The following is a 72,089-nucleotide window of genomic DNA, read 5'->3' on the forward strand; positions in this document are numbered from 1 at the left end:
AAATTAAAAACTTTGCAAAACCAAAGCATTTAAAACAAATTTTGACCAAAATTCATTATAATGAACAAATATTAAAAAAATCATTAAGACTTTAGAAAATGTTCATCACAGTTCGTTTTAACATACATGAGATGAAAAACAACACAAAATCATTTAAGTTCAAAACTCATGCATGCATAAAACTAAATGAGCAACCAAATTACAACATCAAAAAGCTTTAAGGTTAGAGGTATTAAAAACCACATAATCATTTCCCTACTCAAGTTGTATAAGCACTGATGTCTATTAAAATCCTCTTTAGCATTTCAAAACTCTCTTAACCCTTCTCTGATCTACAAAAGACACATCTTTCTTTAAAAACTTGGTTAGCAGCAAAGCTAACGTTAATAATTTTTTCACTAACATTCGATAGTAACCATCAAGCCCCAAAGAAATCCAAACTTCAAGATCATTCTTTGGGAGTTTCCAATTTACTGCAACATGAATTTCTCTTAGAATCTACTCTTATACCTTATGTCGAAACAACCTGGCAAAGAAGGCCATCTCTGCTAACCAAAATTTCACATTGGAATAGTTTGGTGTACAAGTACTTCTCTTGAAGAATCTTATTTAACTGTCAAAATCTATGTATAACCACAAATATTTATCTTTCTTTTTGCTAATAACACAAATACTTCCCAAGATGAAATACTTGGGCTGAAAAAACTTTGATGAATTAACTCTTATAATTGAGCCTCTAATTCTCTTGACTTACTTAACTCATTTGATACTAAATCATATAAACATGTTCAATACTTTAATAATCATCAACCTTGAATTTCACATCTCGATCTGGAGGTAACTCAATAAATTTACCTGAAAAGACATCTATAACTTCCCAATTTTGTGAGATTATCAAACAATTCTACTTTAATTATTTGAGTATCTATCACATTATCCATAAAAGCTATATATATATATATATATCTTTCTGACATCATTTTCGTCACAATCATTATCGATATCACCTTGAGCGATGATTTTACTTTCTCTCCAAAAACTATAATTTCCATACACTTTGCATCTTTCTGAACTAATCGTCTCTGGAGACAAACAACCTACCCAATATGATCTTAACTCATCCAATGATAATTCCATTAGATTCACATGTAACATAGTTCCTGATATCTTTATTAAATGTTTACTACTGTCCAACTCACACTTGAACCATGAACCACTAGGGTTTACATCTATCATCTCACTAGGGATCCATTTAAAATATTCTCGAGAAGTTGAAACATTTTCTATCTCAACTATGAAAGCTAATTATCCAAATCATTTAATAAGAAGACTTGACAACTTTGCAGCAATAACCTCATAGCAGTTAATGCTAAAATTACACTAGAAACCAAATTTTACTCTTTTTCCTATCATTACAAACTTGACACTTTCCAAGTTCTCGAGAATTAATGTTGATTTTTAAATAATAATTCATTGAAGTATGAATGGGTAGAAAATCCATTTTCATAAATTACCTTCTAAAAGTAACTCTATTAGGTCATAAAGCTTAACATTTTTTCTTAAACAAACTCATAATTAGTTGATCCACTAATAACTTATCTTTCTATAAGCTTTTAGCGGTCAATGCATTTACCACTTACTCATTTCCTCTTACTCAAATTAACAATACTTTAAATAATTTAACACTTCACTTAAATATTTCTCAATTATTTAATCTTACCTGAAGAAACCTCGGAAACATCAATAAATTCAGAAATCTCCTCTGGATCCTCATATAATTCAACTTCTTTTTGGTTGATTTTGATCTCGACCTTCTTTTCAATATTATCTACTTTCTTATCTTTGTCATTAGTTTCTAACATCTATTAGGACATACATAATAATAACACTCAAGTTAATAAGGAGTGACATCAATCATACTCAAATTGACACCATATCAGTAACTTTGACAATCTTAATGGCATGTAATCATTTTTCTCAATTTAATTTAAACCCAGTTATGGCTGAGAATCAGCTAAAACTGTAGCTATGATACCAATAAATGTAACACTCATTTCCCATATACGTTTCCGTACACAAGTCATTGGTGTCACATGACTTTTTAAAACATTCACCCATTTGCAAATCCCATAAAATTTAGTTTCGAAAATTTTAAACAAAACATTTTAGTACAACAATAAAACAGTTGTTGAAACATATTACCAAAATTATCACATTAAATACATTACATAATATTTTTCTTAATTTCGATTACATGCCAATTTTTTTTAAAATAAATGTGATTGTCTTACTATTACTGATGAGAGTCAACCTTAGATTTATGATAGTTACTACTACACCCCTTAATCGATCATTCTTTGCTTTTACCTACGCGTGAAATAAACACACATTAAGTATTTACTTAGTGAGACATAATATTGTAAAGAATCTGCAATTTATACATAAGTATATCATGGCTATTTAATGACGAATTAAATCACATTCTCCCTAAGTATCAGATAAATCCTTCTCAGTTAAACCAGATTTCTTTCATACACTTATCGAAATTATTCTTAGTATGTCTAACATACCTATCCTTTTGTATATTTTTCCAATTATTCTTTGTTTGTTCTATGTATGTTAAATGAGAAAGTAATGTACATGTATTGCATCAAAGTGCCAAATGGTCATTTATCTTTTATAATCACCATGAGTGTCGCCTTATATGTCGTTAATATACCATTATGTATTTTCATTGGTGGAATCCTTTCATTCCAATTATGCACCGTTAATCATTTTCATTTATGGCATTCTTTCATGCCTATAATGTACCGTTATGCATTTTCATTTATGGCATCCTTTCATGCCGATAATACACCGTATGCATTTTCATTTATGGAATCCTTTCATGCCGATAATGCATTGTTATACATTTTCATTTATGACATTCTTTCATGCCAAAGACATTTAATCTTTCATCTAACTTGCATTATTGACACCTTTCTGCCAAATGCACAGTTAGGCAATTAATCTTTTACTCAAAGGTATTTAACCTTTCATCTAACTGGCATGATTGACACCTTTCTGTCAAATGCACAACTAGGCAATTATCTTTAACTCAAAGGTATTTAACCTTTCATCTAACTGGCATGATTGACATCTTTCTGTCAAATGCACAACTAGGCATTTAATCTTTTACTCAAAGGTATTTATCCTTTCATCTAATTGGCATGATTGACACCTTTCTTTTAAATACATAACTAGACAATTAATCTTTTACTCAAATGTATTTAGCCTTTCCTCTAACTGCCATGATTGGCACCTTTCTATCAAATGCACATCTAGGCAATTAATCTTTTACTGAAGGGCATTTAACATTTCATCTAACTGGCATGATTGACACATTTCTGTCAAATGCACAGCTAGACAATTAATTTTTTACTCAAAGGTATTTAACCTTTCATGTAACTGGCATGATTAACACCTATATATAAAATGCATAGCTAGGCAATTAATCTTTTACTCAAATGTATTTAATCTTTCATCTAATTGTCATGATTGATACCTTTATTTCAAATGCACAGCTAGACAATTAATCTTTTACTCAAAAGTGTTTAACCTTTCATCTAACTGCATGATTGACACATTTCTGTCAAATCCACATATAGGCAATTAATCTTTTACTGAAAAGTATGTAACCTTTCATCTAACTGGTATGATTGACACATTTCTGTCAAATGCATAGCTAGGCAATTAGACTTTTAATTTAAAACAGTTTATACCCTAAACATTATTCATAGTATCAATTCTACACCCATTATAAACATATATCATATAATGCAAAACATACATTAATTTAAACATTTGAGGTGAAGTTATTATGATTCTCCCTCAACCAATATAATTACCATATATGCACTCACCTGGTATGCCTCGTTAATATGCTTTAAGGATGACCAGCTATTCGATAACTTTATCTTTGCCCATTTTCTTGCTTGACTCGGGAGCTTGGTTATGATCTACACAAGCATCCAATATGTACATAAACCATACTAAATGTTAGTATACTTCTATAACATCTATACTTTTAATAATACTTAAAAGTACTACTATATTCAATTTCTATCAAAATTCATCCTATATTAAAGTTTCCATATTCAATAGTATCGTACCCCTATCATGGTATCTATACTTATAAACTATGGTACCGATACTCCTTTTCAGTATCGATACCATTTCTACATTTTGTAATCCATGGTATCGATACCTTCCTTTTAGTATCGATACTAATTGCGTCAGTGTCGATACTAATTGTATCAGTATCGATACTATTCATCATAATTCTTCAAATTTAAACATATAGTATCAATACTGTCCTTCCAATAACGATATCCTTACTCAAATTTTCCATTTTTCAGCTCGATTTTTCTACAAATTTAGTCAAATTCCCTTACTTTTACCTCCAACAATACTATTAAACTCTTATTTACTTATCCCAACTCACTTTCCTTCATTTAGCTTCTTATAACATCTAAAATCTCCAAAGAACATCTCAAACCAAGAATCGTACCACTTTTTCTAACATGTTTTTAATCACATTCAAGGCTTCTAATCTTTTATTTATTTCTTTAACAAGTCAAATATACTAATAAACTTCAATAAAAACTCATGTATCAACATATCATTCAAAAACCCATTTTCTTAAATCTCAAATATTTCATCCATCTCCTAGTTTTAATCTTATTTAACCATTCCTTAATCATCTATAATACTCAATGCTTCAAGAAAAAACCAAAAACGAAAGGAAAAGCTATCTAAATTAAGCCTTACCTTTGGCTCTAGAGGAGAGCACTTACACGGGAAGAAGAAGAAAAAGAGATAATTATTTTAGCATTCACTTTCCCCTTTTTCCCCTTCTTAAATCCTTAATTTAAAATTTGATTTTAAATTCATTTCCCCTTAAAGGACCAAAATGCCCTTTTTATTCTTCCATTATTACTAATTGGTCTTAAACACATTTCTAAATAATTTCATATCCTTTATCATTTATTCAATGTAATCCTTTAATTTTAAATCTTCTCAATAAAGTCACTGACATGATATTTAGGGTATTACAATAGGAGCATCATCACCATATTTTTCAGCCTTTTTTTTACAAGAACAACTGGAAAATTCCTAAAAAAATGAAACTCGAGCATGACAACAAATCAATAAACAAATCGAAGGTAGAAAAGGAAAGCCATCCAAATAAAAAAGGGAGCATAAATCAAAATCAAAGCACAAATGGGAACAAATCCCTTTCCCAACCTAAAAACTAAAACAACCATATTTTATGCAAAATGAACCTCGGTGATTTAGGACTGAGGGAGAAAACGAATATTCTAAGAGGCCCCTAAATAAACCCTACAAAATTGAAAATAAAGGAGGAAGTTTTCGATAAAAATTCAAAATACCCCAAAAAAATACAAAGAAACCAAAGGGGGAATTGAAGCACTTAGCTTGGGCACTGAGGAGAACCAATGCCATCGCAAAAGGTAAAAATCGAGTCATACATGTGAAGATCTACGTCGATGGGGGATTGTTTATTTCATTGTTTGGTGGATAGATTTGAGTTCTTGAGTTTGAGCGAATTCTTTTAGGCTACGAGTTAGGGTCTTTGACCACCATAACGGTCGCCAGAGCAGTGAGGTAGCGTTGGCCGGAGGAGTTCACGGTCATCAAAATTTAGGGGGTCAAGGAGAGTTGTTGAGAGGATTTAGAGATGAAGAGCTCGAGAGAAGAGGAAAAAAATGAGTTAATAACTAGAAATTAGGTGTATTTATAGGAATTTATTCCTCGCATGGGCTTAACAATTAGTCTCTGAGATTCATACTCTATGTATTCATAAGAATTTATTCTTCGTATAGGTATAGAGGAATGTGTCCCCTTGAGTTTAACTCGATCCACATAAGCATGTGATGGGTTTAGGATCGAGGGTCTGGTATGCCCAAGGGAGCACCAGCGAGGAGAACTCGAATCCTCTTTTTAGAACCAAACCATATTACTGTGGGAGATTAGAGCTTGCCCCTAAACCTCATACAAACCCTAGGATATTGTTGCTTGATTTCTTGCATTTATTTTATTATTCAAAAGCATGCAACTATAAATATATGAGGTTAGGATTTTATTTATGACAAAAAGCATGCGGGAATACAAATCATGATCGGGTAGGAATGAAAGCATGCCAGATAAATATCATGCAGGGTAGGAACTACTATGGTTTTTGTTGTAATTATTAATTAATCAAACTAAATTTTTTCTTTTCTTTTGTCATTTCCCTTTTTATTTATTATAGTCTGCATTATTTCATAAAAGGTGGTGATCTGCGAAATGTTTTTCAAACTATGGATAACTTTCATTAATGGACGAAGGGGTTATGACGCAAAAGGCTAAAAAGGTTGGGGCATAACTGTAATCTAAGAGGACCCAAAAGAAAGAAAAAAAGACCATGAGATAGCCACATCAGATGATCACACTTCAATCTAGAGAACGTTATCCAAGAGCTGCAAGCACATGGGGAAAATAGAAGCATGAGAAGAAGCATAAATTCTCAATAATTGCTTCAGGAACGAGTGGAATAAGATGTAATATGAGCTTTAGTTCTAGAATCCATGACACATCCTAAAACATGAAATCCATTACTGAGGAATACACAATTTTCCACATTTAACAAGACTGAGTGAAGATCGAGTTAACAAAAGTGTTGAAATCTTTCTAAATACAACATTAAACATGGAGTCCTGAAGAAGCACAATTAAGAAAGCGAGCGAGAACCAGTTGGAGGACTACAGTAGGGAACATACCAACGAATGTGAAGTAGTCCTTGGGGCAGGTCCACTGACCACTGTAGAATTTGACGAGAGACACTGGATAGTAAGATATGACATCCAGCCAGTAACTGGCATAGTATAGAGACTTGTCGAAATACTAGCAATTTTTTAGAGTTCAAAGGATCTAGCTTAATTATACCTTTAAAGTTTTTGGGACTCATTGTAATAACACTTTTGCTACATTGAAGGTTGTTCATTATGTCATGCACTTTTGGATCAACACCTCCCCTTTTGCATCTTGCATATTTCATTTTAAACAAATTAATTATTTTACATGCATTTAACATGAAAGCATTGATATTAACTTCTGAAAGATTTCATTTCAGTAACATCCTATAGATCCCATGAATGAGATAATATCACATATCAATAAAATAAAGAGGCCTCAAGAAAATCTGGCCATAATTCAATGAGAAATGAGTGATCAATTGAAGAGTTTCCAATATGAATAGATGGGACAAATCTCTAAGTTAACAAGCATGATGGCTATGTAGGCCAAAAGTCAGCCCACCACGAAGATCAATCATGTGGAGGGTCACATCTTAAGCAGTATAGAGAAGATAAAACCAAAGAGAAAATCACTCTTTGCCAGCATCCATCAAGGAAGATGTCTTAGGAAAATGCAAACCTTGAGGGTTTTCAAGTCCCTATCCCAGATTTACTTCCACATCTAACCAACGGTCGATATCTCACTCTGTTAAAAGTTTTGACTATCCCTACTTCCTAAGGTTATGATCCAAACAACACATATGACTTTCACATGGGGGAATCTGGTCACCCTACTGAAAAAAGCATATCACTCATGGAGGAAATTGAGAAGCTCGTCGCTAGTAGAGTGATAACTCAGGGTTTGATCAAAAAATGAGGTGCAAATTGAATGGGGCGTCCAGGGATAAGACAAGAAGAAATCATGGAGTTGTTCTATCTAGAGCATAACATGTTTTATTTAAATATGTCTTTTTATGTCAGAAGTTTTTTTCAATAAATGTCATTTTTTAGCAATGAAGCATTTTTGAAATTCAATGAATATTAAATATTATGAAATGCACATTTTGGAATCGAGTTTATAACCTTTTGACATATGATGAGATCAAATTTTCAGAAAGACAAGGTCTATTTATCATTGACCCCCAAAAATAAAAAAAACAAAGAAACTTTCCCCCAGATACATTAGATGCTCAAGTAAATATGGAAGTGGAAAAATATTGTATCTTCGATACATGACATTGCAATAACAGTTAGTTTGTATATCTATTGAAGATGTTCTGTGATGATATACAATTTTCATAAATTGAATGGTGGAATAGGCAAATTTAGCTTAGATCAGTTGCTTGGAAATTAAGCAGTAAGGATGACATTTCCTAACTTTCACTGACACTCAGACTATAAAATATTATTCTTGAAGAACATAGAAAATCTTTAAATAAAAAATTCAAGAATTAATGTGATATTAATGAATGATAATTTCAGCAGTGTTGGGGGCACTCCGCTGAAGTAGTAGGCTGTTAATCTTTAGATGTAATGTCTGAAGAAACTATGGAGGTAACGACCGAGTTTTATGAAGTGAGTTTCTTTCGATTTTGTCAAGTCAAAGACTTTCTAACACTTGAATCCTTTAACTAAGGGTATTCTGCTAAAGTAATAGGCCATGTTAATTGCCCTAACTTTATGAATACGAGTACATTCAGATCATGACATTAGTCTCTATGTGTCGAGATGATTCTCCTAGCAAAATCTAAAGCAAGGACATCAAAATTGACAAAGTGTAATTTAAATAAAGATGGTACGGCCTGAGATAAATGTGGATTGATAATGAGTTTCGATGAAAGGTGGACTAAGGTAGTCAATAAATATTTGTTTTAGTTTACTACACAAAAGAACTCAAGAATTTTGTTTTTCGATCGATATTTATGCACTATCACTGCTGAAGGAGTTTATGCAACTTGAAAAATGGAAGATTCCTGAGAATTGAAACAAAAATGCTCTCTAAGAAGTTTTGCATTGAAACGTACCAATTGCATTATTTTTTTTGCTTCACATTCTAAAATTATTCAAAAACCATGAAATCCTGATATTAAAAACCATGAAAACCTAATAAGAAAAACCCGATCACATTGCCTTCCCAAATCACCCATCGATCTTGATACTTGTCAAAGGGCTATAATTTTGAAATCAACATGTGTCATTTATTTATTTGATATCTAGTGAACTAATATTTTCTTCAATTTCTCTGATATTGTTTCATACCAAACTTTTTTTAGAAAAATATATCTCTCAGACAAGACATATTTTCGACTAAAGAACCTGAAATGGAGCGGGGTATCTCTAGAATCCCAATACCTTCCCCCTCAACCACCTATGTCTCATGATGTGGTTCCTATCAGAACAGAGCCTAATGTTGCAAAGAAGATGGTAGCATTGCAACCCATGGCTAAACGTGATACTAGGGCAAAAGATAACTATTCTAACTAATCATTTTAAAGTGAATGTGGGCAGTACGCTTGGTTACTTCTTCCATTACAATATCGCTCTTTACTATGAAGATGGTCGCTTGGGAAGGTGTAAGATAACTACAACAATGAGTTGGTTTGAAAGACTTTTTCCTATGATGGTGAGAGGAGTTTGTTCACTATAGGATCCCTTTTGAATAACAAGCATGAGTTTACTGTTGTAACTTAAGGATGCCATATCGAAGAGAAACGATGGGAATACAAGCCCTGCTGATAATGATAACCAAATGAGCATAAAAGGAAGAGAGCAAGGTATCCTTGGTTGAAGAGGTTTTCGTTCGAGCTTCCAAGCCATGCAAAGAGACTTTTCTTTGAATATTGATGTATCAACAAATTCCAGTAGTTGGTCATCAATCAAAATGAAATAGAGCCTTACTCAATCGAGTAAATCAATGCCAAAATAGCGCTTAAGAATCTCAGGATTAAATTTGATCCATACAATAAAGAGTACAAGATCATTGGATCAAACGAGCAAATGTGAAAAGATCAGATATTTTCCATGAAGTCGTCAGTGATGGGGCAAGATCGGAACCAAGAAATATGAGAGTATATCAAGATTGACAAGAGAAGATAAAAAATTATCTTTGAAAATAAAAATGCCAAAACTAATACATTTGCATTTTACACATATTTTAAGACATTACATTTATTACATCACATATATATATATGCATATATAATTTTACAGATTGTTCGAGTCAATTTCAACTTCACGATGAAGGACATTGCACTCGAAGCATACAAGATGTGTTTATCCCCACGAAGGGGAGTTATCTCACCTAGTTTAAACCCGCCAAGGGGAACAACCTGAAGAATATCTTAGTTGTATCTCCCACGAAGGGGAGTCATCCGAAAAATCAAGACCGATTTAACAACGAAAGGGACTCGTCTGTTCAGCTTAGACCCTCGAAGGGGAGTCATCCCTCACTATGAGGAATCGCCTATATCATAGCTTAAGTCAAGAAGAGCTATCTTTCAACCAAATCTTTCAAGTTTGATTCCACTCAGCTCAAGAGTGCATCGACACATGGTAGTAGCGAGAAACTACTTTCCAGTCAAAATTCAAATTGAGGTCTTTAAGCCAAGAAGAAGACCTAGGTTGCCTAATTTACATCACATCTTAAGTTGAGAAGATCTATCTATAAACCAAAGCTTTTGATTTTGACTCCAATCAGCTTGAGGTCAATTAAATCTTTCGAGTTATATTCCACTTAGTTCGAGATAACGTCGACCGCATGGTAGCAGAGAAGAACTACCTTCCGGTCAAAATTCAAACCGAGGTATTTAAGCCACGAAGAAGACCTAGGTTTCCTAATTTAGACCATATTTAAGTCTATAAGATCTATCTTTAAAAAAAGTTTTCAAGTTCTATTTCACTTAGCTCGAGGTTGACTCAAACTTTTAATTCGGATTATTTAGCGTGAGGGTGCATCAACTGCATGGTGGCATCAAATAACTACCTTTCGGTTAAATTTTAAACCGATATATTTAATCCAAGAATAAGACCGAGGTTGACTACTATGTGGAAATAATGAACCACTTCCCAATCAAGTTTCGACATAACTTAAGGTGAGAAGAGCTATCTGTCGACCAAACATTTCAAGTTCTAGTTCACTCAGCTAGAGAGTACATTGACCGTCTGGTAGCAGTGAGAAAATACCTTCTGGTCAAAATTTCAAGATGAGTTCTTTAAGCCAAGAAGAAGACCTATAGTGACTGGGATGTGGCAACGAGGAACCATTTCCCAATCAAAATTTGGCATAGTCTAAGGCGAGAAGAGTTATTTATCGAGCAAAAGCTTTTCAGTTTGATTCCACCTAGCTCAAGAGCATAACATATTAGTCGTATGGTAGCAACAAGGAACTACCTTCTGGTCCAAATTCAAACCAAGTTCTTTAAGCCAAGAAGAAGACAAAGGCTGAATGCGATTTGGCAACAAGGAACCACTTCTCAGTCAAAATTTGACATAGCTTAAGGTGAGAATAGCTATTTGTTGAGAAAAAGATTCTGAGTATGATTTCACTCATCTCAAGGGCACAATGATCGTACGGTAGCGATAAAGAACTACTTTTTGGTCAAAACCAAAAAGAAGGTCTTCAAGTCTAGAAGAAGACCCAAACCAATTTTGACATAGCTCAAGGCGAAGAAAGTTATCCATCAAAACAAAACCTCCCAAGTTCGATTCCACTCAGCTTGAAGAGTACATTGGTCATATGGTAACAACAAGGAAGTACCCTTCGGTCAAAAATCAAGCCAAGGTCTTTAAGTCAAAATGAAGATCAAGGCTTTCGAGTTCAATTCCATTCAACTCAAGAGTGCACCGACCGTATGGTCGCATCAAGGAACTATCTTGCGGTCAAACTTTTAAGATTTGTTGCAATCTAGCAATGAGAAACTAGTATCCAGTTGAATCCTTCACACTCGAATTTTAACTTTACAAATATACTTGACCCAAAAGCACATTCAGAATTAATTCTCAAAGTCAGATTTCAACTCCACAATAGAAGATATCGAGTTCGAGGACTAAATCAACTGCAGTCTAGGAAGAGGAACTAGTCTCCAGTTGTATATTCCTGAAGACAAAAGATATCAAGCTTAGAGAAAAATTATCAATTCTTGAGGAAAAGAAAACATCTCAACACCAGAAGAGCGAGCTCACCTTCAAAATCCATTTTATGTTGTGAACCGATTGTGTCATTTTATCTTTGTCCTATTCTCGTTACACGACAATATACAAAAAAGGGGCACCTGTGGATACCAATTTTCGTCCTGGAGTAACTTTAGGGGTTTCTATCATGCAATATTTATAATACAATATATGTAATATGTCGTTTCAAATATATATATATATATATATTATAGTTTTGAAAATATATAATATAGTTTTTAAAAAAACATATTATATAGTTTTGAAATATATATATATAGTTTTTGAAAATATATAATATAAATATTAGTTTTAAAAAACATATAATTTTTTGAAAACATATATAATATATAATTTTTTAAAATGTATTATATGGTTTTTGAAAATATAATATATTATATAGTTTTTAAAATATATAGTATATTATTACTATGTTTTTTTTTTATTTACTTTCATTTTATTTTTATTTTAGGTCTAACTAAAGTGTAGATCCAGGAGTCCAAATGGGTCCAAGTGACACGATTCCAGTAAAGCACGAACAAGGCATGTCAGGTCTAACAAGGAAAACCTGCTTGCCTGACCCAGCGAGTTAGGGTTTCCAACTTATGCCTAACACCGTACAAACGAGGGCCATCTGATTTGAGAATGCATCGATGGACCAGATCTCACACAGATTAGGGTTTTTATAACCCTAATCATAAAGCACAAGTGACGCAAGCCTTAGAACGACAAACTCATTAAGGAAACCGAAGGGCCACTGGACCAGACAAACCACTCGTGAAGACCACACATCGACAGGAGCATCATCACCACATTTTTTGTCTTTTTTTAAACAAGAACAAGTAGATATTTTCCATAAAATAAAACCAGAACATGGAAAAAAATCAATAAACAACTCGAAGACGGAAAAGGAAATCCATCCAAGTAACAAAGGAAACATAAATCGAAATCAAAGCACAAAAGGAAACAAATCCCTTTACCAACCCAAATAAGTAAAACAACCATATTTCATGCAAATCAAGCCCCAATGATTTGGGTAACAATGGAGGAAATGAATACTCCAAGAGGCCCTTATATAAACCCTGCAAAATCAAAAAAAAAGAGAAAACTTTCGGTAAATATTAAAAAATAACAAAAAAATATAAAAAAAAACCAAAGGGGAAAGTGAATGTAACACCCATATACGTATATATGTTTCTGTATACATATACAAATGTCACATTACATTAAAAACAGTTTACTCATTTTGTAAAATCTTTAAAATTTTAATGCAAACTAATTTCTACATAAATTAACATAATAAATAAGTATCCCTTAAAACACATTACAAAAAGTTATGTTAAATTTAATTACATGCCAACAAGTTTACAAAAGATTTACTACGTCCTAATGTTACTGGTGAGTCAACCTTAGTGAATGATATCTGCTGCTACAACTTCACTCCTTACTTGATTATTTTTGTTGTTACTACACGTGGAAATACACATGTTAAGAATATCTTAGTGAGTCATAATATAGTAAATAAACCCTTGTTTATACATAAATATTTTATTCATAGTTTTCATAATCATTTGTCATAATTCTTTCTTTTCATTTGTAATCTCCATTCAAGTTTATAAGGCACCATTATGCACTTTAAACTATATCAAACTTTTCTGTTGATAATGCACCCATATGCATTTCAAATATAGTATACTTTTCTGTTAATAATGTACCCATATACATTTCAACTACCGCATACTTTTCTGTTTATAATGTACCATATACATTTCAACTATAGCATATTTTTCTGTTGATAATGCACCCATATGCATTTAAACTATAGTATACTTTTCTGTTGATAATGCACCCATATGCATTTCAACTACAACATACTTTTTTGTTGATAATGTACCCATATACATTTCAATTTGGCATCCTTTCATGCCGATAATACACCATATGCATTAGTATTTTCATTCTTTTAGAGCAATTTATACTCTAAACTCATTTCTAATATCATTTCCATGTATTCAATAAAACATAGTAATTACAGTAAAACCTCCATTAACATTTAAATAATTCATATTTAATAATTTCTAATCAATTTCTTCTAGACTACATACAATAAATGTACTCACCTAGCTTTCTTCGCTAAGTGTCCAAAAAGTAAGGATGATTACTCTGGGACTTTGCCATTTCCCTTAGTTTTTCTTGTCTTGGGAGTTTGGTTCCGATCTATTCAATCATCCATTTAAAACATGTGCCATACTCAATGTTAGTATATTTCCTAACCATTGTAAATTACTTAGCTTGGTATGATATTTGGGATATTACAGTGAAGCACTTAGCTTGGTCACCGAGGAGAGCTAACCGCCATTTGGAAAGTAAAGAGCCACTGAGAACAAACTGTTTTCGCCGCAAAAGGTAAAAATCGAGCCATACATGCGAATATCTACGGTAATGGGGGCTTTGTTTTGTTGTTTGATTAACGAATTTGAGTTCTTGGGACTGAAAGCATTCCTTTTGGCTATGGGTTAGGGTCTTCGACCACTGTAGTGGTGGCTAGAGCGGCGGGGTAGCGTTGGTCGAGGATTTTACGATCGTCAAATTTTAAGGGCAAGAGAGACTTGTTGAGAGGATTTGGTGAAAGAGAGTTTGAGAGAATATGAGAAAATGAGTTAAAAACCAGAAATAAGGGGTATTTATAGGAGGAAATGTGCAATTTGCACTTTTTTAAATCATTTTCGCAGTCCCCTTATTTTTATGTATAATTCGTTTTAGTCAACTATTGTATTTTACCCTATTAATTTTGATTTTAATTTTATTTGATCCTTGTTTTTTTATTTGTTTATATTTAATTGATATATTAACCTTCTTTTTATTTTACAATATTTGATTACTTGTTTATTATTTTTTCTTATTTTCATACTAACCCCTTTTTATTTTTAAGAAATTTTTTAAAGTTCTAAAATCCATTAAAAAGGTAGGGAAACTGTATTCTCTTGTCCTCATCTCTTTCCCAAGTAGCCTCTTCCACCTTATGATTTTCCAGAGTACCTTAACTAACGGAATTCGTTTGTTACGCAATTCTTTGATTTCTCTATCCAAGATCCGTACTGGCTCTTCTTCATAAGTTAAATCCGTTCGGACCTCTATTTCTTTTGGATTAATAACGTAGGATGGATCGAATCGATATCTTCTGAGCATCGATACATGGAAAACATTGTGAATCTTATCCATGTCAAGAGGCAAGGCTAGCTGATATACTACGGGTCCGAATCTTTTCAAAATTTCATAAGGTCCAATAAATCTCGGACTCAGCTCCTTTTTGCCCAAATTTCAAAACTTTCTTTCAAGGGACACCTTTAAGAACACTTTATCTCCCTCTTGGAATTCTATTTCTTTTCTTTTCAAATCAGCATAAGATTTCTAATGATCGGAGGCTATTTTGAGATTCCCTTGAATAATCTTTATTTTCTCCTCCCTCCCTTTAATCAAATCTGACCCAATTATGTCTCAATCTTTCAATTCAAACCAATTTAATGGAGTAAGACACTTTCTTCCATATAATCATACGGGGCCATTTTAATACTTGATTCATAACTATTATTATAAGCAAACTCCACTAAATGCAAATAACTTTCCCATGATTCTTTAAAGTCAATCACATATTCCCTTAGGATATCATCATGTATTTGGATGGCTCGCTCTGACTGACCATCTGTTTACAGATGAAAAGCTATGCTGAAATTCAATCGAGTACCCAAGGCCATATGAAACGACTTCTAGAATCTTGAATTAAACCGCGGGTCTCTATCAGACACTATTGATATAGGTATTCCATGCAGTCTGAATATTTCTTTAATATACAACTCTGCAAATTTATCCATTAAGTAATATACCCGAACTGGAATAAAATGAGTTGTCTTGGTTAATTGATCTACAATAACCCACATGGAATTTTTTTACCAGGAGATAAAGGTAGCCCTGAAACAAAATCCATGGTAACTCTCTCCCACTTCCACTCTGGAATAGATATTAGTTGAAGTAATCCAGAGGGTACCTGATGTTCAGCTTTCACTTGCTGACAAGTCAAGCATCTGCCACAAACTCTGATATAGCTCTTTTCATACCAGGCCACCAATAATGACCTTTTAAATCTTGATACAACTTATTACCCCCTGGATACATTGTCAAAGGACTATAATGTGCTTCATAAAGAATATCTTTCTTTAAATCGTCATTACCCAGAATACAAAGTCTTCCCCTATAATAAAGATATGTATTCTCTCTTGTTTCGAAGTGTTTAGACTCTTTCTTTTCTACTTGTGCCATTCTCAACAAACATTTCTCAACTTTACTTTATATCTCTTTAATCCGATCCAAGAACATCAGATTTAACTTAAGTTATGCAATTAAAGAACTATCTTCCTTCAACGACATTTGCGCACCCAGAGCCCGTAAATATGCAAAAATCTTTTGGCTTAGCACTTCTGTTACCACATTGCCTTTCCAGGATGATAATCAATAATTATATCATAATACTTTAGAAGCTCAATCCACCTTCTTTGCCTCAAATTCAATTATCTCTGACTCAATAAGTACTTCAAACTCTTGTGATCGGTATAAATGTGGTACCTTTCCCCATACAAATAATGACACCAGATTTTCAATGCAAACACAACTGCTGCCAATTCTAAATCATGTGTCGGATAATTTTTCTCATGATTCTTCAACTGTCTGGAAGCATATGCCACTACCTTACCATCTTGTATCAACACGCACCCCAGTCCATTATGAGATGCATCACTAAACACAACATAATCTTTTCCAGATTTAGGTTGTACCAATATTGAAGCCTCTGTTAATAGTCTCTTGAGTCCTTCAAAACTTTCTTGTCGCTTTTCAGTCCAAACAAAAGGCACATCCTTCCTCAACAGCTTAGTTAGTGGCAAGGCTAACATTGATAAGTTCTTCACAAACCGTTGATAATAAACGACAAGACCCAAGAAACTCCGAACCTCAGAAATATTCCTTAGAGATTGCCAATCCACTATAGCTTGAATCTTTCTGGGGTCTACTCGTATACCTTTGTGGAAACTATGTGACCAAGGAAAGCAACCTCGGCTAACCAAAATTTACACTTTGACAATTTGGCTTATAATTGCTTCTCGCGAAGCGTCTGGAGAACTACTCGAAGATGAACATCATGTTCTTCTCTTGACTTGGAATATACCAAGATATCATCAATGAATATCACCACGAATTGATCTAAATAAGATTGGAATACTCGGTTCATCAAGTCCATGAATGTCGTTGTTGTATTAGTCAAACCAAATGGCATAACCACAAATTCATAATACCCATATCGATTTCGAAAAGTTGTTTTTGAAATATCATCTTCTTCACAGTCATGGCTGATATCACATTCGAGTGTGATTTTGATCTTTTGCCGATTACTACTATTTCTGCACATTCAGTATTCTTTAAAAACAAATGTTTCTTACGACAATCAACCCATCCATAATGTGAGGAAAACCAATCAATGCCTAGAATAATTTCAAATTCATTGAAGGGCAATTCCTTTAAATTGGCCAAAAACACAATCCCCTGGATGTTTATAGGGCATTTGCTACATACTCTAGATACTATTGTACTGTGACCCATAGGATTTACCGCTACCATCTCGCTCACTATTGGTTCTAAAGGAATTCCTCTAGCTCTAACCAACTTTGTACTAATGTATGAATGTGTAGAACCAGGGTTGACTAAAATAAATACAGGTTTATTGTAAAGATAAAAAAATACCTGTTATGATCTCAGGGCCATCTCGATCCTCAATGGTCTTAATGTTGTAAATTCTAGCAACTCCCTGAGTCTCTTGTCTTGGCATTAAATCCGTCTGTCCCCTGGATCTACCATTTCCTCTGTTTCTATTTGAGGCTACAATGATCTTTCAGACTATGCCGAATTATCACAGATTTCTTAGGGCAGTTTTGGGCCAAGTGACCCATATCACCACATAGAAAGCAAGCTCCACTGAAAAATCTACAGACTCCTTGGTGCAATTTGCCACAGGTTTGAAATGGATTCCTTTCGCCAGAGGTTCTACCCGAGCTAACGCAACAGACTGGGATTGCTTACTTTTATGTGAAGCTACTGCAAAACTATCTCTCTTAGAGAATCTGGAACTCGAGACTTTGTCTCTTTTAGCATAATAGAGAGCGAAAGGTATTCCTACTTTTTCCCCTGCTTGAACACTCTTCTCCGATGCTATTGTTTCCTCCTGAGCTCTTTCAATAACTTTGGCTCTATTTATAACTTCTTGCAGACTCAGAAAGTTTAAGACCAACATCATCTCTTTCAACTTTGGCCTCAAACCCTCTATGAACCAATCAAGTCTTACCTTATCGTTTGGCACAATTTCAGTGGAAAAAAAGGCACAACTTGTTGTATTCAGCCTCAAATTCATGAACAACTCAGTCACCTTGCATTAAATTAAGGAACTTCATCATTATTGCTCGTTTTAAGTGCTCACCCACATACTTGTTTTTTAATTCTTCTTGGAAAATTGCCATATGACTTGCTCCGGTGGTGCATAGATCATAGTGTTAGACCACCATACCCGAGCTGATCCTCTCAGCAAAGATACAACTCCTCCTAACTTTTCCTGATCTGAACATTGCAGGCTTTCAAGCATTATCATCACATCATTTAACCACATATCTACCTCCATAGGACCCTCACCCTCATCTCCTCTGAACTCTAGAGCTCTCAAACTCTTCAACTCCTTTGGAATCAACATTAGAGGTACTGGAGGAGCATGGGGAGGTTAAAACAGAGTCAGTATAGCATCAAGGGCTTTCATGAAAGTTCCAAAATAGGTTCCAGAATCCTTGAGGTGCAAGTACACTTGCATTTTCAGAATCAAGAGGTTGTGCATTATTATCCTCATAACTTTCACTCCCCGTTCTCTCTTGCATTTCTTGTTCCCCCACTCTTCGCTAGTTCGAGGATTCAGACATCTAATGAAACATTCATATTAATAATACTATTAGTAAGGAGTGTTATCAATCATCACCTTCTAATGACACTATCTCAGTAACATTTACAACTTTATTGGCATGTAATTCTTTTACTATTTTAAAATAGAACTAGATTTGGCAGAGAATCTGCTAAACCTGTACTTTGATACCAATAATGAAACACTATATACGTATATATGTTTTTGTATATGTATACAAATGTCACATTACTTTAAAAATGGTTTACTTATTTTGTAAAATCTTTAAAATTTTGTTGCAAACTAATTTCCACATAAATTAACATAATAAATAAGTATCTCTTAAAACACATTACAAAAAGTTATGTTAAATTTAATTACATGCCAACAAGTTCACAAAAGATTTACTACCGTCCTAATGTTACTGTTGATTCAACCTTATTGAATGATATCTGCTGCTACAACTTCACTCCTTACTTGATTATTTCTGTTGTTACCTACGCATGGAAATAAACACGTTAAGTATATCATAATATAGTAAATAAACCATTATGTATACATAAATATTTTATTCACAGTTGTCATAATCATTTGTCATGATTCTTTATTTTCATTTTTAATCTCCAATCAAGTTTATAGGCACCATTATGAACTTTAAACTATATCATACTTTTCTGTTGATAATGCACTCATATGCATTTCAACTATAATACACTTTTCTGTTGATAATGTACCCATATACATTTCAACTACCGCATACCTTTCTGTTGATAATGTACCTATATACATTTCAACTAAAGCATACTTTTCTGTTGATAATGCACCCATATGCATTTCAACCATAGTACACTTTTCTGTTGATAATGCACCCATATGCATTTTAACTACATCATACTTTTCTGTTGATAATGTACCCATATACATTTCAACTATAGTATACTTTTCTGTTGATAATGTACCCATATACATTTCAACTTTGGCATCCTTCCATGCCGATAATGCACCCATATGCATTAGTATTTTCATTCTTTTAGAGCAATTTATACTCTAAACTCATTTCCAATATCATTTCCATGTATTCACTAAAACATAGTAATTACAGTAAAACCTCTATTAACATTTAAATAATTCATATTAAATAATTTCTAATCAATTTCATCTAGATTGTATACAATAAATGTATTCACCTGGATTTCCTCGCTAAGTGTCCAAAAAGTAAGGATCATTTCTCCATGACTTTGCCATTTCCCTTAGTTTTGCTTGTCTTGGGAGTTTGGTTTCGATCTATTCAATCATTTATTTAAAACATGTGACATACTCAATGTTAGTATATTTCCTAACCATTGTAATTAAATCATATTCAAAAGAATAAATTATTAACTTTCTATATCATTATTAGCCTATTTTTAACATTTTTGATTCTGAAGTATCGATATTACTACCCTAGTACCGATACTTCTACACTAGGGTACCGATACCCCTACTTGGTATCAATACCAAAATTAGGTTTGATGTTTCATGGTATCGATACCTTACCATGGTATCAATACTACCTTACTAAGGTACCGATACCCCCTTAAAGTATTGATACCAAAATTAGATTCGATGTTTGCTTGGTATCGATACCCTTACCATGGTATCGATATTGCCTCAACGGTATCGATATTGATTAAATCAGTATAGTTACTACCTAGAAATTTCATCTCTTTTAAGGCTATAGTATCGATACTGTTCTAGTAGTATCGGTACCCTTGCCCAGAATTTCTAGTTTTTAACCTGATTTTCACCCAAATGGGACAAAATTTCTTGATATTAACACTCAACAAGGATAATTAACCCTTCTCTACTTATCCATACAAATTTTCTTCATCTTGATTCATGAAACATCTAACCTCTACCAAGAACATTAAGTTCTAAGAATTACACCACTTTTTCTAATGTGTTTTTACTCCTATCCAATGTTTCTAATCTCTCATTTGCCTCTATGACAAGTCAAATCTACCATAAAACATCCATAAACACTCCTATATTAACATATCATTTCAAAACCGTTTTATAAAATCTCTATTATTTTCCTTATCTCTTCATTTAAATCTCATATAATCCATGCTTATTCACATATATTATTCCATGTTACTAAATTAACCTATAATTTAAAGAAAACACTAACTAATGAAAATTTACCTTGTGCTATGGAGGAGAATACCCACGTGAAAAATGAAGAAGAAGAAGAACAAGTGTAGGATAAATGACTTTACCTTCATATTTCTTCTTATCTATTTTAATACTCTTTCCTTTAAAAGACTAAAATGCCCTCTTACTTATATATTTATACAATTTAGTCTAAACACTATTCCAAACCATTCTTCTCATTTTTACTACCAATTCAATTTAAATCTTAAATTTTCCAATATTTTCAATATAATCCCTGGTCTGATATTTGGGATATTACAGTGAATCACTTAGCTTAGTCACCGAGGAGAGCCAATCGCCGTTTGGAAAGTAAAGCGTCACTGAGAACAAACTGTTTTCGCTGCAAAAGGTAAAAATCGTGCCATGCATTCGAAAATATACGACAATAGGGGCTTTGTTTTGTTGTTTGGTTGATGGATTTGAGTTCTTGGGACCGACATGGTTCTTTTTGGCAAGAGATTGAGGGCAAGAGATTGTTGTTGAGAGGATTTGGGGATGGAGAGTTTGAGAGAAGATGAGAAAATGAGTTAAAAACTAGAAATAAGGGGTATTTATAGAAGGGGAAATGTGCAATTAGCACTTTTTTAAATCATTTTTGCAGTCCCCCTTATTTTGATGCATAATTCGTTTTAGTCACCTATTGTAATTTACCCTTTTAATTTTGATTTTAATTCTATTTGATCCTTGTTTTTATTTATTTATATTTAATTGATATATTAACCTTCTTTTTTTTACAATATTTGATTACTTGTTTATTTTTTTATTTATTATTTTTATACTAACCCCTTTTTTATTTTTAAGGAATATCTTAAAGTTTTAAAATTCATCAAAGGTAAATAAATATGGATTAATTTTAATTTTTTATTTAAATTTCAATTTTTGTAATTAAGACAACCGAGTAATCGTGTGGTACCGAAAAGGCAACTTGGGGTTGTTCAACTTTCCTCGACTGTAATCGACTCCCAAATCGAACAATTCTCTAGTAAGATGCAGATATGGTAAATGGGAAAATTGAGTTGTCTGATCTACCTAATTCGAAAATGATCGGTGGCGATTCCATCACGATTCCAAGTTGAAATGCGAACCTGGGACCACCTGAAGGATTATTGCGATAACAAGAATTTTTGTGGTAATCAGTTTTTCGGTACGAGATTTGAGTTAAAAGTTATAAAGCGTTAAAGTTCGTCATAGAAATCAGATAATCGGATCGAACTGAAATTTTATGAAAATTTGAAGGATGTTAGATAATGGTTGGAAATATTATTTCTATATTTCAGATAAGATAAATTTGGCTCAGACCATTGCAATTTTTTATATTTGGACAAATAGTGGAATTTTAGTGACTAAAATACAATTTTTTAAAATTGTATGGTCAAATTAAAATGTCAAAACCAAGTTGATTCATCTTTGACTAAGGAATATTTAATGGAATATAATGCAATGGAATTTGGTAATTGTCAAGTTTAATTAATAGTATTTTTGGGATTTCTCATTAATTAAATTTTTAATTCAATTATATTATAAAGTAGCCATGTGTTAAGGATTATATTACTAGAATAATCAATAAATTAAACACATTTTCAGCCATTTTCTTTATCTAGGTTGAACCACCATTGCTCTTCAAGGTAAGATTTTTTTTTTTTGATTTTTGAAGCTACATACTTGATTTTTGGATTAAGCTTAGATAGAGAATTAATCTACATGAAATTCTCTATCATTTGGTATAAGTATTACATGATGAACAAGCTTATGAGTTGAGATTGAAATTTAGGGTTTATGTAGGGTTTGTTGAGTTTGAGGAATTGATGAAGGATTTTTATGTTTTGATGTTATATATTAATTCTAAAGCATGTATGATGATTAAAATTATTTATACATGCTTATATTAGGTTTGAACACTTTAGGGTTTATGAAGAATTGATGGAATTTGATGTTGTGATGGTTAGAATAACATGAATTTAATGTAAGGAAGATGAATTAATGCTTAAAATTGAATGAAAACCTTGTCCTAAAGTACTAAGCAGGTTTGACCATAAAGAAGAATTTAGGGGGAAATATTGAAATATTTTCTATGTCTTGAATTGATATTAGAAGTATTTTATGTAACTTGGAGATCAATTTGGACCAATTTGGAAGCTTGAGTTACTAAAAGGGATAACATACAAGTTTTGAGAATTGTGGGATATTATTGTAAGAATATGAAGTTTGAGGTGTTCAATGTTAATTTTTAATATTTAAATGCTGGAATTTCAAATTAGAAAGTTGATTGGAATCAAATTGCAAGTTTGGTAAAGTTGAGGGTGGAATTCAAAAAGTCTCAATATTACAGGGACTTGATTGCAAGTTTTTGAAATATAGATATCATTTGAGTAAATTATTGCAATGCTGGAAATTTTATTAGTATGTTGATTTTTGAGTTTAAATATTAAGTCGAGATTAAATTGCAAGTTTATGAAGTTAGGTGGTTAAAACTAAAAAGTCTAAGAAAGTTTATGATGAAATTGCAAGCTTTTGAATGTTAAAGTGTTGATTTGATTATTTTATTAAAGTTCTGAAAATTTTTGTATTTAATGTGCAATGATCATAATGGTGAAGGATCATTATGAATTTTATAGAAAAGTTAAGGTGAATTCTAGAAGAATTCATACTTAGTGGCTTGATTGTGTAATTGGAAAAAGTTAAAGGGTTAATAAAGGGAATAAATATTAATGAATTAAATGATTATTGTTTAGAAGTTTGAATTTATGATGGGGGTATAATTTAGTTATATCAATATCGATTTTTATTTTAATTTAGTTATATCAAATTCAATATTGATTTTTATTTTTATAGACTTTCATATTTTTTTAGTTTAGATTATGTTATTTCGATACTAACATATAGTTTGAATATGTTAAGTTATTATCTTATGTTGTCAGACTATGATAAATCTAGCGAACCGAACGACCTGAAAGGAAAGGATAAAGCACGTGATTGGGAGTGTCGCCTAAGGTTCAGTAGTACGGCATATGTGTGTACAATTTATTTATTTAATTATTTTGATTGAGGACGACTTGCGATTAGTCAACCTCATATCATTTTTCAAGCATGTTTTCTATCCATAATGTTTACATAAATGTTTTATGGATGATTTAGAGTATGAACTTCCCAATTACGAATTTGGTGAGAAAGAATTCTAAATGTTTATGATTTTCAGACGTTGATTAATAAATGATTATATTATGAATGAAAAGCCTATTTTATGTTGCATTAAGAGTTGTAGGCACATTTGGCATGCCATTAAGTTGAGTACTTTCAAGTTAAGTTATGATATATTTGTGTACATTATGATCCGCACCGTTGGTGCTCATGTTATGATTGCACTTGGAGTGCATTATATGATCAGTTATGATTGGCACCGTGATGTGCCTAGTGTGCACCTTATGTTCTACTCACGTACCTTATATTCTCTTAAATATCTTCTGGCTATGAAAATGAAATATGAAAGTATAAATATGTAAGTTGCAGGAGATATGATATGTTCATGTTATCTGATATTATTTATCATGATTTTTATAAGAATATGAAACAAGTTGATTTTCAGGTTACAATGTAGTACTGGACTAGAATAAGTCGGTTTGAATGTTTAATGTTTTATTTATTCCATTTTAAACATTTTAAGTATTTATGATATTTTTAAATAGTTTATCTCACTTAACTTACTACTGCCTCACTAAGTTATACTTTGCAAGTGATGATTTTCATATGTAGGTTTTTATAGAGATACGGACGTGCAATAAGGAGCCTCCTGAGCATCTTTTGGAGATCATCTATATTAACAGTATCAGTAAGACATCTTAGATGTTACTTTTGACTAGTAGTGGTATATATATTTATAATATCAATTTGCTTTATCAGTTTTATTCTATATGGTCTGTAATAGTAAACTAGAAACATTTTATTTTAACTAGACTAGTTATATCCGTATTTATGAATGAATAGTTTACCACATTAAAATGGTTTTTAAAACTTAATAGTGTTTAGGTAGTATTATATAGTTTGTGAAACAAAACTAAAATGTTTAATCATTGTTTAAAAATGGATTGGTTTTTCGATATTAAAATATTAATTTATGATTTCATGTGATTAGGAAATAGTTTTAAAGTTATAAGAGGAATGTTTCTAAACAAAACAAAAATTTAAGCATTCATGTTCAGTGAATGTTTATAAGATTGATGTGACATATTTAGCTAGTACTTGGAAACATATAAGGGCTATAAGTGTTACATTTATTGGTATCAAAGCTACAGGTTTAGTTGATTCTCGGCTAAACCAAACCTATGTTATGTTGAAAATATGTACATGACACTAGGATGACAAAATTACTGTTCTGGTATGGTTTGATAATTTTATTTGTGATGTTACTCCTTACTAACTTAATGTTATTTGATTGTTGTTTAGATGTCAAATTTAAAAGGCACTAGAAAGGTTACCGAATAGGAGGTTCCAGAGGGAACTGACAATGGAAGTAGTAACGAGGTGGACCATTTGCCTCAATAGTAGGGAGCAAAGGCACATCAGGGAGTGCGAGCTTTGGATCAGGGGACATTTCTGTAGGATCATGAGGCTATTTTGGTTAGATATCAGCCAGTAGCAACACCTCCCCCTCCCCCTCCTCTGCCTTCACCTCCTCCTCTTACTCCTCCAGCTCTTAGAATATCAGGGGACATTTCTATAGGATCATGAGGTTATTTAAAGGTGAAGAAAATGAAGGCCCAGTAGTGGCAGATATGTGGTTAAACGATGTTAAGATCATGTTGGATAGTCTTCATTGCTCAGATAAAGGAGTAGTCTCACTATTGTGAGGTCAGGCTCGTATATGGTTGATAAATGTGACTACATGTGTTCTTACTGATCAAATTACTTGGCAGTTCTTTCAGGAGGCTTTTCATAAGAAATATATCGAGGAGTAGTTTATTATTAAAATGAAGCAGAAATTTTTCAACCTAATCCAGGGCCGTAGATCAGTATATGAGTATGAGTGCGAGTTTAATAAGCTCGCCCGATATGTTTCGGAGATGGTTCCCACATAGAGAGATGTGTGCCAGAAGTTTATTTGATGCCTCTTCCCCAGACCGAGGGAACTTCTATTGACTACAAATTTGACCACTTTCAAGAAGTGGTAAATAAAACTAAGGATTTAGAAATGGCACAAGATGAAAGATTTATGCTTGATCAAAGGTGGGAGTCAAATAGATCAGGAGCATCATTCTTGTCATAGTCTAAAAGAGGTCGAGGTTTGGGATATCAGTACCAAAATAAGTCTGAAGATGGTGTTTCTGGTCGATAGGGATATGATGAAAAGGAAAAAGGACTTCAGTCATAGACAACATCTACTGGAACTGGTAGATCAACGCAGTTGCAGGGATAGTTCCCATTATGTCAGTAGTATGGAAAATATCATCCTTGAACATGTAGAGCAGGTTTAAGAGCTTGTTTTTCATTGTGGAGACACTGGTCATTTTATTAGAGACTACCCGATGGCAAGAGAGAGATCTATTCAGATAGAGTGATCAGTGGCGGAGTCCTAGAGAGATGGTCGAGGAAGAGATAAAGGGAGGGATATTCAGAGATAGCTTTCTAGTATGATGTATGTGCTCCAGCTAGAATCTACAATGTCAAGACCAATGAGGATCGGGATGACCCTGAGATTATAGCAGGTACTACCTATCTTTATGATGAGCTTGTATTTGTTTTGATTGATCTAGGTTCTAAGCATTCCTATGTTAGTTCAAAATTAGTCAGAGATAAAAGCATTCTATTAGAACTTATCGATAGTGATATGATATCTAGGAAGCCACTAGGTCATAGTGCCAAAATTACACAAATTAGTAGAAATTGTCCGGTAAAGATTCAAAGGGTTGTATTTCCAGCGAATCTTATGGAGTTCCCTTTGATGAGTTCGAGATCATATTGAGCATGGATTGGTTATCTCGACATTATGGATGGGTAGATTGTCACATAAAGCGACTACTTTTTAAAGATGCAGAGGGTTTAGAAAATAGTAATCAAATAAAAAGCAAAATCATTGCCCAACTTGATATCCGCGGTAATGACAACGAAATTGATGCAAAAAGGTTGTACAACTTTCTTGATAAATATAATTGATACCCGGACATCTAAAGTTCGATTGGAGGATATTTTGACAATTAAAAAATTTCCATATGTTTTTCCTAACGAATTACCCAGATTACCTCCGAATCGAGAGGTTGAATTTAAGATTGATATTTTTTTAGTACTGTGCATAATTCGATGGCTTCTTATTGAATGGCTCTAACATAACTTAGAGAGCTTAAGGGTCAATTGTATGAGCTACTTGAACGAGGCTATATTAGACCGAGTATGTCTCCGTTGGGTGCACCAATTTTGTTTGTTAAAAATAAAGACGGATCGATGCGATTATAAATAGATTATCGACAGTTGAATAAAGTGATAATAAAGAACAAGTACCCTCTTCCAAGGATCGATGATATGTTTGCTCAGCTCAAGGGTGCTTCAATATTCTCAAAGATTGATCTTCGGTCTGGATATCATCAGTTAAAGATTAAAGAGGAAGATGTTTTGAAGACAACTTTCAGAACCCGATATAGTCACTATGAGTTCGTACTAATGCCATTTGGACTAACTAATGATCTAGAAACGTTTATGGATTGATGAATTAGGTGTTTCAGTCATATTTAGATCATTTTGTGGTCGTGTTCATCGATGATATTTTGGTATATACTAAGACCAAAGAGGAACACGATGCACATCTCCACATTATACTTCAAACTTTGAGTGATAAAAAGCTTTATGCCAAGTTGAAAAAAGTGAATTATGGCTATCAGAAGTTGCTTTTCTTGGTCATGTGATTTCTTCTGAGGGAATCAGAGTAGATCTAAAGAAAGTACAAGCTATAGTGGAGCGAAAACTCCAAAGAATATTTATGAGGTTCAAAGCTTCTTGGGATTAGCCGGCTATTATCGGAGATTCGTGAAGAATTTCTTGATGATTGATTTTCCACTTACCAAGCTTCTTAGAAAGGATGTACCATTTGTTTGGATTGAAAAGTGCTAAGAACCCACTAGGTTATAGTGCCAAAGTTACACAAATTAGTATAAATTAACCGGTAAAGATTCAAGGGGTTATATTTCCAGCGAATCTTATGAAGTTGCCCTTTGATGAGTTCGAGATCATATTGGGCATGGATTGGTTATCTCCACATTATGGATGGGTAGATTTTCGTATGAAGCGACTATTTTTAAAAGATACAAAGGGTTTAGAAATAATAGTAATCAGATAAAAAGAAAATCATTGCCCAGCTTGATATTTGCAGTAATGACAACAAAATTGATGCAAAAAGGTTATACAACTTTCCTGATAAATGTAATTGATACCCAGACATCTGAAGTTTGATTAGAGGATATTCTGACAATTCAGAAATTTCCAGATGTTTTTCCTAACGAATTACCCAGATTACCTCTGGATCGAGAGGTTGAGTTTAAGATTGATATTTTCTGAGTACTGCGCATAATTCGATGGCTTCTTATTGGATGGCTCCAACAAAACTTAGAGAGCTTAAGGATCAATTGTATGATCTACTTGATCGAGGCTATATTAGACTGAGTATGTCTCCGTGGGGTGCAACAGTTTTGTTTGTTAAAAATAAAGACGGATCGATGCAATTATGTATAGATTATCATTAGTTGAATAAAGTGATAATAAAGAACAAGTACCCTCTTCAGAGGATCGATGATCTGTTTTCTCAGCTCAAGGGTGCTTCAATATTCTCAAAGATTTATCTTCGGTCTGGATATCATCAGTTAAAGATTAAAGAGGAAAATGTTTTGAAGACGACTTTCAGAACCAGATATAGTCACTATGAGTTTGTACTGGTGCCATTTGTACTAACTAATGATCTAACAACATTTATGGATTGATGAATTGGGTGTTTTAACCGTATTTAGATCATTTTGTGGTCATGTTCATCGATGATATTTTGGTATATACTAGGAACAAAGAGGACCACGATGCACATCTCCACATTTTACTTCAGACTTTGAGTGATAAAAAGTTTTATTCCAAGTTGTCAAAAAGTGAATTATAGCTATCAGAAGTTGATTTTCTTGGCCATGTGATTTTGGCTGAGGGAATCATAGTAGATCTTAAGAAATTACAAGCTATATTAGAGTGGAAAACTCCAAAGAATGTTTATGAGGTTCAAAGCTTCTTAGGATTAGCCAGCTATTATTGGAGATTCGTGAAGAATTTCTCGATGATTGCTTTTCCACTTACCAAGCTTCTTAGAAAGGATGTACCATTTGTTTGGATTCAAAAGTGCTAAGAAAGTTTCAACACGCTTAAATAAGATTTTAACAGAAGCACTAATTTTATTACAGCCAGAATGATGTAAAGATTATGTGATTTTCAGTGATGCGTCTCATAATGGGTTGAGATGTGTTTTGATTCAAGAAGGTAAAGTGGTAGCCTATGCTTTAAGATAATTAAAGACACACGAATGAAATTATCCGACTCATGATTTGAAGCTAGCAGATCTGGTGTTTGCTTTAAAAATTCGGCGCCACAATGTATATGGTAAACGATGATATATTTATACAGATCACAAAAGTTTGAAGTATCTGCTTACTCACAAGGAGTTGAATCTAAGGCAAAGGAGATGGATCAAGCTTCTAAAAGATTATGACATGATTATTACTATCATCCTGGAAATACTAATGTGGTAGCTGATGCACTAAGCCAAAATACATTTTTTGCTTTACGAGCTTTGGATGCTTGATTATAAATGAAGAATGATGGTGTGCTTGTTGCATAATTGAGATCGAAACATGCATTGTTGGATCGAATCAAATATCTTCAAGGAAAAGAAAAAAATAATTAAAAAGGATCAAACAGATGAGGAAAAGTGAAACGAAAGACTTTGAAATCAAGTATAATGGATGTTTATATTATCGGGATCAAGTGTGCATACCCGATAATGAAGAATTGAAGAAGGATGTTCTTTCTGAAACTCATTATAGTCCTTTGACTATGCATCTAGAGGAAATAAAATGTATCAAGATTTGAATAGTTGATATTGGTGGACAAGTATGAAAAGGGATATAACATAGTTTGCATTCCAAATGTCTAACCTGTCAGCAGGAAAAAGTAGAGCATCAAGTGTCATCTGGTCTGCTGCAACCTATTTCCATTCCTCATTGGAAATGGAAAGAGTTACCATGGATTTCGTGACAGGTTTACCTTTGACACCCAGTAAGAAAGACTTTATCTGCACTACAAGAAAATATACCTTTAATGACACACGAACGATGACACACGGTAATTTATGACTTGCAAAAAATGTGTGTCATAAAAAAATGTCATGTTTCTTAAAATCTGAACAATTTATGACTTACAATAATGTGTGTCATGTTTAATAGTCATAATCCAAAAAATTTAGCAAACACACGGAGTACACTTTTCATTGTGTGTCATCTCTAAAAGTCGTCTTTTAATTTCCCTCCATAATTTTCATCACGCATGTTTTCCCGCTTCTAGTCCTCCTCGATCATCAGTTCACACTAAACCTATGTTTCCCTTTTTCTCTTTGCATCAGTTCACACATGATTCCCCCCTTTTCTCTTTGCATTCATGTTACCAAGAAACACAATATTGAGAGATCATATGGAGAATGATTCTTCCCCAAACCCTACCCCTCCAAAATGCAAACGAAAGCACCCAAAATCATCTAAGGAGAACACTCCGCCGCCAGATCTAAACTCACAACTCTCCCCCGCCTTAACAACTAAGATCAAGTTCCCCTTGCCACCTCATCCTCCGTCCTCCAACCCTCTCAAACGCAAGCTTCTCACGGAAAACCTCCATGAACACCCCATCTCTAGAGCTTTCGATTCCAGTGTCAAGGTATTTCATTTTTTAACCCAAAAAAAACTTAATTATGAGGTTTACGACATTTTAAATTTTTTAAATCTTAATATTTTTAAAAGGTGATTCTACGGACGCAACCACTGATTAAAGAAGAGTAAGAAACGGAAATAATTGTTGAGAAAATGACCGACGATTCTTTGAGCATCAACGGACAGACCTTCACTTTTGACTCATTCGCCAACACGGATGCAACTCAGCATTGATAATAAGCTTAGTTTTATTAATTTATATATGTTTAATTATTTCTGAAAGGCCTTATTTTTTTCTTTTACTGTAGCATGATATCTTCCAGCTCGTAGGAGCGCCTCTTGTTGAAAATTGTCTTGTTGGATTTAACAGCTCGTGTTTTCTTATGTCCATGTACTCGCTTCTTCATTTTCTTTGATTTCATACGTGAAATACTTTTGTATTGATTAATTTGTTTTTCAATTTTTGGGTCCGAATAAAATGGTTTTATTAAACTGGCAGCGAAAAGACTTATACTATTTGGGGTCCAACAAATGCCTTGTTTGAAGAAAATTTATAAAGCGATCAGAAGGGCTTAACTCCTCGTGTGTTTTGGCATTTATTTGATCGTATAAATGAGGTGAAAGTTTTAAATTTATGTTCATCAATGAATTTGTTGATTTTTTTGAATTTTAAGAATGGACCATTTTTAATAGTTTGTGTTCTGACCTTCTTTATTATATAGGAGCAAATTAAGCTTGCTGATAAACATCTCAAGTATCAAATTCGTTGTTCTTTTCTTGAGGTAGAGTTGATTGAATTATTTTGATTCTTAGTTTTGACATAATTGGACTGCTTAGCTTTGTACTATTCTTGTTCCTTATCACTTCATTTTCAATTTTCTTTTGCAGATATACAATGAGCAAATAGCAGATTTATTGGATCCAAATCAAAGAAATCTACGGGTAGAATGGATTATTATTTAACTTTTCAGTTTCCATTTTTTACTGGACGAAAAAATTAGATTTTCTTATATTGTTCTATCATTTTCATCCAGATAAGAAAAGATGTAAAATCTGGCATCTATGTTGAGAATTTGACAAAAGAGTATGTGCATTCAATGAAGGGATTGACTAAGCTACTACTAAAGGTTTTTCTTCTTTTTCTTTCTTTTCCTTTTGGCCGATGCTTTGATTGCTAATTTCTTAATAATCTTTCATAAAGAAGATACTCAATTCTTATGTTTAGAATGCTAATGCTTTTCTTTTTCTTGAGAGAAATGGATTGGACCATTTATTCCAATAATAAGCTACTGAATGAATGATGTAGGGATTATCAAGTAGAAGGACAAGTGCGACTAGTATAAATGCTGAAAGTTCTCGTTCCTATAGTGTTTTAACTTGTGTTGTTGAATCTCGATGCAAGGTAATAATGCTTCGAATGCCAAGTGTTCTATTTTGTGTTTATAGTATTTAGGTTTGAGCTGATATACTTTCTCCAATTACAAATTGGTGGAATCAAATCACTAATTTCTTAGCTATGCAAAGAGGAATTTTCTTATATACCATGTCATTATTTATTTGCTAATTTCTTAGATACCCTCTCAATCATGCTTGAGGGATTCAGAAGTACTCTTTATTGTTACAGAGTGTGGCCAACGGTGTAAGTTGCTTTAAAACAAGTCGGATAAATTTCATTGATCTAGCTGGCTCAGAGCGACAAAAGTTAACTGGTGCTGCAGGGGAGCGCTTTAAAGAGGCAGGCAATATTAATCGTTCACTCTCGCAGCTTGGGTATGCTTTTTATTTTTCCTTTCCTATCATCCTTAATCTAGACTCTCTAATTGTTATTTAATTGTACAAAAGGGTAGATATTTTTCCAATTTTGTCATAGTTTGATGCATAAACTATTCAAAATCTTTTAGCTTTCAAATAGTTAGCAAACTATAATACTGAACATTGTTGATCTCCAAATACGATGGCATCTTGACTGATGTAGGTTTTCTATTATTCATATGTTTATGTTAATTCATTGTTGTTATTCTTTTGAATTTAGATGCAAGAAACGGGAAAGGAGGAATACGAGATTGATAAAGCATTATTGTGGAAAAAGACAAGACAAATGAAAAAATAAGGTTATGACCCGAATGTCCTGATTGTTGTTGATAAAATGGTAAGTTCCTGTGAACATTCCTACTTTATTTATTTTCTACTTATTGTTATAGCACCAAGTTAGTATATATGTCAGCTTATTTCAAACTACATTATTTTTTTCATACTTGCAATAATCTTATTATTATGATTTAAATAAAACCCCACGAAAAATAAAATCAAGTAAATATTAAGAACCCTTGGGTTCTCCCTTGTTGAATCAATAACAAGAATCAGATTAGTTCTAGTAAATATTAATGCAAGTACTTATTAGCAAGAATGAAAACTGTGAATTCGTGTTGTGATAATGTATATAATTTATATGGGAAACTTTACTAATTAAATGTGTTAAATTTATTTTTACATATGCTTCAAAGAATGCATATGTAAAATTGGTCATTTTAGTACTCTTTGATATACTTCACTTTAAATAAGTATAAATTATATACTTATTTCATATTTTTTACTTAGGTTGGAATGGGAAGGAAGAATACACGGATGAAGACATTGATGATATTCGCAAAGAGTGGGTATCTTATGTGGCAAACTTTATTATGCCGTGATATTTTGTATCGACATATGATTACAATATTTTTGATAACTTAATGTTAATATATTGTATGCAAATGGATTGCTTATATATAATATGATATATATATATTTAGTATTTATGAGGCATTAAATGTGATATAGTTTGATTATTTATCAATCTACAATATATATATATATATATATTTTACGACATACAATCACGACACACAAATGTGTGTCATCTTTTTTAATGATGTGTGCTTCGATGACATGCAATTTAAGTCGTAAATGTAAGTCATAAATGCGTGTCATAAATTTATGACACTCAAATGTGTGTCGTCTTCATTTATGATGGTAGCTTCAATGACGCCAATGCGCGTCATAAATGTGTGTCATAAATGCGCGTCATAGATTTATGACACACAATTGCGTGTCATCTGGATTTATGACGGTGGCTTCAATGACGCGCATTTGTGTGTCATCTGCACCCATAGATGACGCGCAATGCGCGTCATTAAAGGGGTTTTTTCTAGTAGTGCTAGGTGATTGTGGATAGATTGACTAAGACAACGCACTTTATTCTAGTGCGAGAGGATTACTCTATGGACAAGTATGTTGAATTATATATCAAAGAGATAATACGGCTTCATGGAAAACCTATCTCGATAGTTTCTGATAGAGACCCAAGATTTATTTTGAGATCATGGAAGTCTCTGCATGAAACCTTGGGAACTCGATTGAACTTCAATACAGCTTATCATCCTCAGACAGTGGTCAATCTGAGCGAACCATCTAGGTACTTGAAGACATGCTAAGGGTGTGTGTTATTGATTTCAAAGGATCATGGGAAATGTATTTTCCTTTAGTAGTGTTTGCTTATAACAACAATTATCAATTGAGTATCATGATGGCTCCTTTTGAAGCATTGTATGGAAGAAAATATTGAACGTCTTTGAATTGGTATGAACTAAAGGATCGAGACATAATTGGTCTTTATCTGATCAAATAAGTGGAAGACAAAGTGAAAGTAATTCACGATAATCTCAAGATAGCTACTAACAGACAAAAATATTATGTTGATTTGAAGAAAAAAAATCAAATTTCAAGAGGGTGATAAGGTATTTCTTAAAGTATCACCCTGGAAAAAGGTTCTAAGATTCGGGCACAAAGAAAAGTTGAGTCCGAGATTCATTGGCCCGTACGAGATTATAAAGGGAGTTGGTCCGCTAGCTTACCAGTTAGCATTACCTCCAGAAATGGATAAGATTTATAATGTGTTTCATGTATCGATGCTTTAGAAATATTGATTAGATCCTTTGCATGTGATTACACCAGAGGAAATTGAAATTCAGTCGGATCTATCATATGAAAAAGGACCAGTAAATATTTTAGCTCATGGAGTCAAAGAACTGGAACAAGATAAATCCCTGGTGAAAGTTCTTTGGCATAACCATAAAGTTGATAAAGCAACTTGGGAACGAGAAAAAGACATAAAAAACAGTTTCCTCATATGTTTACTCGAGGTATGTAGATATTGTCGGAACCGTCTTTCGGTTGGTCCCGGAATTAGGCTTCGACATGAATGAATTGGGTTAGAGTCGCCACCAATCACTTTAAAAAACATTTAGGTGGATCGGACATCATCTTACCTGATCTGCGCTTTACCATAAATGTGTCGGGTTCGGGAGTCGGTTACGGTCAAGGAAGGACTAGCATCCTTGAACCGCCCTTTCGGTACCAATTAATTTGCCGGTTGTCTTTAATTGCGAAAATTAAAAATTTAAATTAGAATTTAAAGATTCAATTCAAATTACTTACCGTTGATTGGTTGGAATTCTTCTAAAAAATGTCAAAATGAATGTTGGATTATAAGAATAAAAATAAATAAATACGAAGACTATTAACATTTCGGTTCAACAAAGGTAAGTAATTTGAAGACTATCGGTTCAACAATAATAGTTCGGTTCCATTGTCCCCACGCCAACCTACTATTATCACACAGGTAGTATAAAAGAATACCTTAGTTAAAGAACTCCATAAAATGATTTCGACTTATTACGAACCTACAACAAGGTTTCACGCTGGACATTTCAATACAAGTACTAGACTTCATACTTAATCCTTTTTTCTCTAAATTCAATAATAAATTTCTATATATGCACACAACTCTGTTAATCTTAAAAATTAAACAGAGAAAGAAAGATGCCTAAAGGTATAATATAAATAAATGTAAATAAAATACAATAATGGACTAAAAATGCTTTAAAAATTGAATCTGAAAATGAACACTTACAGTTGAATGTTTTATGGATTCATAGATTTGGAGATTTTGAAATTAAAGGCCTTCGACATTCCTTGCTATTTATAAACTACAAATGGATGGTAGATGAAATTATTGTTTCGTCCCTCCAGTACTTTCAGCCACTAACGCACATACATATTTCCAAATGTAGTCACCTCTAGCTATGTGTCTCCATTGCTTACATACTGCCATGCAAGCAGCAAGATCCGTGCCATCACAGAAAGATTCCTCTTTGCACGTTATCGCTTTCTCTCACAGCATGTGAACAACGACAATCAAAAGGCAAAGGGGGTATTTTTTACGTGCGTAGGTTAATAAAAACTGCATTAAAACCAGTGATGGAAATACTAACAGGAAAAAGGGTAATTAATTGGCAGAGAAGCTCGAGAGAGAACGGAGGAAAAAAGGAAAACGAAAGGTAAGAGAGTTGTGGCGGCGTAAAGCAGAGATGGAGAATGTTTCTTTTTTATTTATTTGAAAAGAAAGGGGGTGAGATTGGAGACAAAAGGATGATGTTTCGACATGGATTTTTCCAACGGAGAAGAAGAGGAGCACGACGATGATCTGAAATCTCAAAACACCACACAAGAGTTTTCGGTTACCTCCTTTTTGCTTTTTTCTTGCCTCCCTATTGCTCTCCCCCCGACTCCATTTTAAATGAAAAAAATGGGAAGTGCTCTCCGCCCTTCCCGTTGTTTGTTGTTCGTGAATGGAGTCGTTTGGAACATGGGAAGCTAACCTACGTTGCTGGGATAGTTGGGGTTGAACCTGCAGCACGTCACCACTCATGCGTGGCAAAATTTTGGGACGTGTCCTTGCATGGCATTCAAGAAATCACGTGAGTTCTTGAATTATGCTTTAAGAGCTCTTGAGTTTTCGCCTAGGTGAGTAATCTTCGGCCTTAAGTACCCCGGATTTGATGGCCCAATCTTGATATGTTGTTGTACCATCCACGCACAACCTCGGGTTGCCACACATTCAAATATTTCGAGGCCTGTAAAATAATTATAATATATAAATTAATAAAATAATAATAATAATAATAATAATAATAATAATAATAATAATATATAATTATTTTTGTAGACCCGGACAAAAACATATGTCTACAGATACATATGGAAAATTCGAGGATGAATTTTATTTAATGGGAGAGGAATTTTAATACCCCAAATTTTGCCTAGTGACTAAAATGTAAATTTTGGAATTTTAATGGCTAAAGTATAAACTTTAAAAGTTTAGAGACCAAAAATATAATTTTAAAAAGTTATACATTTTAGCATGTTAATGAACAGTTTGGCCTAAAACAAATTTTTTCATGGGAATCGTATTTTTGATACGAAATTTGTGTTTAAAACTATAAAGCGTTAAAGTTTAGTATATAAATCGGATAATCGGATCAAACCAGAATTTTACAAAAATTTGAAGGATGTTGGATGATGGTTGGAAATATTATTTTCATATTTTAGATTAGATAAATTTAGCTCAAATCAATATAATTTTTTAGATTTGGCCGAACTGTTGAATTTTAGTGACTAAAATGCATTTTTTTTAAAATTGCATTGTCAAAGTAGAAAGTCAAACCCAAGTTGATTCATCTTTGACTAAGGAATATTTTAATGGAAGATAATGCAATGACATTGGTAATTATCAAGTTTCATTAATTGTATTTTTGGGATTTCTCATTAATTGAATTTTAAATTCAATTATATTATAAAGTAGACATGTGTTAAGGATTATATTACTAGAATAATCATGAAATTAAACACATTTCCAGCCATTTTGTTCATATAGGTCGAACACCATTTCTCTTCAAAGTAAGATTTTATTTTTGATTTCTGAAGTCGCATACTTGATTTTTGGATTAAGTTATTAGATAGAGAATTAATCTACATGAAATTCTATATCATTTAGTATAAGTATTACATTATGAACAAGCTTATGTGTTGAGTTTGAAAATTAGGGTTTATGCAGGGTTTGTTGAGTTTAAGAAATTGATAAAGGATTTTTATGAAGTATTAAATTTTTATTAAATGTAGAAGTATCATTTGAGTAAATTATTGCAATGCTAAAAAATTTATTAGTATGTTGATTTTTGAGTTTAAATATTAAGTCGAGATTAAATTGCAAGTTTATCAAGTTGGGTGTTGAAATTAAAAAGTATAAGAAAGTTTGGGATGAAATTGCAAGCTTTTGAATGTTAAAGTGTTGATTTGAGTATTTTATTAAAGTGCTGAATTTTTTTTGTATTTAATGCGCAATGATCATAATGGTGAAGGATCATTATGAATTTAATAGAAAAAGTTAAGATGAATTCTAGAAGAATTCATAATTAGTGGTTTGATTGTGTAATTGAAAAAAGTTAAAGGGTTGATAAAGGGAATAAATAATTATGGAATTAAATGAATATTGTTTTGAAGTTTGAATTTATGATGGGAGTATAATTTAGTTATATCGATTAATTATCGATTTTTATTTTTAAAGACTTTTATATTTTTTAGTTTAGATTGTGTTAGTTTTATACTAACATATAATTTGAATATGTTATATTATTATGTTATGTTTTCAGACTATGATAAATCTAGCGTATCAAACAACCCAAAAGGAAAGGATAAAGCACGTGATTAGTAGTATTGCCTAAGGTTCGGCAATCAAGCAAAGGTGAGTGTAGTTTATTAATTTAATTATTTTGATTGAGGACGACTTGCGATAAATCAACCTCATATCATTTTTCAAGCATGTTTTCTACATTAATTATGAATTATTTCCATAATGTTTAAATAAATGTTTTATGGATGATTTAGGGTATGAACTACCCAAGTACGAATTTTATGAATAAGAATTCTAAATGTTTATGATTTTTAGACGTTAATTAATAAATGATTATATTATGAATTAAAGGCCATTGTATGTTGCAGTGAGAGTCATAGATATAGTTGGCATGTCATTAAATTGAGTACTTTCAAGTTAAGTTATGGTATATTTGTGTATGTTATGATATGCACCGTTAGTGCTCATGTTATGATTGCACTTGGAGTGCATTTTATAATCAGTTATGATTAGCATTATGATGTGCCTATTTCTCACCTTATATTCTACTCACGTACCTTATTTCTCTTAAATATACTTTGGGCTATGAAAATGAAATATGAAAGTATGAATATGTTAAGTTTCCAGGAAATATGATATGTTCATGTTATCTGATATTATTTATCATGATTTTTATAAGAATATAAAACAAATAGATTTTCAATTTACGATGCAATACTGGGCTAGAATAAGTCGGTTTGAATGTTTAATGTTTTATTTAATCCATTTCCAATGTTTTAAGTATTTATGATATTTTTAAATTTTTTTATCTCACCTTAGCTTACTACTGCCTCACCAAGTTATACTTAGCGCATGATGATTTTCATGCGGAGTTTTGATAGAGATACATACGTGTAGTGAGGAACCTCCCGAGCATCTTTTAGAAATCATCTATATTATCAGTATCAGTAAGACATCTTCGATGTTACTTTTGACTAGTATTGGCATGTATATTTATAATATCAGTTTGCTTTATCTGTTTTATTCTATATGGTCCATAATAGTAAACTAGGAACATTTTATTTTGACTAGACTAGCTATATTTGTATATATGAATGAATAGCTAACCACATTAAAATGGTTTTAAAACTTAGTAGTGTTTAGGTAGTATTATATAGTTTATGAAACATCTCTAAACTGTTTAATCATTTTCGAAAAATGGATTGGTTTTTCGATATTAAAATATTAATTTATGATTTCATGTGGTTAGGAAATAGTTTTAAAGTTTGAAGAGGAATGTTTTTAAACAAAACAAAATTTTAAGCATTTATGTTCAGTGAATATTTAGAAGATTGATGCGGCATCTTTATCTTGTATTTCAAGATGTATACAAGCTATGAGTATTACAAGTATTCTGGCAAAGGATGTAAAGAAGTTACGAAACAAAAAGATCCCCTTAGTGAAAGTACTATAGAGGAACAATGGTGTCAAAGAGGCCACCTAGGACATCGAGGAAGACATGAGACTTCATATCCGCATCTTTTCTACTCATCTAAAATTTCAAGGATGAAATTTCTTTATAGGAGGGGAGAGTTGTAATACCCCAAACCTCGGGTTAGTAGTTTGGGTTGACCCTAGACCCATAGATAGGGCCCAAGTGATAAGTTTAGGGATAAGTTTATTGAGAAATAAAAAGAAGAGGACCTAAAGTGTAAATTTCCCATTTTCAAATCAAGAGCTAAACCCCCTTATTTTCTTTGATATCAACGTGAATTATTCCCATATTTTTCTTACCAAACACTCTTCCTCTTCTTTTCATTTTCACTCTTTATCTTCATCTTCCTCTTCCATAGTAAAGCAAGGTTGAAGCTTTAAGGATTTCAACACCTAGTTGGGTCTAGATAAGGTAAGAATGTTAATGTTCCTTTTAAGTTCTTCAATTTAATCCCCATCCCATATTCTTAGTTTTAAGTTTTGAACAAAAAATGGGTTTAGTCAAGGTTTAAGGACCTAGGGGATTCTAACTTGTTTAAGAGGTAAGATGTAAGTTAGAAAGTGTTTTAAATTCATAAATGTCTCATAAACAAGCTAGTAACACCATTTCTATGTTATGTTAGTGAAATAGGTTGGAGAAGTTTCCAAAGCAAGGGGTAACGAGAAGTTAACTCTTGGGTGAATTAGGTCGTTTTCCAGCTACCAAGACCTTAAGGTAACACCCTTCTAACCTTCTTAAACATTTGTAAGCCTTTTTATGCATTGATGTAGCTTGCATTAGTTTTTGAAGGTTAAGAGCATGTTTATGGTAAATCATAGATTTATGTGTCTCTAAGTTTTAATATGACTTCTTATGACCTTAATAAACTCAAATAAGATACTAATAATGTTTGGGGTCCTCCATAGGGCCTCTAGGATGGTTTGGAAAGTATTTAATATGCCCAAACAGGGCATTTTCGAGTATCAGTATCGATATTGTTCTTATTCAAGGCACAAATCTAAGAAATTTTAGGCAGCAGTTTCAATACTCATGCATAGAGTATTAATACTATAGGCTAGGTCTCGATACCTGAATGAGGGGCTTCGAAAATGATTTTCCAAAGGCTAATTTTGGTATCAATTCTCACAGAAATATCGATACCAAGGGCTGAGTATCGATACTCCCCATAAAGGTATTGATACTACCCATTTTCTCATAGTTGATTTTAAGTTGTCAGTATCGATATTATAATGGGAGTATCGATACTGATCCATCAGTATTGATACGATAATTTCCAACGTAAGAAATTATGGGAATTTTAGAGACACAGTCAAGGGACTCAAACAATTTTTAAATCCTCTAATAAGACATCAAGTGAGAATTATATTAATAATGTGATATTTCATTTAGAAACCCAATAAGTTAGGGAATCATAAGATGTGCCTTATCTGATGTTCAAGAAATGAATCAGACACCTGAACCCCTCTAGAAAATAGAGGAACGGATGTATGTTATGTTTTGGCCAACCCTAAGATAGTGCACTAGGCACATCTTTGCTAATTGGGCGTAGATGCCCCAAGGCTCGACGGAGCAAGTTCTCCAGGTTTGCATTTCCGATGTAGAATGCCATATCTCTACCCTAGGTAGGCTAGAGGGGTGTGTGAGCTCCGAGATATATCCCCTCAGTTGCACCATGATGCCTACCTCTGTATGTATGATTTAGCTAGCATACTTGTACGCTAACATTTATATTATAAGTATGTGAAATAGATGATGCAAATAGTATAGTCTGATTATTAGTGTGACACTGAACTTGTTAGCTCAGCGTTTAGAATTTGTTTCCGTACGCATATTATAGTATGAGTTTTTGGAGAAGCCATCGCCTAGACCATTAAGCAGCCCGCCGCCAACTTTTGAATACATCTCTACTTATTATTTAGTGGGCATGTATTATATATAAACCTTTGTATGTCGAAGCAAACGATATGTATGAATATTTTATAAATTTATATTCAAGTCATTTTGGGGTCTCCCGTAATTTGTAAAACAAGTATATGTATTTATTTTTTTTATTTTTTTCAATATATGGATTTAAGTGAATAAATATGTCATTTAAAAAAATTAGGTTAGCCACTCTGGTGGTCCGTGTGACGTAATTGTCCATCTATCTTTGGGTTGTACTAGATTAGCACGTTACAGTTTAGAACACCTCGGATCTTTTGAATAAGTGTAGATTCAAACGGTCAAGGATTAGCTTTGAAGCTACGCGTGACTTCAAGACTACCAATGTTCAACTCAAGCTTTCGGATATTACGACTCCACGCGAGTTCGAGGCCTTCATAGATTGCCTACAACTCTGCTTGAAAAGTCAAACATTGGCCAATGTTCCTATAGAACCCCGTAACCCACCTGCCATTTTCATCGCGGATGACATCCCCATTAGCCGCTTACAAGAATCTTGGATTCATCACTCCATCCGTGTTCAGTTTGATAACCTCAGTAGCAAGAGCTTCCCAACATGCATTCATTTTTTTGTAAGCATAAGGAGTAGACTTTGACCCTTGACTTTATAAGATCCACAATGCCCAAGATTTGGATGATAAGAGGATATCAGAAAAACCACTACTCTGTCCATTGAAAATGATATTATTGTGATGCTTTCAGAGCTTCCAAATCAGCAATTAAAAAAGATGCCTCCATTTGTAGTCCATGGAATCAAGACATGCATTATATATAAGTTAAACTTAAGCCATCAAATAAAGGTTGGGAGAAGAATAACGAATAAAATTGTGGAGGAACAATTTGAGTCCATATAAGGCTAGTGTACGCACCAATTTTTACCCCACGTGACTAACCCTGCTCCTTGCCACCCACAATAATCACCATGCCCACGTGAAGCTGCAGCAACCTTACCTCTGCACCGCCGCCTACTCCTCTGCTCCCACGCCCCTACACCTGCAACACAGTCATCACCCATCATCAACCCTATGCTGCTCCAACACATCCACCAACAGTAAATTTTTTTATATATGTAATGGGTTATAAAAACCCCAAAAATAGTGTAAAACGGGAGAGGAACAAAAAAAAAACAATTGTAAGGGAGGATTTTTCAGATTGAAAAAAGAAAGAATACAAACATAAAGATTTTTCTTCCTCTTCCATTTGTGTTTTCCATCAATTTTTTATTTTATTTTCTGAAACAACAAACAAATAAGAAGAGGAGTTGAGTCAGTTTACCCTAGTCGATCAAGATTGTTGTGGGTTGTAGTCAAGGAGTTGGGGTTCAGTCGAGTGGCTAGGGGGTAATCTTGGGTTCTAAGCTTCATTTTTAACGTTTGAGGGAGAAAATGAGGTGTTTAGTGGAGTTTTAGGCTAGCTTTAGTCTCCCTAGCCATCATTAGTGGCTATCGAGGGAAGAATCGACCCCAAAACTTGGTGGCCGGCTTCGATTTGGTTCTTTTGGGGGAGAGGGAATTCGACTGTGAGAATGGGGAGATGAGAGTAGAAAGGTGGCTACTTTGGGTGGTCACTTCTACTTCCATGCTTCGGTCACAGTTTAGAGAGGAAGAGTGTCGTATTAGCTCGGCCTCTTGTGCGATTTTGCGGCTTTGAACTATCGGTCGGCGTGGTTGGATGTAGAGAGGGTGGAGAGAAAGTTATAAGTTTAGTTTAGGATTTGAGTTTTTTTCCCTGATATGAAAGAGGGGGAGGGTTTTTTCACGTGATTTTGGAAGATAATGGAGGGGGTTTTGTTTTTAAACCTTTACGTAAATTAGGCACTAGGTCCCCAATTTTCAGTGTGCTTCGTGATTCTGTCCCCAAAGTTAAGGGTTAATCATGCATAGGTCCCCTAACTTTAGAAAACCCATGTTATTTTGGTCAATAAGTTAAGGCTATATCATTGTTTGGGTCCTTGTCTTTAGCCTAGGTAACGTTTGGAGCATTTGTTCGTGGGTAAATTTCTCTTAGGCCCCTTTGTCTAGCCGTGTTTTATATTATGGTCACTAGGTGCATTTGTTTTTATTTTGAACACTATATTTTACTTAGTTTTAATTTAGTCATTAAACTACCATGTTTTTATATGAATTTAGTTACTATTTTTTACATTTATTCATTTTCAATCACTGCTTGTGTTTTGTTATTATTTTATTACGATTTTGATGTGATATTTGTATTTTTATGTTTTAGTAATTGTTTTATTGTGATTTGTTCACTATTTTTATGTTTTATTATGTTTTAATCATTTAATTTCCAGCTCTATTTATTATTGTTTTGGACTATATATTTAATTTTAATTTTAATTTGGTCACTATAATTATTATTTGATTTTAACTATGCATTTTATAATTAGTTTTAATTTGGTTATATTATGTCTATTAATTGCCTTTAATTTATTTGATTTGCCTTTTAATTTAGTTTAATTTTAATCCTTTAATTTTATTACTATATTTTTTTATTGGTGTCCTTCATTTTTAATACTTTAATTTTAGTCTTTTGATTAGTGTATTTTATTCTCTGTTTATTTTATTTTAATCCCATGAGTATATATATGCATGTTTCATATTTTATTATATTAAATGCCTTATTTTGTTATCTTGTATTTTGATCCTTATGTTATTTGTGATTTTATTTTATTTAAGCACTTATATTTGTGTGATACTTATTTTTGAGTCTGTGATTTTTATTGTGTTTATATTTTTGTCATTCAAGTTTAAAGTTTCATCATCTAGCATGATTAATTAAATTAATTCAAATTGGCTTAACTTCTTTCTTTGATCAAATAAAATTATTTTAATCTTGAATTCTTGGGAGAAAGTATTATATTCTTTTTATTTTAGTTGGAAAGAGAAATATTTGTCCTAAAGTATTTTAGGGATTATTTTCTATTCGATTAGAAATATTATAATATTTTCTATTTCTCCTTAGAATTTTCCTTTCAATAAACATTACATGGATGAATTTGGAATTATGAGATCGTAACTTAAATTTGAATTCGAATTCTTAGATTTCCACTATTAGAGACAATTTATAATCGATGGATACCAATTTTATGCGTTGTGGGGGTGCTTATCCTTCCTCACACGTAATCGATCCCTGAACCCTTTTTTTATTATTATTACAAAAAAGAATGAATCTCTGGTTACACGTAGATTGGTGAATATTTTAAAATGATGTTTTCTTAAAAAACTCTTTAAAAAGACGGTTTATAGGTATTCGACCTACCTAACCCAAAAGGTCGATGGAGACTCCTAACATTTCTAAATCTTTTAAAAGAAAACCCCCCAAGTCGTACTAAAGTTTTTCTCCGTACGGGCGAAAAACGACGTTGACAGCTTGGCGGCTCCGTTGGGGACTTTAGAGGGTCAAGTCCTAAATCGATTATATATTGTCTCTATAGTTGAAATTAAGAATTCAATTTTATTTAATTTACGATTCATTTTATTCCTTTCAATTTTTTATTTTATTTTATTTTATATCTTTGCAAACTAATGTGTGTATTTGATTGATTTGCATATATTAAAGTCTTGGATTCTCTTTAGTTCATTTTTTTGTGTGGTTGTTTGTTAAAAGTTTGAGAATTTCTCCTCATACCCGACACTTGCATTGCATAACATAAGCTCTATACTCGAGCTCTTTCCCCTTTAGTGGAGTGAAAGAGACGTCTTCGTGAGAATTTATTCTCTGTGTTAGATATAGCAAGTAGCTTTCGGGGTTTATATGCCCTATGTTTTCGTGAGGATTTATTCTTCGTGTCAGGCATAGGGAAGTGTTCCCTCTCGAATTGAACTCGACCCGCTTAAGCCTATAATGGGTGAGGATTGAGAGTCTGGCTCGCCCAATGTGGCACTGACAAGGATAATTCGAATACCTTTAGTCCTAGAACCAAAACTCTGTATATAATAAACTATAGAAACCCACCTAATCTAAGACCATGCTAGAACTCTATTCGTAGGTACCCAAATAAGTGTACACAAAGTATAAATGAACTATAATCTTCGCCTTTTAATTTTTTTGATATATTATTTTTGAATAAATGCATGTGAACTAGAAATTATGCGGTTAGGGTTTTAATTTCCTCTATGTGTTTTATTCAGTGTATTTTATGGTTCATTTACCAATTGAATTTAATCTTTTCATATTTCACTAACATATATTTTCTCTCTTTGATTATTATTTTTGCTAACATCTTGTCCTTGTCCTGTTGCTTTATTTTGTGCATAAACGTGTTCTTAATACCCGAGGAATTTATCAAATTATAAGGCTTTTAAAACAACAACGTCACACGAAGGGGTAGATATTTTTTATCTACTTTGACATATTGGGACATTATGAGTTCTTTGAAAGTTGTTCTAGGATAATTACATTGAAATTAACACATGTTTCATACATGTCATGTCATAGAAGGTTTTGATTCCCGAGTTAATAGTCGTATTAGAAGGCTTTCAATATGACAATGTCACTCGAAGAGTCAGAATAGAAATGCAAAAATGCATCAATGGTCCAAAAGGGTACTCCATGAAACAACTAAAGAGGTACATCAAGCTAGAATACATGAAGCTCAAATGATGTAGTAAAACAAGCTTTTCAAGGGTGCTACGACGATGTTGATACAACTAGCCGAAAAGAAATAATATGTTTGAAGTCATCAAGAAACAATGATAATCAACACGGGATAGTGGATGATGACAGTCGTATATGGTTGCTCAACAAATGCATTTCTAGAAAAGAAGTCAAAGCATTGGAATTTTCCATCAAGCCAAGGAAATAGAAGAATGATGTTTCCTTGCATATTCGATAAAGATATATGAAATCGAGCAGTATGATGTGATTTGTAATTTTCATCTACCTCGGTGTATTGAGACATTGTATGTTCTTTGGAAGTTGTTTTATGACAATTATTTTGGGGATCAATTCCTTTGCTGCATTTACATTTTGCATTTTGCATTCCCATTTTTGTATCTTTGCATTTGTATGAGCATCTTTGCAGTAGCATCTATACATAGTACATTTCATGATATACATTGCATTTCAACGTGCATTAATCGCAATACTGGGAGTAACTCACGGAATCTTTTGAGAAATTGAAGTCACCCCTTCGTACCTAGAAAAGAATTGAGAACTAAAACGTGGTGTTAGTGTCGTTGAAGTTCGAGGCACTTCATTGAGATATGTGGGGCACCGAAGAGCAAGGTCTAGAATTTGTTTGACCCAGGGTATTGACCTTTAATGTGTCATGAGACATTCTGGTGCCAATAAGGAAAAAGTTCTTCTGTTCACAGTGAAACCTTATTGCACTGGCATTATCCTGTTTGAATGTGTTTTATTCTTTCTTTATTTTTTCAATAAATATTTTCTTAATTGAACTTACATCGTTTTCTAAGGTTATGAGCAATAAACCAAGTTTTAATCTTGTAGTTCTTTGAATATCGAATCAATTACAGGTTCTTTTACTACTTCATTAATTATATGCTTTTGACAAGCGACAAGATTAGACCTAGACCTTTCATACCCCATCCAAAGCCAAAATAACCATCGATGGGTTCCTTACCCGAAATAACACATATTTACTCCCAAAAGATCAAACTTTGATATCACTTACCTTCGAAACAATCAAGTCATGTCCTTATCCCCCCGAGACACCAAAACTGGTATTTTTACCTTCCCATACTGAAATAACATTTCCATAACATTACCTTTTTCAGAATTATGACTTTTAATTCACACATTTCCCTTCCTAAACACAGAACTAGCATTCTTTTCCCAATTTCAATAAATCATGGGGGCATGACGAGGACCTTTACTGCGACAAAGACAAGACGGAGTGTTGCAGATCAAGCTTTTGCAAGAGAATTCGAATAATTGGGGCATACCATGAGCAAATGGAAGAAGAAATAAAGAGAATCATTGAAATAATTCTATCATGCATTAATTACATTGTTTTCATGTAAATAGGATTAATCATGAATACACGTCCCTCTAGGGATACCTCTTTTACTAAGACTTATGTGTATGAGATGATGAACGACTTTTTTTCATTTATCCTTTCAAATATATGTGTGTGTGTGTGTGTGTGTATATATATATATATCTTGTTGTCCCTTTTGAGCCTATAGTATTTTTTTTGATTCAACCCTAACCAATGATCACCCTCCACACTGGGGGGTAAAGATGAAGGACATCTGCTCGCATAAGTGAACATCATCAATCTGGATTTTGCTACAGAGGTAATTAATAGGAAGAAATAACAAGATATCATAATGTGGACCAAATACGAAGAGCTCGAAGATCAAATCGAGTTGACAACACAGAGAGAAAAAGGAGAGATATAGAAAAAAACACACAAAAAAGAAAGCAAAAAAGAAAAAGAAGAAAAAAATGAAAAAAAAAAAAAAAAAAAAAAAAAAAAACGAAAAAAAAAAAAAAAAGAAAAAAAAAGAAGAAAAGAAAGAAAAATCAACTAAACACTTCAAGACGAGCGGTTCAAATCAAAGATCTAGAATCAATTCACCAGAAGATCAGAGAACACCAAAACAAAATAAAAAGAGAATAAAAGACACGCGAGCAAATTCAAGTCGAGCAAGAGAAGATTGAAGACAGCAGAACGAATTGATCATTGGTTCAATAACCCTTAAACACTTGTTTAGGCCTATTTATCCCTTTCTTTCATAACCTTGAGCCCTAGCCTACGATGTGTGCCTGAAAAGTCCTGTAACATCCTCAATACCGGGTTAGTGACTAAATTGGAAAGTTTCAGATTTTGGTGATTAAAATATAATCTTAATAGTATAAAGATTTATATGTAAATGATTGTGTAGGATTGAATTGAAAGGAAGAAATAATGGAAGGGCAAAAGATCCATTTGCAAGGAAAATTAATTAAAGAAGGGATAAGGATATATATGAGTACAAGTGGGATGAAAAGAAGAGAACACCAAAGCCTTCTAGAGTTATCTTCTTCTTCTTTCTTCCTTGTGCGTGTGAACCAAAGCAAAGGTAAGATTTCTGATTATTGAGTTTCTTGTTAAATTTAATATTGGGTTTTGATTATTAGATGATAACTAAGCTTAAGGAACGCTTAAGTTATCTTAACATCAAAGGATGATGGAGTTAGGAGAGATTTAAGATTTGAAGTTCTTAAATGAAATCTTGGAATAGAGTTCATAACTAGAATTGAAAGTTAAATTTGACTTGTCATTAATCTAGTTAAGATATATGAAGTGTTAAAAGTGGAATTCAAACATGTTGGATTATTGATGTAATTCTTGAATTTCATATGAAGGATAGGATTTGAAGGTTAAAGATGAAATAAATGAGTATAAATTGGTTTAAGGATGTGTACTAGAGTTAAGAGTGAAAAAGGGGATTAAACATGAAGGATTTAATCCAAAATGAATGGATTTTCGGGTTCGAAAAGAGGTTCTGGGCAGAGTGCATCGATGCACATTCATAGTGCATCGATTCATCAAGGTTAAAACCCAGAAATTGTTTGATTGTGCACCGATGCATTGGTAGTGCATCGATGCACTCTTTTAAAATAAAGACGTCGAATGCAATTCGTGCATCGATGCATCCCATTAATAGTGAAACATCGAATGTAATCGGTGCATCGATGCATAAGGAGTGCATCGATGCATCCCAGCAATAATACTACATCGAATACCTTTTATGCACCAATGCATCAGTAGTGCATCGATGCATACCTTCATTAAAAGATGAAATTGACTTTTCTCTTAGTCTAAAGAGTGAATCATTAGAGTATATTAGTTATAATACTGATATAGATCCATGTGCAATTATGTAGATACTAAAAGTAAGCTTATTCCGAACGATCAAAGGATTAGAATCGAATCAAAGCAAAGCTAACGTAAGTGCATACTATATGTATATTATCATGGAATAAGACTTGTGATAAGTCTAATCCCTATGTTGATTTTTATAATATAATAGTTGTGAACATGCATACATGCATAAGATATATATACGTTCATGTGATATGATATGTGATATGACCTGTGATATGAGAACATGATATGAAGTGATATGAGATACATGATCACAAGAGAAATGATACGAGTACATGAACATATGAAATATAAGAATAATGCCCATAGTATACGATATGAGAATTATAGGTGTAATTGGCATGCCAAGAGTCGAGGGTATAATAGTCCTTCGGGACGAATACTGAACTAAGGTTCGGTGCCCCATGAGGGAATAGATACGAGCTGTGGTGAAAACATTAGTGCACAACCTCAATGCACTCACATACCTCTAATTTCAATAATATACATGGGCTGTGCAATTAAAATACCGATTTACAGTGAAAGTGATACAAGAAGGTAAGTTTCGTATGTCATTATATGTTATCGTGCGATAGATACATGCATATTGAAATGTCATAATCTAATTGTAAGTATGAACATTCATAAGTTTATTGTTGCATATTCATTTATTGCCTCACTAAGTCTATGACTTAGCGTGTAAGTGATTTACACGTAGGTACCAAGAATCAGGAAAAGTGAAATAGAAGTAGCACGGACAGCAATACTACTAAGAGATCAGATCAGAAGTAATTGACAAAGTATGTACTTGGTTATGTATAGAGTGTTGGCATGTAATAAGTGTTAATTACGAATACTCTGATCGATTTTGTATTTTATGGTTTTATGTAAATTAATGTTTCGTTTTAATGAAAGTTTTAAAAATTCCCGGGATTTTCAATAAGAGTCAAAGTTTGAAAAGTCAATGTGACACCTTGGACTTGTATTCGGGTTGGATATGAGTTAAGGGTGTACATTTAATGGTATCAAAGCTACGGTTTAGTCGATTCTCGGCATAAACCGAATTCTAGAGTGTCTTATAAGGTATACATACCAACAAAATAGTGAAAACTTCTGATCTGATGGAATAGTAAGTATGTTGTTTTGCTAATAGAACTATATGGTTGTATTTTTATAGATGTCCGAACAAGGTAGTTCTAGGAATGAAGCAGGAGATGATAGACCCGCTGAAAATAGTAATTCACCTGCCCTGGCCAGGCAGAGTGAAGAACAGACACCCTCTGGAGTGCCTATAAATGATCAAGATATATTCTTTAGAACGTTAGACGCGGTATTGACACGTTTCCAACCTCTTTTACTTCAACTCCAAAAATAAATGTTGCGAAAGAGTTGAAGGGATTGGGAGCTCCAGAGTTTAAAGGGGAAGCCAATGAAGGTCCTGTTATTGCGGACCTTTGGCTTAATGACATGAAAGTCATGCTTACGGGACTTTATTGTTCCGATGCTGATAAGTTGGATGGGATAATTTCATTATTGAGAGGACAAGCAAGGATCTGGTGGACCAATGTTACATTGAGAATGTCTAAAGCCCAAGTAACTTGGTCTTTATTTTTAGAAGAATTCAAGCATAAGTACATCGGAGATCAATTTGTTCGTCAAATGAAGCAAGAGTTCATGAATCTGAAGCAATGGAATCATACTGTATATGAGTATGAGTGTGAATTCAATAAGTTGATCTGCTTTGCTACCGAGCTAGTTCCTACTGAAAATGATGCTTGTGAGTGGTTCGTAAAGAGTTTACGTCTTCAGTTAAAGGAAATGTTGATTGTCTTGAATTTATCATCATTTCAAGAAGTAGTTAACCGTGCCAAGGCTCTGGAAATAGCTCAGAACGAGGATTTGAAAATTGAGAGCTCAGACAATCAAAAGATCGGGTGCTTCTTCGAGTTCCGCACCATCAAAAAGGGGTAAAGATGCTAGTGTTCGACCCCAGGTTAGATCAGAATCAGTGGCATCCTCCGCTAGAGGATCAAATCAAATGAGAGGTAGACAAACTCAGTCAGTGGAATCTGGAACTGGGAGAACTAATCAGAGTTAAGCCAGACAATGCCCTCATTGTGGAAAGAATCATTTAGGGTATGTCGAATGATTTCTGGAGTCTACTTTAGATGTGGAGACGCCGACATTTCATTCGAGATTATCCAATGTCAACCAGTGAATTGTACAGCCAGAGAGGTCTGTTTTTGTAGCCCAGAGGGGAAGAGGTAGAGGCAGAGGAAGAAGTCAGTCAGAGTCCTCTTCTCAACAGGAGATACACTCCACTGCTCGAGTGTACAACCTCAAGACCAATGAGGATTGTGATGACCCAGATATTATAACAGGTACCTTTCTATTATTTGACAAAGGTGTTATTGTATTGATTGATCCGGGATCTACATATTCATATATTACTAGTACGTTAGTAAGAGAATTGAACATTCCTTTAGAAACTACTAGTAATGAAGTAATAGTGACGAATCCACTAGGGCACAGTGCTCAGGTAAATATGGTGAGTCGGGGTGTCCCATACGGATTCAGGGAATTGAATTTCCTGCTAATCTGATGGAATTACCTTTTGACGAATTCGAAGTGATACTGGGGATGGATTGGTTATATCGTTATTACGTTGATGTCGATTGTAGATTGAAAAGAGTGACATTGAGAAGTTCTGAAGGAATAGAAGTTATTGTATTTAGTGAAAGATGGAATCCATTAGCAAGTGTGATTTCAGTGATGACTGCAAAGAAGTTACTGCTACAGGGATGTCAAGGGTTTATTGCTAATGTACTGGATGTTAAAACCAAGGAGAAAGGGATTGAAGAGATTCTGATAGTCAGAGAGTTTCTCGATGTATATCCTGCAGAGTTGCCAGGTTTACCTCCTGATAGAGAGGTAGAATTCCAGATTGAGATAATACCAGGAACAACGCCCATTGCAATGGCACCATACAGAATGGCTCCAAAAGAATTACAAGAATTAAAGATTCAATTAAAGGAGTTATTGGACAAAGGGTTTATTAAACCAAGTGTATCACCTTGGGGAGCTCCAGTTCTATTTGTTAAGAAGAAAGATGGACCAATGCGTCTTTTATCGATTACAGACAACTCAATAAAGTGACCATCAAGAACAAGTATCCACTTCCCCGAATCGACGATTTATTTGATCAATTAAAGGAAGCTTCAGTGTTCTAAAAAATTGATCTACGTTCGGGTTATCATCAATTAAAGATTCAAGAAAAAGACATTTCAAAAACTGCGTTTAGAACAAGATATAGTCACTATGAGTTTATAGTGATGCCGTTTGGAGTTACGAATGCACCAGCTGCTTTTATGGATTTGATGAACATAATTTTCCAACAGTATTTAGATCAGTTAGTTGTGGTGTTTATTGATGATATTTTAATATATTCAAAGTCAGAAGAAGAGCATAGTTCACACTTACAGATTGTTTTACAGACTTTACGAGACAGGAAGCTTTATGCTAAATTTTCTAAATGTGAATTCTGGTTGAATGAAGTAGCATTCCTTGGACATGTAATTTCTGCAGAAGGAGTTCGAGTGGATCCCTAAAAGATTAAAGCTATTCTGGAGTGGGAAGTTCCAAAGAATGTATCGGAAGTTAGAAATTTTCTGGGGTTAGCTGGTTATTATCGAAGGTTTGTTAAAAAAATTCGATTATAGCATTACACCTGACTAAACTGTTGAAAAAGGAAATAAAATTTGTTTGGACTCAACAATGTCAAGAGAGTTTTGAAAAGTTAAAGAATATTCTTACAGAAGCTCCAGTGTTAGTTCAACCCGAGTCTGGAAAGAACTTTATAGTGTATAGTGATGTGTCTCATAGTGGTTTGGGATGCGTATTAATCAAGAAGGCAAAGTAGTAGCCTATTCTTCAAGACAACTAAAGCCGCATGAGAAGAATTATCCAACACACGATCTAGAGATGGATGTAGTAGTGTTCGCTTTAAAGATCTGACGTCACTACTTGTATGGTGAAAAGTGCTACTTGTATACGGATCACAAGAGCTTAAAATATTTGATGACTCAGAAAGAGTTGAATTTAAGACAAAGAAGATGGGTGGAATTTCTCAAGGATTATGATGTGGTGATTGATTTCCATCCTGGAAAGGCAAATGTGGTAGCTGATGCTTTGAGTCGAAAGACTTTTGCAGCTTTGCGAACTCTTGATGCTAGATTATCGTTAAGAGAAGATGGTGCAATTTGTGCAGAATTGACAGTCAAGCCCGTTTGGCTTAATCGAATTAAAGAATTGCAAGTTAAAGATGAAAAGTGTTTAAAGAGGATACAACAGATAAAGAATGGAGAGGGTACGGATTATGAGATTAAGTCTGATGAGAACTTGTATTATCAAGAAAGATTAGTAATTCCGGATGATGATGAATTAAAGAATGATTTGTTAATGGAAGCTCATTGTAGTCTATTGACAATGCATCCGGGAGGGAACAAAATGTATATGGATCTTAAGAGTCGATATTGGTGACCGGGAATGAAGAAAGACATTTCGGAATTTGTATCGAAGTGTTTGACTTGTCAACAAGTCAAAGCTGAACATCAAGTTCCGTCAGGATTGTTACAACTGATTTCAATTCCTCAATGGAAATGGGAAAACATAACGATGGATTTTGTGACGGGTTTGCCTTTAACTCTGAACAAAAAGGATTCAATCTGGGTAATCGTGGATAGATTGACTAAGTCAACCCATTTTATTCCAGCACGAACTGATTTCTCCATGGATAGGTATGTTGAATTGTATATTAGAGAGATCATACGGTTGCATGGTGTACCTATTTCCATAGTTTCTGATCGGGATCCTAGATTCACATCACGGTTTTGGAAGTCATTACATGAAGCACTGGGAACTCGGTTAAACTTCAGTACAGCGTTTCATCCTCAAACTGATGATCAATCCGAGCGAACTATTCAAATTCTGGAGGATATGCTAGGAGCTTATGTCATTGAATTCAAAGGATCGTGGGAAAGGTATTTACCACTTGTTGAATTTTCATGCAACAATAGTTATCAGTCAAGCATCAAAATGGCTCCCTATGAAGCTCTTTACGAAAGAAGATGTCGTACACCCTTGAACTGGTATGAACTTAAGGATCGAGAAGTTATTGGTCCTGAGTTGATTAAGAATACGGAAGAGAAAGTTCAAGTAATTCAGAATAATCTAAAAGCTGCAGCTGATAGACATAAATCGTATGCTGATTTAAAAATGAAAGAAATTGAATTTCAAGTCGGAGATAAAGTGTTCTTGAAAGTGTCTCCATGGAAGAAAGTATTGAGGTTTGGACGTAAAGGAAAGTTGAGTCCTCGGTTCATTGGACCTTATGAGATTACTAAGAGGGTAGGATCAGTAGCATATCAGCTAGTTTTACCACCTGAAATGGAAAAGATATACAATTTCTTTCATGTCTCAATGCTTAGGAAATATCGATCTGATCCATCTCACATTGTGACTCCTGAAGAAATTGAAGTTCGACCAGATTTAACTTATGAGGAAGAACCTGTTCAAATATTAGCTCACGAAGTTAAACAACTAAGGAACAAGACTATTCCATTGGTTAAGGTCTTGTGGAGGAATCACAAAGTAGAGGAAGCAACATGGGAACGTGAAGAGGACATGAGGATTAAGTACCCCTACCTCTTTGCATAATAAAAATTCGAGGATGAATTTTCTTAAGGGGGGAGTTGTAACATCCTCAATACCGAGTTAGTGACTAAATTGGAAAGTTTCAGATTTTGGTGATTAAAATAGAATGAATGAATAGTATAAAGATTTATATGTAAATGATTGTGTAGGATTGAATTGAAAGGAAGAAGGAATGGAAGGGCAAAAGAGCCATTTGCAAGGAAAATTAATTAAAGAAGGGATAAGGATATATATGAGTACAAGTGGGATGAAAAAAAGAGAACACCAAAGCCTTCCAGAGTTATCTTCTTCTTCTTTCTTCCTTGTGCGTGTGAACCAAAGAAAAGGTAAGATTTCTGATTATTGAGTTTCTTGTTAAATTTAATATTGGGTTTTGATTATTAGATGATAACTAAGCTTAAGGAACGCTTAAGTTATCTTAACATCAAAGGATGATGGAGTCATGAGAGATTTAAGATTTGAAGTTCTTAAATGAAATCTTGGAATAGAGTTCATAACTAGAATTGAAAGTTAAATTCGACTTGTCATGAATCTAGTTAAGATATATGAAGTGTTAAAAGTGGAATTCAAACATGTTGGATTATTGATGTAATTCTTGAATTTCATATGAAGGATAGGATTTGAAGGTTAAAGATGAAATAAATGAGTATAAATTGGTTTAAGGATGTGTACTAGAGTTAAGAGTGAAAGAGGGGATTAAACATGAAGGATTTAATCCAAAATGAATGGATTTTCGGGTTCAAAAAGAGGTTCTGGGCAGAGTGCATCGATGCACATTCTTAGTGCATCGAATCATCAAGGTTAAAACCCAGAAATTGTTTGATTGTGCACCGATGCATTGGTAGTGCATCGATGCACTCTTTTAAAATAAAGACGTCGAATGCAATTCGTGCATCAATGCATAAGTAGTGCATCGATGCATCCCATTAATAGTGAAACATCGAATGCAATCGGTGCATCGATGCATAAGGAGTGTATCGATACATCCCAGCAATAATACTACATCGAATACCTTTTATGCACCGATGCATTAGTAGTGCATCGATGCATACCTTCATTAAAAGATGAAATTGACTTTTCTCTTAGTCTAAAGAGTGAATCATTAGAGTATATTAGTTATAATACTGATATAGATCCATGTGCAATTATGTAGATACTAAAAGTAAGCTTATTCCGGAACGATCAAAGGATTAGAATCGAATCAAAGCAAAGCTAAGGTAAGTGCATACTATATGTATATTATCATGGAATAAGACTTGTGATAAGTCTAATCCCTATGTTGATTTTTATAATATAATAGTTGTGAACATGCATACATGCATAAGATATATATATGTTCATGTGATATGATATATGATATGTGATATGACCTGTGATACGAGAACATGATATGAAGTGATATGAGATACATGATCACAAGAGAAATGATATGAGTACATGAACATATAAAATATAAGAATAATGCCCATAGTATACGATATGAGAATTATAGGTGTAATTGGCATCCCAAGAGTCGAGGGTATAATAGTCCTTCGGGATGTAGTCCTTCGGGATATAGGAGTCCTACGGGACGAATATTGAACTAAGGTTCGGTGCCCCATGAGGGAATAGATACGAGCTGTGGTGACAGCATTAGTGCACAACCTCAATGCACTCACATACCTCTAATCTCAATAATATACATGGGTTGTGCAATTGAAATACCGATTTACAGTGAAAGTGATACAAGAAGGTAAGTTTCGTATGTGCATTATATGTTATCGTGCGATAGATACATGCATATTGAAATGTCATAATCCAATTGTAAGTATGAACATTCATAAGTTTATTGTTGCATATTCATTTATTGCCTCACTAAGTCTATGACTTAGCGTGTAAGTGATTTACACGTAGGTACCAAGAATCAGGAAAAGTGGAAATAGAAGTAGCACAGACAGCAATACTACTAAGAGATCATATCAAAGTAATTGACAAAGTATGTACTTGGTTATGTATAGAGTGTTGGCATGTAATAAGTGTTAATTACGAATACTTTGATCGATTTTGTATTTTATGGTTTTATGTAAATTAATGTGTTTCGTTTTAATTAAAGTTTTAAAAATTCCGGGATTTTCAATAAGAGTCAAAGTTTGAAATGTCAATGTGACACCTTGGACTTGTATTCGGGTCGGATATGAATTAAGGTGTTACAAGTCCATTCTAATCATACATGGATTTCTAAGTGGAGAAAATATCTTCAGATTTCATTTCGCCCCTCAGGGTTAATATTATTTGCAAAAAAAATAGTTTTCTAAAATCTTTAGTACATGATAGGGGAAATAATAAAATGAGGGTTTAAGACGTAAAATTTTAGATTATATCCTGAAACCAAAGGAGAATTCGAGTTGAAAACCTGAAAAGATGACTCGAATATGAAAAACGATCTTATACATCTCTTGATGAAAACCTGCACAACCCAAAGGTGCTCACGAGGGCTTGGAAACAATGAACATTTCTGAAAGATAAGCATAACAGCTATTGCATTAGATCAATAAACATCAGAATCAAGGATACAAGATTTCAACCAAAGAAACCAGCCTAAAACACATTACCTTCCCAAAATTAACCTGAAACACATTATCTTCCCAAGTCAGCCTAAGCCTTTTATCAGGATTAATCTTTACACTTTTCAAATGTATATAATTTTTTAAGCATTAGAAGAAAATTTGATTTATTTGATATTCATTGAACTCTTGTTTTGTGATTTGTTTTGATTGTGAGCCGGAAGAAAATGACAACACTTTTGAATTTTATTCAACATTTTTTTACATTTCTAAAATAAAAGAAGAGAAACATTTTCAAACAGGACAATTTCAAGTGAAAAAGGTCCTTGAAGCTTGTGAGGCTCATTTTGCCTCAATGAAAAAAGGAAAAATGATGCCAGAGTAATGAAGACATTTCACATAGTCTGAGAGATTAGAAAGACTGGAGGATAGAATTTCTAACGCGTCTTTGTGAAGTTGTCGGTAATCCATTAAGAAACAGATGATCACCTTAGTCGAAAAAGGCACATATCTCAGCTAATGGAAAAGATTCAAGACATTGATGTTAGAAGAATTGATCACCTCTTAAGTGTCCATCTGATTGTGGCATCATGAAGAGAAGCCTTTAAATTATTCAATAACATTTCTGTTGATTGCATATGATTGCTGATTAGCTACACAAGAGTGAGACCATCCGAGATTAAGATTTTGGAACGAAAAGAGCTATGAGTAGCCACATTGGGGCATTATCAAAACCAAATCTCGCTGAGATAACAAGATTCAAATCAAACATACATGTTAAATGACCTATGTCGCTTAGAGTGCCAGGGTCCAAAGTTGAACACAAAAAGAGCTCACCTTGAATTGAACCATTCACACTACAGTTGGCGAAGGACTCTTGAGAAACAATTCTGATTGAAAATTGATTCAATGACGATGTGTAAGGGGCCCAGTCATCTACCTAATCACAACGAGGATTCAAGGGAGAAAACACTTCTTCTACAATCATATTGAAGAAACAAGACAAAAGATAGAAGATGTGATAGACATGATTGTTCCAGATTATTAGTCTGACCATGCTGACGTTAGGGGCAAACTTCATACAAGAGTGATCAAGTGAACGAAGACCAAGATCTCCACTTTGAAGCCAAAAGAGGATTAATGATAAACAAGAAGGATGTGCATTACATTTATATTCATGTAAGTGCATTCATACATACATAAATACATATTTCTTACAGAATTTCCCAGGGAAATAAGAGAAAGAAAAGAAATATTATAATTCAAGCCTCAAATAGATAGAATTACATTAAGTGTGGTAGAACCTCAATAATTAAGGAACTCAATACACAGAACAATCATCATTTTTTAAGTGGGTCATGTTACCCAGATAATGTGCTTTTTTAAAGAAACTAAGTCCGATTTTTGGAAGTTTCTTGATTATTTTTAAATGAACTTTCAAAGAAACTAAGTCTAATTTTCATAAGTTTCCTGATGATTTTAAATGAACTTAAAAGAAACTAAATTTTTGGAAGTTTCTTGATTATTTTTAAATGAATTTTTAAAGAAGCTAATCCTAATTCTTAGGGGTTTCTTGATGATAATTGTAAACGAAAGATTTTTAAGAAACTAAGCTTGATTTTCAAGGGTTTCTTGATGAGTAAGTCTTTCGAGCATGATTTGTAAGTCCTTCGGGTCATCCATAAGACCTTCGGGCGGATGTTTTCAACATTTCCTTTGCTCGATTCACAACACTTCGAATCAGCTTAAGTCCTTCGGGCCATCCATAAGATCTTCGGGCATGATGTTTTCAACATTTCCTTTCCTCGATTCACAACACCTCGAATCAGCAACACCTCACTAGATGGATTAACATTTCCTATTGCTCGATTCACAACACTTCGAATCAACATATGTCCATCGGGCCATCAGTAAGTCTTTCGAGCATGATGCTTAAATCCTTCGGGTCGTCTATAAGTCTTTCAAGCAAGATGATAAGTCTTTCGGGCCATCCACAAGACCTTAGGACGGGATGTTTTCAAATGTGTTTTTAGAAACTAAGCTTAATTTTTAGGGGTTTCTTGATGATTATCTATAAAGAATTTTTAAAGGAATATAAGCTGTTTTTTAGGGGTTCCTTGATGACAAATGTAAACGAAAGATTTTTAGAAACTAAGCCTGATTTTCAGGATCTTCTTGATGTTTTTTGAAATTTTGAAATAAGCTAAACCTAATTTTAGGGGTTTCTTGATAACTGTAAATTAATCGTTTTGAAGAAGAAAAATTTATCAAGGGTAAAAAAAATTTGAAAGGGCAAGATACACCCATTTACAAGTCAATATTAGCAAGAATACACGCATATAGAAAAGATAAAGAAGACAATCAAACCAAGAAAAGAATGAAGATTGCTCTAGAAATGAAGACTACCCTTGCAACCATTTCCAACAAATCAATAAAACCTACATGAATTTGCATCTTCGCATCATGCATTTCATACAAATGAAAATTTTTGATTTCCCTCTCATGAGGATATATATAAAGTCTATTTTGAAAAAAAAACTATTTTGTCCTTCTTAGGATCATTTTTCGAAAGAATTGTTTGAGTCCTTCTTAGGACCATTTTTCTGGGATGTCACATGAGCCTTTCTTAAGATTCTTCCCTAGAAGCATTTTTAATTATGTCTTTCTTCCAACTTGATTTTTCTAGGCCACATCAATGAGAATGAGCAATGTCGTTTCCAGGTTGGACCAACAAAGACAAAAACTCACAAATTTGCAACATTAAGGATTTCAAAGAGCAACAACGATTTCATTTCACGACTTCAGCAAAGAATAAATCCATATTTTTCACCATTGAAAGAAATAGATCTCAGCAAAATTCGAGGACCTTTGGGTTAATACCTTCGGATACTTCAAACACAATTATTAGTGACATATGATAATCTTTTGCAGGTTTAAAACTCTTCAAAGAGAGGGAAAACCAATCAACATTTACAATGGAGAGTTCATAATGAGAAGAACTCATCGATAGAAGGAGAAGAAGTTCATAATGATAAGAACTCATTCGACAGAAGGAGAAGAAGTTTATAAAGAGAATAACTCATCCAACGAGAGAGAAGTAGTTCATAATGAGAAGAATTTGTTCAGCCTTAGCTCGATTCTTCACATATGGAGTTGAATCAGCAACACCTCGCTCGAGGGATCAAAATTTCCAATGGAGAGTTCATAATGAGAATAACTTATCCGACAGAGTGAGAAGAAGTTCATAATGAGAAGAGCTTGTTCGACCTATCACTCGATTCATGACATTTTGAATCAGTGACACCTCACTTGAGGGATCAACACTTCCAGTTGAGAGTTCATAATGAGAAGAACTCATCCAACTAGGGAGAAGAAGTTCATAATGAGAAGAACTTGTTCAACCTTAGCTCGATTCATCACATACGGAGTTGAATCAGCAATACCTTACTCGAGGGATCAACATTCCCAGTGGAGAGTTCATAATGAGAAGAATTCATCCGATGAGGGAGAAGAAGTTCATAATGAGAAGAACTTGTTCAACCTTAGCTTGTTTCCATCGCATAAGGAGTTGAAACAGCACCAACTTTTCATTAGATTTCATCACATAATGAGGTGGATCAAACATTTTCATCTCACTTAAATCCATCACATATGGAGTTGGGTCAGCATCACATTGGGTCAACCATCGCAGAAGATAGTGGATTGACATCCCAGTGAAGAACTCGTCTGATAAGAAGAAATTGGAGCTTGAGTGTTTGGCAGTCCGATCAAATGAAAAATTGGTGCTTTATATCTTTGCTTCATTCTTGTTCCACAGCAACGAGCAAAGAGGGCCAGCTGTACGCACCAATTTTTACCCCACGTACTGACCATGCTTCCTGCTACCCACAATGATCACCATGCCCACGTGAAACTGCAACACAGTGATCACAATGATCACCTCTGCACCGCTGCCTGCTCCTCTGCTCCTACGCCCCTATGCCTGCAACACAATCATCACCCATCATCAACCCTATGCTGCTCCAACACATTCATCAACAGAAATTTTTTATATATGTAATGGGTTATAAAAACCCCAAAAATCAGTGTAAAATGGGAGGGGGAACCAAAAACAAATTGCAAGGGAGGATTTTTCAGATTGAAAAAAAGAATACAAGCATAAAGGTTTATCTTCCTCTTCCATTTGTTTTTTCCATCAATTTTTTATTTATTTTATTTTCTAAAACAACAAACAAATAAGAAGAGGGGTTGAGTCGGTTTACCTTAGTCGATCGAAACTGTCGTGGGTTGTAGCCAAGGAGTTGGAGTTCGGTTGAGTGGCTAGGGGAAATCTTTGGGTTCTAAGCTTCGTTTTTACGTTTAAGGAGAAATTGAGGTGTTTAGAGGAGGTTTAGGCTAGCTTTAGTCTCCTCGGCCATCATAAGTGGCTGTCAAGTGGATAATGGCCCCAAAACTTAGAGGCCGACGTCGATTTGGCTCGTTTGGGATGAGGGATTTCTACTGTGAGAATGGGGAGAGGAAAGTAGAAAGGTGGCTGCTTTGGGTGGTTACTTCGACTTCCATGCTTCGACCACCATTTAGAGAAGAAGAGTGTCACATTAGCTCGGCCTCCGGTGCGATTTTAGGGCTTTGAACTGTCAATCGATGGGTTGGATGTAGAGAGAGTGGAGAGAAAGTTATAAGTTTAGTTTAGGGTTTGAGTTTTTTTTCCTAATATGAAAGAGTGGGAGGGTTTTTTTCACGTGATTTTGGAAGATAAAGGAGGGGGTTTGTATTTAAACTTTTGGGTAAATTAAGCAATAGGTCCCCTATTTTTAGTGTGCTTCGTGATTCTATCCCCAAAGTTAAGGGTTAATCACGCAAGGTCCTCTAACTTTAGGAAACTCATGTTATTTTGGTCATTAAGTTAAGGCTAAATCATTTTTTGGGTCCTTGTCTTTAGCCTAGATAACGTTTGGAGCATTTGTTCGTGGGTAAATTTCTCTTAGACCCCCTAGTTTAGCTATGTTTTATATTATGGTCACTAGGTGCATTTGTATTTATTTTGAACACTATATTTTACTTATTTTTAATTTAGTCATTAAACTGCCACGTTTTTATTTGAATTTAGTTATTTATTTTTACATTTATTCCTTTTCAAACACTGCTTGTGTTCTGTTATTATTTTATTATGATTTTGATGTGATATTTGTATTTTTTTTATGTTTTAGTAACTATTTTATTTATGTTTCGTTCACTGTTTTTATATTTTATTATGTTTTAATCCTTTAATTTACAACTTTATTTATTGTTGTTTTGGACTATATATTTTGTTTTTATTTGAATTAGGTCACTATAATTATTATTTTATTTTAACTATGCATTTTATAATTAGTTTTAATTTGGTTATATTATGTCTATTAATTACCTTTAATTTATTTGATTTGCCTTTTAATTTAGTTTAATTTCAATCCTTTAATTTTATTACTTTAATTTTATATTTTATTTATGTATTTCATTTTTAATGCTTTAATTTTAGTCTTTCGATTAGTGTATTTTATTCTCTGTTTATTTTTATTTTAATACCATGAGTATATATGCATGTTTCATATTTTATTATATTAAATGCCTTATTTTGCTATCTTGTATTTTGATCCTTATGTTATTTGTGATTTTATTTTATTTAAGCACTTATATTTGTGTGATACTTATTTTTGAGTCTGTGATTTTTATTGTGTTTATATTTTTGTCATTCAAGTTTAAAGTTTCATCATCTAGCATGATTAATTAAATTAGTTCAAATTGGCTTAATTTCTTTCTTTGGTCAAATAAAATTATTTTAATCTTGAATTCTTGGGAGAAAGTATTATATTCTTTTTATTTCAGTTGGAAAGAGAAATATTTGTCCTAAAGTATTTTAGGGATTATTTTATATTCGATTAGAAATATTAAAATGTTTTCTATTTCTCCTTAGAATTTTCCTTTCAATAAACATTACATGGATGAATTTGGAATTATGAGATCGTAACTTAAATTTGAATTCGAATTCTTAGATTTTCACTATTAGAGACAATTTATAATCGATGGGTATCAATTTTAGGCGTTGTGGGGGTGCTTATCCTTCCTCACACGTAATTGATCCGCGAACCCTTTTTTATATTATTATTACAAAAAAGAATGAATCTCTGGTTACATGTAGATTGGTGAATATTTTTAAAATGATATTTTCTTAAAAACTCTTTTAGAAGACGGTTTATAGGTATTCAACCTACCTAACCCAAAAGGTGATGCAGGAGGATCCGAGACAGATGATGATGAGCTGTCAGATTGCACCTTGATGGCGCTGAGATATCATAAGTTGGCAGATCAGCGCAAAGGCGGGAATTAATTGTGATATGTTCCTCATTGGGGCCATTTTGAGTGTGTTTCAGTCTTTTGGCCATAACTTTGGCTACGGGTGTCAGAATCGCGCATAAGACCCCAATCCGAAAAGCTATTTTCGACTCGCACGCTGTCCACATATAGCAATGCTCCATGTGGCCTTTTTTCGACCTCAAATTCTGCCGTTTTTCCCTCCAAATCACAAGATTTAGATTTTTTTTACTATTTATGGTAATATTTCGATTGTCAATTAGGAAGTCATTTTAAATCTGATTTCGGCCGATTTTTTGCAGATTGCTTATTTTATTTTGAATTTCAATTTAGAGTGATTTTCGGGATTTTGCTATTTTTGGTAAAATTTTGATAAACAATATTTTTTACTATAACAGTCCGGCTTGTGGACTGATTTTGGACGATTTTTGATTTGATAATATTTTATTAAACCCTGGAGACTTTTTTCTCTGGTTTTTGGGCGAATTTTCTCTTGTGAATCATTTGCTGGAACTAGCCTGCAGGATAATCGTTATTTTGTCTGGCGTAAAAGGTCGATGACGACTCCTAATATTTCAAAATCTTTTTAAAGAAAACCCCCAACTCGTATTAAAATTTTCTCCGTCCGGGCGAAAAACAGCGTCAACAACGAGCATGGTGGCAGTCCCTGAGCACATGAGAGATTGTTTTAGAGTCATCACCACAAAGAGGACATCGATCATCGAAGCAGAAGTCGCGTCTTTTCCTCTCGACATTACTCGTAAGCCTGCATCGAAGGATAAGCCAGATAAACTGTCTAATTCTTTGGGGACCATTGAACTTCCAAGCTATAGACCGTTTGCAATTTTGTGCATCCCACTTGTCTTTGTGTAAAGACTCGAAGGCCGTCTTGACTGAGCACACTCAGGTACGACTCCAACGTCACACAGGGAGATCTTTCCCCAAGTCATCGGTGGGAGGCACCATTCCTATGATGCGTTAAAGGATAATCTCATGTAGAATCTGACACAAACGATGAATATTCCAGCCACCATCAGAATTTACGTAGTTTCGAACCTTGGCGTGAGGATTGGGAATCTGGGAAGGGACAAGCTCATCCACCAAAGGATTTGAACTGGGTATCCACGAGTCAAACCAAAATTTGGTTGAGCGACTGTCCCTGATAGCCCAACCAACATTTTCACGAATCATCAGCCACACCCGGGATATGGATCTCTGTCCTTGCTTTTGTACTTGGCTCTCATAATCTTTGCTCGTAACGCTTCAAGCCGTATGAGAAAGTTGAACCCCATTTTAACGAGGAATGAGTAGTTTTGAGCTTTGAGGGGATGTAAGCCAAGGCCTCCACAGCAAAGGGGTTGGCAGCAAGAATCCCAATTAACCAGAGGCGTCTTAGAAGCGTATCTCGACCCTCCCCAAATAAATCTCCAGGAAATTTGTTCAAGCTTATCGTAGACCCCTCTCGAAATCTCGACAGTCTACATGAAATAATTTAGAATAGCAAGTAAGGTGGACCGAGCAAGAGTGATACGGCCCGCAAGGGACAACTTAGTCGCCACCCAACCATTAAGATTCTTCTAAACTCTATCGATGATGAACTGAAAAATACTTTTGGTTACTCTCTTATGAAATAAGGGCATTCTGAGGTACTTGTCCAGATAATTGGAAACCAACTAAATTACATAAAGCTACCGCCTCCGCTTCATCCACATTAGTGGAGAAGAAGACCCTGGTTTTCTGAGAGTTTACTTTATGCCACGAGAATCTACTAAACCGGTCCAAGATTGCCCCCAGAAGTTTAGCCTGATTTAGACTGGCTTGGTAAAACAAGACCACGTCATCGACGAAAAAAAGGTGAGATAAAGGGGGACTACCTCGCGCCAAATAAATGGCTCCCAGAGACCAACTTCCATGGAATAATGAATGCTATGGCCAAGATGTTCCATACAAAGAATGAATAAACAAAGCAAAAGAGGAATAATAAATTCCTCAGTGAGCGAACCGTTCCAAAAGATCTGCATAATGGAAGTGAAGACCACTTCCATAATAATACGTTGTATGTTGGTCGGAATACCCACTTCAATAAGTGAGTTGGAAAAAAGCCCCCCCAACTCGATCATACACCTTCTTTAAATCGACTTTGACCGCCATCCACTTGGTGCCCCTTTTTTTTCCCTTTGTATGGAATGAATAACCTCTTGGGAAACTAGGATATTATCGGTTATGTTCCTCCCTGCAGTAAAACTAGATTGGTTCTGAGCGAATAATATTTGAAAAAATGAATTTAAATATATTCGGAATAATCTTCATGTTTAACTTGTAAAGCACATTGCATAAGCTGATCGGAAGCAAATCCGAAAAAGACTCGGGATGATCAACCTTGGGAATAAGAACTAGCATCGTTTTGTTTACCTCGGGAACAAAGTGGTTGCCACTAAAAATACCTTTATCGAGCTACCCACTATACTCCATTGGCTCTGAAAAAATATGGCATACAAGTCGTCTTTACTCAGAGCCTTTATAGGGTTCATGTCGAAAAGGGCGTCTTTGATCTCCTCATCAGAAACAAGTGCCTTAAGGCGTTGAGTTTCAGATAGGATAGCTTAGGGAACATGCCTCGGATGGGAAACATTTCGGTTCTAATGTCATCCTCCCTATATAAGGAAGCATAGAAAGATATAGCTTCCGCTCGAACGATACCCTCATCACAACACCATTACCCGTTGCTTAGCTTGAGAGCTTGTAAGCGATTGGTTTTACGTCGGGTAACGGCTCAGCTGTGGAAGAACTTAGTGTTACGATCCCCATCAACAATCCACGAACATCTCATCTTTTGGATCCAGAGTACCTCTTCGTGGTCCATCTTCAAGTTTAGTGCGCAAATCCAATTCCTTGGAAATGATATGATCAGTAGGGTTGCATTCAAGTTTGGCTTGAGCATTAGCAAGTTTGTTCTTAATCTTGCATTTCTCTTTAAAACTATTCCCATAGACTTCCATGTTCCATTTAATAAGCACATTAGAGAAATCATGTAGAGAGTTTATGAGATTACCATTGGGTGCCCAGTTATCCCAGACTAATGAGAATTGAGGATGCTTAGACCAACCTGCAAGTAAGTGAAACGACAAAGGGAGTTGTTAGGGAGGAGTACTAGCAGATTGAAGAAAGGGGCGATGATCGTATTTAACGCGAGGCAGGTGTTGAATAAGAGTTGTAAGGGCTAGCTTCAACCAATCTTCATTAACAATTATACGATTTAATCGCTCATGAACTCTACTCCTCGTCCAAGTGAAGCGGGGTCCAATAAACCCCAAATCCATTATTTTATAATGGTGCATCAACTCATGAAAGAAATGACAGTCAGACCCTCCTCTCGCGCCACCAGACTTTTCATTGCTAGATAAGATAACATTAAAGTCACCTTTAAGGAGCCAAGGGGTGTTCTAGGTAATTGAAAATCACACAGATCACTACACAGAGCACGACGATTCTTACGATCTGGGCTACCATAAACTGTTGTTACTAGGAAGAGTTTGGAGAGCCTGTTCCAAAAGATTTTGGTGGTGACAAACTGGGGGTGAGCGCGACAACTTCCACTAGTAGAGGCCTATTCCAGAGGAGCCAAATACCAAATTTCTTCATAACACGACACGTCATCTTTCCACTTATACGAGTTTCAAGAAAAGTAACCATATGAGGTTTATGCTCAGTCGTATACTCTTTGAGGATCTTGGGGAAACTGTGGCCACCACAACCTTAACAATTCCAAGACATTAGTATGAAATCCATAATCACAAGGCGAAAAGAAAGAACCTTATAAATCAATGCCCATAGCATTGGTTGTGTCCGGCACCAAACTGTTTCCAACTCACTTATTGACGTGGGTATTCCGACAGTTAACTTCCTTTTTGTGCTTGGTAAAGTCGAAGCAGTCAAACCTTTGGGATCAGTATGGCTCTGGTTCACGTCAAAGGTGACCACTCTGTGATGACCAAGGTCGAGGGAAGAAAGCTTCGGTTTTCCTTCCAAAACTAGAGAATTAACAAAAATCGGGTTAGTATTAGAAAGAAAATTAGAGATCTTAATATTGACCACCTCTGAAGCGTGAGTCGTGTGGCTTGGAGAAGCCAAATGCAATTACAAAGGAGTAGCACTGTGATTTACGTGCATGGATTTAATTATTTGTCTCATATTAATGGAAGCTTCAGTGTGGCTGGATTTAGGAATAACTTTAGAGTTTATGAGCTCCACCATGATAGCATCCTTCCTAGGTTCAACACCTTTGCCTTTGTTGATTTTGTGGGTAGCAGTAATACGGTCGTGAATTGTGGAGGTAGAATGAGTGATTTGGTTATCATCTTCGGTCTCCATGAGATTATCGGGATTACCCGTAGGATTTTTAACTTCCCCGTTCATGGAAATAATCCCAGAGATAGGCCTATCCTGATTCCCAGTGGCACTAGTTCCAGAATTATCAGTTGACTTTCCTTTTCAGTTCGAGGTGTCTGTTATGATCGAAAACGTGAACCAGTTTTCGTATGAGTAGTAGTAGCCGCCAGTTTTTTCAGTGGCGTCAGAAGTTGTCAGCGCCACCGTCTCTCCACCACAATCAACGGCCATAAACGTCCAAATGAGTGCCCATTTGGTCATTCCGGGGAAGCTCTTGATCTTTAGCTGGTTGCTCGTCATCGGTAACAGTGCTTATACAAAGCTGATTTGAGATAGTCACAGATTGATCCTATATTGGGGTTTATTAGGAATTGTAAACAGAATGTGTTTAACAAGCAAGATATCTTTCTTCATTGCCTTACATATGCATATATACACGTTGCAGCTCACATTACTCATAACTGCACACTTAACAGATTCTAACAACAAAGTTAACAGACTTTAACAACTTAACAAACTAACTAACTTCAATACCACAGCCACTAGAACACATACACGTGTACCTCTAATAGTCTAACATTCTCCCTACTTGTTCCAGCTTTCTTGTTTGTTCTTAAGAACAAGTACAACACATATTCTGCTCGAAAATCTTCAAAAGCAACTCTGGCCAATGGTTTGGTGAAGCCATCAACAATCTGATGTGCAGCTGGAATATAGTTAACCTGAATTTGCCTGGCAGCCACCTTCTCCCGAGCAAAGTGCAATCCAAATCTGTGTGTTTTGACTGTGCATGATAAACTGAATTGGCACTCATTGCCACTGCACCAGTATTATCACATCAAACTACTGGTTCTTGTAGCTGCTGTAACCCTAGATCACAAGTAAGGCACTCACCCATGTTACTTCAGCAGCAGTGTCAACAATACACTTTTACTCAGCTTCCATCGTTGATCTGGACACTGATTTTTTCTTCTTAGAGCTCCATGTAACAAGACATCGACCAACAAACACTCTATAGCCAGAGATAGATATCCTATCATCAACATTAGCTCCCCAATCTGCATCAGCAAACGCTGAAATTGTCAACCCCGCATCAACCGATTGAAACAACATCCCATAGTCTACAGTTCCAGCCAAATACCTCAGTATTCTCTTAACTGCAAGCATATGTGTTTCTCTTCGTGGATGCATATATTGTGCCACCTTCCCAACACTGTATGCTAAGTCTGGTCGCATGTGACATACATATAACAGGGAACCAATGATGCTTTTGTATTCACTAGGGTTCATCAATAACTCACCCTCATCCAACTACAGCTTAGAAGACATCACCATTGGTGTAGTGCACGTAGCAGCTCCTCTCATTCCAACTTTCAAGCAATTCCAGTACAAATTTTCTTTGACTCAACATAACTGAGCCATGTGCCCTATGTACTTCAATTCCCAAGAAGAAACTAAGCAAGCCAAGGTCCTTTAATGAAAACATGTTGCTGAGTAGTTGAACAACCTCTTGAATTGCACTTGATGACAACCCAGTGATGACAATGTCATCAACATACATCAACAAATATAAATCTCCATCATCCCTTTTACTGAGGAACAACGAGGGATCAGCTCGTGAGGCTGTAAAGCCAATCTGAAATAAACTATCTCAAAGTTTGGTATGCCTATTTCGTGGAGCTTGCCTAAGACCATAGAGAGCCTTTTTAAGTTTGCAGACAAGAGGAGTTCCATCACATTATTTTACTCAAACCTGGGTGATTGCTGCATGAAACATCTTCATCAAGGTCCCCATTAAGAAATGCATTGTTAATGTCTACATGTCTCAACTCCCAACCATTAGTCACAACTAAAGCCAACATAACATTAAATGAAGAAAACCTTACAACTGGACTAAAGGTGTCAGTAAAATCATGTCCAGGCACTTGTGAGAAACCATTTGCAACCAACCATGCCTTATATCATTGAACAGAACCATCTGGGTTGCGTTTGAGTTGAAACAACCACTTGCAGCCAACTGGAACTCGACCTGCTGGTAACTTAACCAACACCCACGTGTTGTTCTTCTGAAGTGCAACATATTCAGCTTGAACAGCTTCTCTCCAGCTAGCAGACTATAATGCTTCCTGAATTACAGAGGGTACTTCATTCTCAAAATAACTGGTGTAGGACTTATGTTTAAATACTCCACACTTGCTGCGTGTCAGCATGGGATGAAGATTTTGTAATAATGTGTTACTTGGCAATCTACTGCATGCAGTTGTGTCTGCCCCTCCACCTGATTCAGCATGACCATCTACACTGGCCAAGCTAAGAGGCACAATTGGATTTACATCATCATTCACATAAGTATCTGTGGTTGCTTCTGTTGTAACTTTCTCAGCCACATGTGGTGTATTTTTCTGTTGACCAGTAACATCCATCTGAGTCTGACCCGTAGCTTCATTATCTCCTTATCATGTGCACAGTCAACTACCTCATTTGGAGCAATATTGTGTGGCCAGTTTCTCACATCAGTAACAATAGGTATATTCTGAGATTGCACTCCCGATAAATGATGTCTTGAACACGACATTGTTTTATCTGCAAAGGGGAACACCATTTCATTAAATACTATATGGCATGATATATACCTTACCATCACTTGCAAGACACTGATACCCTTTGTGCTGAGGACTGAAACCAAGGTAAGTGCATGATTGTGATATAAAAGCTAACTTGTGATTCTGAAAGGGTCTCAAATGTGGAAAACATTGACACCCAAAGACTTTCAATGAGTCGTACTCTAGTTTCTTCTAAAACAATTTCTCGAACGTTATCACTCCATCAAAACCATTGTACGTAATCGATTTATAAGGTGAACCGTAGTTACTACTGCATATGACCAGTATCGAATGGGAAGGGATGCTTGAGCCAGTAAGACGAGGTTGAGTTCAACTATATGACGGTGTTTACATTCCATAACACCATTCTGCTCAGATGTGTATGGTAGGAAAATCGATGTGTTATTCCTGACTTTGCGAGAACCATCGAGAGTGGACGATATTCACCACCCCAGTCTGAATGGACTGCCATGATTGTCAGCCCAAACTGATTTTCTATAAGTTTATGAAACAACTGGAAAGCTGTACAGGCTTGTGCTTTACTTTTGAGAAGATAGACTCATGTCTAATGTGTATATGCATCAACAAAAGAGATGTAGTAATGAAAACCATTGGATACAACATTAGGAGGT

The 72,089-nt window shown here is 34.2% G+C and overlaps 1 pseudogene; it reads left to right on the top strand.

Moving 5' to 3' along the window:
• Window positions 1-26,378: 26,378 nt before the first annotated feature.
• Window positions 26,379-33,217, top strand: LOC120115849 (annotated as a pseudogene).
• Window positions 33,218-72,089: the final 38,872 nt, after the last annotated feature.

This window comes from Hibiscus syriacus, unplaced genomic scaffold, assembly GCF_006381635.1.
Source record: "Hibiscus syriacus cultivar Baekdansim isolate YM2019G1 unplaced genomic scaffold, ASM638163v2 tig00000910_pilon, whole genome shotgun sequence".
NCBI lineage: Eukaryota > Viridiplantae > Streptophyta > Magnoliopsida > Malvales > Malvaceae > Hibiscus > Hibiscus syriacus.